The following is a 72,089-nucleotide window of genomic DNA, read 5'->3' on the forward strand; positions in this document are numbered from 1 at the left end:
TGCCAGAGTATAGGCTCACATTACCTTGCTCCAGCGTTCTACTGCTTGTTACCAGTGTATTGACCCTGCTATTCCTGACCACTCTCCGCTCAATTCTTGTGTACCGTAACCGTGATTCCGGTGTACTGACCCGGCCTGACCTTGACCACCCGTTTGCCTGACCTCTGATACTGTTGCCTCAATTGGACCCGACCCGGCTTGGCTTGACTACTCTCTGCGGCATTCCTCGGTGCTGTACTACCCATCTGGTACCGACTAGTTATCGGCCACGTCCATATTCACCCTACACTTACGCTCATAAGGGGAACCTATCCAGGGGGCCGCGACCGAAGTGTCGGGAGCCGCAGTAGCCCAAATCCCAATTGGAGGGGTCACTGGCAGAAAACCCCCGGCACGGTTAGACTCCGCACCCCTGTGATAGGTCAAGCCAATTCCCGAGCAGAAGTGTACCCCGTGTCGTGACAGACAATACTGGAAAAACGTCACTTTATTCATTATTTGGACTATTATGGAACTTGTGGACAATTGAAATATTCTTGGCGCTATACCACTATTGGGGAGTTATCTGTGGAAACTGTTTCCTAGCCCTCAGGAAACTTTGTGGTTAAGCAGCATAAATTGTGTGTTTTTTTGGTGTTACACATAACCTAATATAATTTGATAAATAGCAGTATTTAAGCGCGTAAGAAGTATTGGGATATATATATATATATATATATATAATAGAAGGGTGGGGATCCGGCTCTCCCTGTAGGAAATTAGCTGCGCTGGGTGCCCGCTCCGGAGGTAGAAGATACAGACGGTGGTGGGTGGGAGTAGCACTCCATGCGACTTAGAAAAAATACACTCTCAGTAGGCTGCTTACAGACAGTCTGTAAGCAGCCTACTGAGAGTGTATTTTTTCTAAGTCGCATGGAGTGCTACTCCCACCCACCACCGTCTATATATATATATATATATATATATATATATATATATATATATATATATATATATATGAACAAGAAAGGTACCCCTTCAATGCGCTATAAATAATGGATTAGAATGGGCAGCAACTAGGGAAGTCCCCTCTGTTAGTAGGGGATAAAGACAGATAGAACAAGGAAATTTTCCCAGTGCGCCCTACGTAAGAGTGTCCTCCACCAGACCAATAACAGAATACAATATTGATTCTATAACAATTTAATACAAATGATTTTAAAAGGATTAAAACATCAATTTCATCTGTATATTCATTACAGCCAGTAACAGAGAAACCCAACGCGTTTCGTCGACCCAGCGACTTCCTCAGGGGTTACTTAATCTGAGTGGTGGAGAGAAACCATATTACATACTACACGGGCATTAGGTGATATAAGTCTATTGAATTTGGACTGTACATACCCAGCAATGGCTCAAGAGTGTATATAGAGAGATTTTCAGGATTTTGGCTTCAAATATAGCGGATGAGTCCTTATAAGGACTTAGATCCTATATGGTGTAGTGTGGATTTATCTAAAACATAAAATAAATCACCATTTGAATAACACAGAATATCAAACACAAAATTCTTACGCATAGTCTTCCTCGCCATTTTTTAGAAAATCATAATTCTACAGTCAACACGCATAATTTTTCTTTTACCGTTCTCGAACAAATTCTGGAAAACCCCAGAGGAGGCGATAGGGACCTTTCCCTATCCAAAAGGGAAACCTTTTGGATCTATTCACTTAATTCTTTACACCCCTGTGGCCTTAATGAAAATGTTGATATTGTTTCTTTTTTGGGATAATCACACTATTCTTGCACAGCTTTTGTACTGTAATAATTTCTTTTCACATTGGGAATCTATAACCCTTTACTCATAAGCTCATATGCACAAATTTTATATGTGACACTCGATAATATTTCTTTATTATTTTTTTATTCTCTTATAAAAAGCCACCAATAGGTGTTAAATTATGATGTTATGCACCTTGACTATTGTAAAAATAGCCAGTATTATGCACATAGGTCTCAATATGGACCAATAAATACTGTCATTTATTATTATTTTTTGGATTGTGATTGACAGCTAAATTTTCATATGTATCCTATTATGAGGTCTATGCCTAAATCCACATTTTTTCACTATTATATTAATTGTATCAAGTCTCCATTGGCTAATTAAGTTTACCTATGATGCCTAATGAATTATTGATTCAGAGGATAAATGGTTACTAAATGGTTACTAATTTATCTCATGTGTATTATAATTCCTATAATCAATTTTCAATTGGGATGTTATGATTAATTGTGAATGTAGAGGCAATCCAGGTACACATACTCTTATATTCACAATATCACCTATAGTGCTGTCAAATGACGAGTATTTCCCATATCAAATATTATTATTATTACTCCTTATTATTATTACATTTTTTAGTAGTTAGGGAATTATTTAGGTCACTCCGCTCAATGGATATTATGAACTTAGGTCCCATTGCTATATAGGTCACTCCGTTCAATGCTTATTATTAACTTAGGTCCCACCGCTATCACTTCCTATTTATTCCGGCCGTATGCGCTGGTCTATTACAGTTCCCATATTATAAATCATTCAGGAACGCTTCATACGTTCCACCACCACTGCAGGGAACGATATTAGACACCGGAAGTGTCAAATCGTCCCATTGCCCTTTTCTCCATGGAACGCTGTATGCGTTCCACCACTTATACAGGAAACAGGTACCGGAAATAACGTCCTGGAACGCAACTTTGACACGCATAGCGGGGAAGATTTTTATTCACCGCTAGCGCTATTTTATACAACGGTAATTATACCCCTTATCTTGGCACATAATATACATAGTGCTGAGATGTCCATACGTGGCTCATTATGCCACATTACGGTAGCAAACGATGTTATTCCTATTCCACTTATACCGGATGTGACGTCAGGGTGGTTTCCCTATATATACCCTATGCCAGCACAGTGACCATTACCTGCAGTTTGGTCCAGTGCGTGGCGGTGTGTTAAAGTCTTGCAAGGTATGTGAGAGCTGGCTTCCCTCTTCATATTGTATTATGTATTGTAATGAATATGGTTGCACTTTGAGCCTGTTTATAATTATGGCCCATTATGAATGCTATAATTGTATTTATTATTGTGGCTAATTAAGTATGCTAATTAAGAATGTTACAATGTTGGTTTACTTAATTGATATGGAAAGTTTTATCTGCTGTATGTTTAGTTACCCTTGGGCTGATTATTTAGTTATAGAGGTTTAACTTATCCGCTTTCCTGCTGAAACCATTGTTATGTATATTACAGACTAACTTAATCTCCATTTATTATGATGGGCCAATCAAAGTTTAAATTAGTTTTAAATTTATTACGGTATAATTTAAACTATTCACCACTATACTGTAGCATTGCAAAAGATCTACTATATCCATTATAAACGATCTATGATATTTATCATTATGAAATTAAATATTTGTAGGAATCCAGTGGATTCATTTGATCCATCTTGAATCCTTCCCCCCACCCTTTTTTATATTAAAAAGGCAACATCTGGAAATTGGTATGTACTGATTCCTCCATTTTTAATTTGTTACTCTAAAAACACTTGCTCGCCACCGGATCTTTTTCATTCATATATTCAAATGGTGATTTATTTTATGTTTTAGATAAATCCACACTACACCATATAGGATCTAAGTCCTTATAAGGACTCATCCGCTATATTTGAAGCCAAAATCCTGAAAATCTCTCTATATACACTCTTGAGCCATTGCTGGGTATGTACAGTCCAAATTCAATAGACTTATATCACCTAATGCCCGTGTAGTATGTAATATGGTTTCTCTCCACCACTCAGATTAAGTAACCCCTGAGGAAGTCGCTGGGTCGACGAAACGCGTTGGGTTTCTCTGTTACTGGCTGTAATGAATATACAGATGAAATTGATGTTTTAATCCTTTTAAAATCATTTGTATTAAATTGTTATAGAATCAATATTGTATTCTGTTATTGGTCTGGTGGAGGACACTCTTACGTAGGGCGCACTGGGAAAATTTCCTTGTTATATATATATATATGTATATATTTTATTTGTAGATGCGCCTGGCACTCTCCTTGCAATAACAACTTGTCCGGTGCCTCCTTGATCCCAACAGGGAAATATGCTTGCAGTTTTTGGAGGGAGCACTCGTGACAGTTTCCAACGATATTTAAATAATGAAATAAGCAAACGCACACAGGAAGGTGCAGTTAATCAACGTTTCGGGTGATTTACCCTTTATCAAGACATGACAAGAACATAGTACATTACTTACATATATAGACGTTCAAAGTGATTAACCCCGTGCCGTGAGTTCCACTCCACGCTGCAGCCGGGAGCCGGGTGACGTCATAGAGGCGCGGCCGCGCCGACGGTTCCGGACTCCCTGGATGGGCGTATCTCGGAGTGACAGTGTGCCCGTAACCTAGGTGATGATACAAACAACGCATAATTAAAAATGGAGGCTTGCTCCAATGGAACTTGGAAAGCAGACAGCAGAGAATAAATCATGTAATACAATATTGGTAATGTGGTTGCAAAACAGTGCTAGAGGAACATGAAAATATAATCTAAGTCAATTGCATGCAAGGTTACACCGATGTTGTACTGGAAGAACATACACTAAATCAATTACATGCAAGGTTACACTGATGTCCCTGGCCGGCACTTTAGGAACTCTAGCGTCTGACTAGTTTGTAAAAACCTGTAGTCGGGTAGGAGCGCATAAGGAGGATGGCGCTGAACGTCTCGCTGGGATAAGAGAAACTTAGGCGACTATCGGTAGTCTCAAAAAAACTGACAGTCGGGTGGGACTGAACGCCTAGAGTGGATGATCGGCGTGCGTTGTATGGAGTGCTGTGAAAGCACTGTGTGGATGTGAGGAGTTACAAGAAACAAGTGTAAGAAAGTTGTTCGTTTAAGCCAAGAGGTTGGACCGTCTGTAGCCTGTGGATCCACTTGGATTCCAATTGCAACAGACGGCGTCCTCGATCACCTCCTCTGGAACTTGCGGGTATACAGTCAATAATCTTATACCTTAATGACGGTAAAGAGTGGTTGCAAGATTTGAAGTGCCTTGCTACCGGCTGGTCTGATCCCTTGCCCTCTAATGCTGCTCTAATGCTGGAACGATGCTGGGCAATTCTTTCTTTGAACTGTCTAATGGTTTTACCAATGTAGAGCAGTCCACATTGGCATTTAATGTAGTATATAACGTAGCGGCTGCTACAGGTTAAGGGATGTCTTATGGTGATTTTTTCACCAGTTCTCGGGTGAAAGAAGTGGTCGCCCACCTCTAGATTAGAACAAGTAGTACACCCTAGGCATTTATAGTTGCCATTCTTGCGGGACAAGAAGTGTTGTTTAGGAGGAGGTGCAAGAGAACTCACATCATTGTGGACCAATAAATCTTTGAGATTTTTACCACGTCTGTATGAAGGTAGGATTCTACTTTCTTTCAGTGAGGGTAAATGCTTATCATTGGAGATGATGGGCCATATTTCTCTGGCAGTTTTCATGAGGGTATGACTTATAGTCGTGAATTTCTGTGTCCATACTATGCGACTATCACTGCTGTCAGATTTAGATATACTGAGGACTTGGACTCGGTCCATTTCTAAAACCTTGCGCTTAGTGTTGAGCAACAACCTGCGTGGATAACCTCTGTGTAGGAAATTCATGATCATGCGGTCAATTTCTTTCCCTGCCTCAGTACTGTCACTGCATATTCTTAAGGCTCTTAGAAATTGTGAATATGGGAGTCCCCATTTCAGTGACGGGGGGTGATGACTGTTGCTGTGCAGAATGGTGTTTCTGTCAGTGGGTTTTTTGTAAATGGAAGTGGATAATTTCAGGTCTTCTGTCACAGTGATTCATACGTCCAGGTAATGTATGGTGTGAAAACTGCAATCATATGTAAATTTGATGGATTGGTCAGCATTATTGGCAAATGTCATCATGTCATGGAAACTTTCTTCACTGCTACCCCACAAGATGAAAATATCGTCTATATATCTTAAATAGAGCTTGATTGACCCCTTGTTGAATATGTCAGTGAGAAAGATGTCACGTTCCACATCATACATAAAGATATTGGCAAGACTAGGGGCCACACAGGATCCCATAGCAACCCCGGAGTGTTGCATGTAATACTTGTTGTCAAATAAGAAATAATTTCTAGATAAAGCTAGATCAAGCAATTGCATGAAAAATTCAGTATCGGGGCCAGTGTACAATTCACTGGCAAATACAGATCTTCTCACAGCCTCCATGCCTCGGCTGTGTGGAATGCTGGTGTACAAAGATACAACATCAATAGTACAGAGTAAACATTTATCAGGCAAAGGGGAATGTTTCATTATTTCAATAAGGAAGCAGTTTGTGTCCTTTAAATACGTCGATTGACTCTGTACAATCGGTTGCAGAAACAAGTCTAGAAATTGCGCCACAGTATAATAAAGGGAATCCCTGGCGGATACAATTGGCCTGCCAGGGGGATTTCGGGGATCTTTATGTAACTTGGGTATGGTGTATAGTATGGGGGTTTTGGGGAAATCTGTGGTTAATGCATCACAGATTTTGTCCGGGATGATACCCAATCTTACCCCTTCCGCGAGTACCGAGTCCAGTTCTTTTTTGAAGCGGTCTGTGGGATCACTCGCCAATTCTCTATAGACAGTGTCGTCACCCAGTTGTCTGTAGATCTCCGATTTGTAGGCGGACAGGTTCTGGACCACCAAGGCTCCTCCTTTGTCGGCCATGCGAATAACGATATCCTTGTATGATCCAAGGGATTTAACAGCAGCTTTTTCTTCTGTCGTGAGATTGTGACTAAGGTCTCGTGTGTCGTGTGATAGATCGTTGATCTTGGTGTCCATGTAGTTGGTGAAGGTCTTAATGGCAATATTGTTGGAGACAGGGTCAAAGGTGGACCTTTTCTTGATGGACATTGGGGTTGGTGCTGCGGCAGTGGAATCAGCGAAGAATTCGCGTAGTCTTATTCTCCTTCCAAATTTGTACAGATCCACTTTATCCTCGAAGGCATCAGGGCCATTAGTTGGTACGAATGATAGTCCCTTATTTAGGACAGCTTGTTCGGTCTGCGATAAAGTCCTGTCCGACAGATTGAAGACTATGTCCTCTTGTTGTAGCGTCTTCCTCGTGACCCGTGCCCACTGGCCCCCACGCCTTGTTCCAGAACGTCTGTCGGGCCTCTTCTTGCCCGGGTCAGAACCCCTAAAGGGGGCTTCTGGCCGCCTCTTCCTCTGCGTGTGGGAGCTGTAGCACATTCTGACTCGCTAGAAGTTCCTGGACCACTGGAGTTGTCGGTGTTGAATTGCGGTTTTCTGCGATATCCTCGGCGTTGCTGTTGATTCTGTTCACGCCCGTATGCCCAGCTATATACTTTAAATTCTTGATAGTCTCTGTTGACAGTGTCACACTTGTCTTTCTTAAACTGAATGAGATCTTTGTGATATTGGTCAATCTGCGTGGACAGTTTTTGTAGCCAATCTTCGGATTTATCTGCTTTGATGGTATTAATGTGGGTGGATTAAAGCTGGTGATTTTAGTGCGAACAATATCAAGTTCTTTCTTAGACTCCTCTATAACCAATAAGATAAGGTCATAGGAGCATTTGTTTAATACCGCTGTCCAGCGGCGACAGAAGTCTGGACTATTTCTGCCAATGGTCGGTATATTTTTAATTCTAAATCCCCTCGGGATTTTCTTTTCTCGGTAGTAGTCAGATAGAGTTACTCCATGAAGGTAGTAGTCCACTTCTCTTTTCTTTAAACGGATGAGTTGTGTGCACAGCTGTTCTGTGGAATCCACTGCACTGACATCTTTCAATTTGTCTGTGAATAGAATTTGTTCGGCATCTGAGTCGGTGAGTACCAATGCATCCCCGACGGGGAGTGTTAATTCTCTGAAGCCTGGTACCGCTTCCAAGTCGGTCATGCCTGTTGCTCACTTGAAAAAGTGGCCAGGCTGGTATACGGATGATGGAAGTACACCAAAGAGTTGTCGGTTGGGGTCCTTTGAGAAGAAGAGTTGGGGGTGCCGCGGCTCTGGGTGTGTATCACTCAGAAATAATATTTGTAGATGCGCCTGGCACTCTCCTTGCAATAACAACAAGGACTTCACACGGACTTCGTCAGAGGGCTGGCCTGGCACTGGTCAGTAGCCTCTTTATAGCCCTGTCTTTCTGAAAAATCAGATGCGACCAATTAGTTAATTAGAAGCGGGCTATTTTCTATGTCGATGAAATGTAATGGTAATCATTGTATTTCCGATGCAGCAATGTTTAGAAAAATGCTTTAAAGAAACATCTCTAATTTATCGACATAGAAAATAGCCCGCTTCTAATTAACTAATTGGTCGCATCTGATTTTTCAGAAAGACAGGGCTATAAAGAGGCTACTGACCAGTGCCAGGCCAGCCCTCTGACGAAGTCCGTGTGACGAAACGCGTAGGGGCGTGGCCTGGCACTGATCGAGGTGTAGAGTGTAACCACTCCAACAAGACCGGAGTGTCTGCTTTACATGCTGTCAAAGCTGCGGTTGTCTGTAACCGCCTATACGGGTACGTGATTCATTACCTGCACTGAGCGAGTGGTTTTTAAAGGAATAAAGAATTTTTACCTTTTGATACACGCACTATGGAGCGCTTCCTTTTCTTCTAGATTTCAGATTTTCCTCACTTGTCCAAGTGATCGTTTGGGAGCTGCCAGCCACGGAAGTGTGGTGTTAAGTGCATCCAACATTGTTCACCGTCCGGGACTTGTAACGTTCCTACTTACAGCTAAGGACTTGCGCACTTTTCTTCTCTTTTTTTTTTTTGTATTGCATTCAAGTGTTTGGACTCTTTGAAAAGTTGCTGCATATACCTTGTTAAAATGTCTAAATTTGCTGATATAAGAACAAAAAGGGTTCAGCATGCAAATGTGTTTGAAAATCCAGAAAACATTTGTATAGACATTCCTATTTGTACGGAGGAAGATATCTTTCTCCAGGCAGAAAAGCTGCTAATTAAAGAGACCAGAACCTGGTGGGAAGTAGAAAGCTTGGAGAATTACATTAAAAATGCAAGAATCCCCAGAGGTTTAAGACTTTTAAAAGAGCCTTCTTTTGGGCATGATGATAAGGATTTTATAGATAAATGGCACCATATTCTGGACACATGTTCAATTAATCTAATGCATTTAATTGTTTCAGAAAAAAAGAAAGATCTGAAAAATATTGAAAATAAATTACTGTTAGTGGAAACTAAATTAGATGCACATAGTAACCAAAAAGACATACAGGATTTTAAAAAATACATAGACGAAAAAATACCAAAGTTAGAAAGAGATATTGTTCAGACAAAAGTAAAAAAAATATCAAAGGGATAAAGACGATTATATGAAAAATCAAGTAAGAGATTGGCCGAAATATCGGAATGAAAATAGGGTTAAAAGAACACCTTATCAACCTATGAATAAAAATTATTCGCAAGTTCAGTCAAAAAGATCTGAAACTGCAAACAAAAATAGAAACCAATGGGAGCAAGTCCCATATAGAAAACCTTGGAGAAATCAGACACCAGTAAAACGAGATTGGAAATCGCCTGTTCTGTCTAATAGGTTCCAGCCTTTACAGAACACTAGAAATCTAGAGCAAGAGGTTTTTTTAGGGACACGCCCGAAAGAAAACAGGTTCAAACAAAACGACCCAATAAACCCTGCTTCCCCCCAAAGATGGGGAAAAAGAACCCGAGAAGAAGGGGCACGCGAGGTGGAAAGAATTCCCTTCTTCAAAAAAAGAACCTTAAATTAGCACAAAAGAATAAAGGAATTTTTAACTTATCAGCGCACACATTAACAGACTCACAAACGACACTGTTAAATAAGGGTTTATCGTTTGCACCAGCCATGAATGTTAATAAGTTTGCATTATATATGGATCTCAATTTATACATTAGAAAAATGACCCTCAAACGCCATTTTCTTAAAAATGAATTAAAAACAGGAGCAGTTATTAAAAATTGGGACCAAAGGAAAGAACAGAATTGTACGGGTTTAAAAAATCCCAGTACCTACTACCCAATAGAATCACGGGGACCCAACCTAGAACTTTTTGCCCAATTAGTAAGAAAGGATTTTGAAAAGTTGGGAGAGAACTCTAAAATTGCACACAATTTATCTAAAAAAGAATCTACAGCTTTAAAGGAACTTATGGAAAATGAGAGTTTGGTTATCAAACAGGCTGATAAAGGGGGGGGGGGGGCCTGGTTCTTATGAACAAGGTCGATTATGTCCAGGAAATGTACAGATTACTGGGTGATACGGTATTTTACCAAAAACTTCAGGCAGATCCAACGGAGAGATATCTGCTGGAACTTAAAGATCTTTTATATAAAGGTCAAAAGGAGAAATTCCTATCACAAGAGGAATTAGATTACATTATGAATGAACAACCAAGAATTGCGACCATTTACCATCTTCCTAAGTTGCATAAGAACCAGACCGCCCCCCCAGGCCGCCCGATTGTGTCGGGCATCGACTCCTTAACGGCTCGACTGTCGGAGTATGTAGACTGTTATCTTAAAAAATATGTACCCACCCTTGATTCATTTGTAAAAGACTCCACTGCGATTTTACAAATTGTTGAAAACCTAAAATGGGAGGAGAATTACAAATGGGGTACAATTGATGTAAATGCTTTGTACACATCGATACCGCACATAAAGGGTATAGAGTCTGTTAAGACAGTCCTTTTACAGGATACCATGCTGCAAATAGGTAAACCAGATTTCATCTGTGATTGTCTCAAATTTGTTTTAGAACATAATTATTTTATATTTCAGGGGGATTATTTTAATCAGTCAAAAGGGACGGCGATGGGTACGATTTGTGCACCAGGGTATGCAAATTTATTTTTGGGGGAATGGGAAAAAAAGTTTATTTACGCCAATAATCCTTATTTAGACTATATAGCGCTTTATAAGCGCTATATAGACGATATTCTAATTATTTGGAAAAGCTCAGAAGATTTATTTAAAGAATTTGTTTCCTCCATTCATAATGAAGAGTTTAATCTGAGCTTTACCTCCCAATTTAACATGACCCAAATAGAATTTTTAGACCTGACCCTAACTGCCAAATCGTGTCCATCAGCCACAGGTATAGAGACGTGTACCTTCTTCAAACCAGTGGACAGCAATAACTACTTAGATTTTAAAAGCTGCCACTTGGATCGTTGGAAATTGAATTTACCATACTCCCAGTTTTACAGACTTTGCCGCAACTGTAGTAGTTTGGCAAAATTTGAGGAACAGTCTGTTGTATATATGCAAAGGTTTAAAGAAAAAGGTTACCCAGACCATATTGTTAACACAGCTCTAATAAGAGCGAAAAACCTAGATCGTAAAGAGCTAATCCGATACAAACCAGCCAATAATTTAGAGACAACAAAGAAACCTTTCTGTCCTTTCGTTACCCAATATAACACCGATAATAGGAAAATTTGCCAGACTTTAAAGAAATACTGGCATATAATAACAATGGACCCAATTTTAAAAGATCAAACCACAGCCAATCCGGAGGTGGTATTCAGAAGATCCAATACACTTAAATCAAAACTCTCTCCCAGTTTATTACCTATAGAGATTGAACAGGGGATTGGAGGAAATTTTCTACATAAACCAATGGGATTCTTCACATGTGGTAAATGTAAGATGTGTACACATGGAATTAATGGAATCAAATCCTTCAAAGATAAGGAAGGTAAAGACAAGATAATTAAAAGTTTCATTAATTGCAACACCACATATGTTGTTTATTGTATACAATGCATTTGCGGTAAATCTTACATTGGGAAAACCAAACGATGTTTAAAGGTGCGCATTTTAGAACATTATAGAAATATAAAAAATTGCATAGAAAATCATAGTGTCCCCCGCCATTTTAAAACCTGCCAAAAAAGTGATCCCAGAAATATGAAATTCTTTGGTCTAGAACATGTTATGCTAGACACCCACAAAGGCAACAGAGATACTTTACTGTCTAAAAGGGAATCATTCTGGATTGTAAATATGGGTACATTGGTACCCCAGGGTTTGAATGAAGGAGTAGAGATCACGCCGTTCCTAACGAGATAAATACTTATACTATAGAATGAATTGCGGCTTTTTCCGGTTAATGGTTTATCCCTCGAAATGATACTGGTTCATTCCGAGTATTCTCTATTTCTAACATATGTGTGTTATATACCTTTTTTAATATGTACCTGTTTTCTACTTTGTACCCCCTTTTTATTATGCATTCTTGGTTATTATGTGCGCATTTTCGCCCATTTTTATATATATCTTGCATATACCGTCTAGCGAAATTGTCCCACTCATATTCTATTACCAAATCGGTAGGAAGTTTTCACGAGATATTCTGACATGAGGCTTGTACAATGTTATTGAATCTAAAGCATATAATATATCGAACTAAGTCCAGAGAAAGGTGCCCGTTTTGAGTGTTTTATACTGTCAAGGCAAAAAAATTTTGTTCCTTTGTATATGTATATTTTATTTTTATTATCATCATTTTCCTTGTGAGAGCATAATGGAAAATTGTTTCATTTGAGATGTTTTTATATTGTAATAATTTTATATTGTAATAATTTGATGAAATGTAATGGTAATCATTGTATTTCCGATGCAGCAATGTTTAGAAAAATGCTTTAAAGAAACATCTCTAATTTATCGACATAGAAAATAGCCCGCTTCTAATTAACTAATTGGTCGCATCTGATTTTTCAGAAAGACAGGGCTATAAAGAGGCTACTGACCAGTGCCAGGCCAGCCCTCTGACGAAGTCCGTGTGACGAAACGCGTAGGGGCGTGGCCTGGCACTGATCGAGGTGTAGAGTGTAACCACTCCAACAAGACCGGAGTGTCTGCTTTACATGCTGTCAAAGCTGCGGTTGTCTGTAACCGCCTATACGGGTACGTGATTCATTACCTGCACTGAGCGAGTGGTTTTTAAAGGAATAAAGAATTTTTACCTTTTGATACACGCACTATGGAGCGCTTCCTTTTCTTCTAGATTTCATATATATATATATATATATATATATATAATATATATATATATATATATATATATGCAATAAGATCGCACTCCATACAAAATATGCAACCGCTGGGGTGATGTCCAGAACTTTCCTTACAAGAAACAAAGTCCATGTATATAAAGACCAAAAAGACACACTCTCCAGACTGTTTGATGCAAAATAAAAAGCTGTGTATTTGTATTCACATAGACATCATAGTATAAAGAAGGGTACTTCTTTATACTATGATGTCTATGTGAATACAAATACACAGCTTTTTATTTTGCATCAAACAGTCTGGAGAGTGTGTCTTTTTGGTCTTATATATATATATATATATATATATATATATATATATATATATATATATATATATAGCTTAGCAGGGGGAACCGGCACTCCGCTCTTACTTAGTATATGTACTCCGGTGCCAGCACAATATTGGGCATGTAGAATAGCAGGAGATGCGGCACTCGAATATAAATGAAATAAACACGCTGTACAAGCGAAAGTTTTGCAACGTTTCAATCGTTTAAGATTTTCGTCAGGATCCTGACGAAAATCTTAAATGATTGAAACATTGCAAAACTTTCGCTTGTACAGCATGTTTATTTCATTTATATTCGAGTGCCGCATCTCCTGCCATTCTATATATATATTTCACTATTGTTCGCCCCCCACCCCCTCCTCACTGCTTCCCCCAAAAATGTATGAAGCAGCAGGGAGAGAAAAAAAATGATAAGCAGAAGAGGGGACAGACAGCGCCTGAGTGAGGAACCCTTTTAAACAAGTGGAGGGAGAGAAGTCTCAGTGAAGAAGTCTCATGAGCAGTGAAGGAAGCAAGCTCAGCAGCCAGTCTCCACGACCTCCCACCAGTCAATCTCACCCACTGCTGGTGATCCCGTGGCCGCTCCCGCTCCCCGTGCTGCCATGTCTGCCACTGCATAGTGTGACATAATTCTTTATGTTGCAGAGAGACCACTCACCGATAATCCCGCCTCCGGCAGCCGCTCCTGATGCCGCTCTGCCTCCTACTCTCGGTGCTGTACTGCCTGCCGCTGAGTAGTGGGTAGTAGCTGCTGCTGTGGACAGCGCTACCCACAGAGCCCCACGGCGGCCAGCATATAATAGAACAGCTGCACTTCAGAGCCCGTCCCCGGCCTTTTTGTGACACGCGCATGCGCAGTCACAGGGTTCTCGGAAAAGCTTGAAAAACCGAGAGAATCACGTGTATTTCCGTGAGACCGGGAGAGACAAGCAAAAAGCGGGAGACTCCCGCAAAATCCGGGAGGGTAGGCAAGTATGGTCTTAACTGGAATTGAAGATTGTGATTTTAAAGAAGAACTGAAGACTGTGGGGAACAACACAGGAGACAGACTTGGAGAATAAACTGGAGTTGGATTTGAAGAATAAACTGGAACTGGACTTGGAGAATAAACTGGAGTTTGTTGATAACTGGCAGTAGGTGCAAATGACAGCATCTGGAGTTCACTGATAATTTGGCAGCAGGTGCAAATGACTGCCACTGGAGTTTGCTGATAACTGGCAGCAGGTGTAGATGACCGGGACAGCAGGAATGGATGCTGACTGGACACAGCAGGCTTGGAGACTGCGTGGAAGCAGCTGGAGGTAATGCAATAGCACTGTAGAGAGTCATGTTAGCACTAGTAAACAGGACCATCCAACTGAACGGTCCAACTGAACGGGGCGGCGAGAAGGACCGGTGGCGACGGCGGGGGAGGCAGCGGTAGACGGCCGCCGGGAGATGGCGATAGAATCGCCATCTCCTGCAAAGATGTGGCCGGCTATATCTGTATTAATATTAATGTGTGTACTGTGCCTCCTTGCAACATTGGTAAAATATTCCTAATTATAATATTAATGGCCTTTTTATTTTATTATTAATATTTGCATCATTATAATATTAATATTGATTGTTTTTCAATATTTTATGTAGTGTTGTGTTTATTACTTATCTTTCTTTTTGCTTTCCTTGATTTGACATAGAGAAATAGGTATGTGTCAAACCTCAGGTTTGAGGTAAGGATAGTTCATAAAACACTGGGCACTGAGGACACAGCTAGGAGGGGAAGTTGACGTGACTCTGAGGCGCGGAGTCTAACCCCACCAACGGCTTTCACCAGGGACCCCCGCAAGGAGGTTTGAACTTTGCAGCATTTGGTAGACAGGTGGTAGCCCTCTGACACACCTAACTGGCCAATTACTGAGTGATGGGTAGTGATGGCTGAGTGCTGGTGAACTTGAGACTGTAATTGTCTCTTGGCTTGGAAGCCACGGACTGAGTAGTCTCTGGAACTGTTGATGGTGTCGGCCTGGGAGCCGTGGACTGCATCAGCCTGGGAGCTAGAGAGAGATGTCGGCAGCCTGTGAGCCGGAGATGCTTGTCGACGGCCTGGGAGCAAGAGAAGGATGTCGACGGGATGGGAGCCGAAATGAGGTATAATCAAATGAAAAGGTCAGAGTGACAAGGTCATAGGGAATTCATTGTCGGAATCTGACATGTGAGTGCAAGTGTCATGGCAGCGCACATGCAGAGTGGAAGTGGCTTGGGATCAGTGTGGGATGCCGACTAGGCCCCAGGAACAGGGACTTGTGCTGCAGGATGCATCAGCGCATGGGAAAGGGAGCAGATGTGGTCGCAGACGCGAATGCGATCCGCGATTTTTTAAAGGTATAGCTGGGATGTGTACCTTTCCCCTTTGTGCATAATGAATATAGTGGATCACACAGTATAATCCAGGTACATAAAGCTGGTGACACTTTGCTTTTCAGTGCACCTGTGAGGCCACCTGTCAGAAATTGACTTTAAGATATGGCCCTGGCCAGAGTAGTGGCCCAGTCCTGTTTCCCACACAAATATCTTTTGCCGGTTCACAGAGCAGAGTACAGTATCTGATGCCGCAAATTCTCAACCAAAGATGTGACAATTGTTAAAAGGACAGGAGTAGGTGCTATGTTAGGGTATAACAATATCTGAGAGTTTCTGGGCTCCGTTGGGGGTAGATTGGCCACTTTTAAATCCCAATGCGCCCCTGCACCCCTGTGATGGTACTTGTGTATTATCACGGCGCCCTGTACCCTTACAGCGTACAGGGCTATTCTCTGCATTGCATCTGATCGCACAGTGTGTATGATGCGATGCGATTCGATGCCCATATTAAGTGCACAGGAGTGCTTATGCAATGAAATATCACATGGGATAGGACGGCACCATAGACAGGTGCCTTGCGATCCCATGCGATATTTCATTGTATAAGTACTCTTGTGCACTAAATATGCACATCAGATCATATCTCATAGCATGAGTGCTTATACAATGAAATATCGCATTGCATCAAATCTCATTGTATAAGCACCCATGCTATGAGATATGATCTGATGTGCATATTTAGTGCACAAGAGTACTTATACAATGAAATATCGCATGGGATCGCATGGCACCATATAGTGCCCAAAGCGTGGCGAGGGGACACAGAATACATACAAAGTAATTCACAGCCCCTCGCGGGGCACGCTGCGCTCGATATGCTTCGGGCTCAGTGGCTCGCTGCGCTCGCCACACTTTATAGAATCAATTCCACGCTGACATGGATAGTGAGGGTGTGAAAAAGGTCGGAGGACACATTCCGCCGCCGCTCGCCATGCTTTGGGGTGGCGTGGTTGGAGGACGCGTTCCGCCACTGCTTGCTACTCTTTGGGGTGGTGTGGATAGTGGTGGTGTTTTATGAACACATTCACACCTGCAATATCATACATCTGACACAGTAATGACGACATGTGTTAACGAATAACTGTAATTTACTTAATAAATTAGAATGAAAAAGCATAATGAATTCATCACATTAATTACAATAAATAATGATAATAATAATAACAAAGTATCACAACATTAATGAAGAAAAATAATGAAAGAAAATATGTTAAAAAAAAAAAGTAAATCAGCTTTAGGAAGGAGCTCTGAGGATGCTCTAAGGATGCGTTCAAAAGGGTTTTCACCACCCAAAGTTTTTCGCCACACAAACTCTTGTAAATATGACTGGAGATGGTGGCGTGCTGTGCCTCTTTGGCGCTTATTGCGCCATTTGCATGCGCTCCAAAGACGCTCCACATTCTGACTATGAACCCCTGTCTCCGGGTCAAGAAAATTAAATCTTTGGTTTACTTGGGCATGCTGATAACCAGCCACTTGTAACTGTTCAGTGCTGTACGCCCGACAGCAGTCTGAATAAATAGTAGTGAAGGGATCAATATTTTCATTTATAGCCGCCATCAAAGTGGTGGCATCACGTCTGGGCACCATGGTGAGGAAACACTGTCCAGTTTGACGACAAATTCCCCCCAAAATCCACTGCTGTGGTAACGTATGGCCCACATTGCCCTTAAGCTTGACAAACAAGCTCTCATCGATCTCCACAATGTGCCTTGGACCGCCAATATGCTGCTGTGGCTGCGCCATGAGGTCCATGGTGCAAGCCTCCCATATCCATCTGTTATACAGGACCACTGTCTTCTTTTATATCTCCAGCTGTCGCTCACAGTAGTCACTCACAGTAGTCGATGGATGTGAGCTCCTGGGCCGAGGAATATATGAAGCTCACCAAGGTGAAAAAGCATAAGCGGCACCCTGGAAACCAATGGGCCGTTCTGAGGCTCACCTTGAGATGGCATGCTTTCACATGGCACCACCACAAACACTCCTTCACTGACAGACACATAGCGTGCCCATTAGTGGAAGGAGATCAAGCTGCTGGAAGAAGGAGATAGCGTCCTCCTCTGTCTGAGGCAAGTTGAACATGTTCAAAGATACAGCCATTTGCGATATTTCCTGTCAGAAAATCACCTCAGGGGCGGGAATGACAGGGAGCGGAAACAGGAGCGGTACTGAAATTGCATTGCATATAACTATAACATGACATGCGATGCAATTTCAGTACGGTACCATACGTAAGGGCACTGGGTGCCGTGATAATACACAATTACCCCTGTGATTAATAAACTTTTAAAACTTTTTTGTTACATGGATTTTATCTTTCTCTTTCATGATATTAATCTTATTCATAATCTTCTTAATGTACTTCGCTAGATAGTATGTTTGTACTTTATAAACAAAAAAATCACTCTTATAGTAGTTCTGAAACAAATCCTTTTATGCAATGAGCAGAAGGGTTAATGCAAATTGGCAATGACAACTTTCTGTCATCTCTTGTTTATTCGAGAATTGCTCAGTGTTTAGAGAGCACATGTATGTCAAACTCCTCTTGATTTGGGCTTGCAGAGATAAATCCGGTTTGTGGTAAAAAACTGAAGAGATTAAATGAATGCCTTGTTTACATATTGCAAAAATCGGTTCAAGCTGCAGCTGTTTGTTTAAAGACCTTTTTTAGCCACTGCGTTTATGTAAGAATTTGTTCTCCTTATTTAAATAAATAATTCTAGAAACTTAGTGTTATATTAAGTAGATTCACAATGTCTCTGTACTGCAAACAAGGGTTGTAAAACCAGTCAAATAGGGAGCACTGTACCATACTTACCTACGTTTGAAAACTAGAATCATGGAGTACCCAAGCACTGGCGAGGGGGACCTGTCATACTATGCTAGTGTTCATTCTGGCACTCGCCATCTTTGAAAACAGATGCAGTTCCTCTTCCCTGCCTGGGGTGTCGCTGTCTGCTGTAGTGCTTCTATCACAATATGGTCTGTATATCAGCACTGATAAGCAAACCAGACCTGTGCTAGAAACACCACAGCAGACAGTGACACCACAGACAGGGAACAGGAACTACATGGGTTTTCAAGGATGACGCGTGCTAGAATGAACAATACTATGCTCACCCCTTTCCCCATTGTAGGGAGCAAGAGGGAACTGCCACTGTAGCAGCCTCTCTCTCTCTACGGGGCAGATTTATTAAGCTTGGAGAAGAGATAAACTGGAGATAAAGTGGAGAAAAGGTAAAAGGAGATAAAGCACAGCCAATCAGCTGTGTTTGAAAAAGACAGTTGGGCGTTGATTGGCTGGTGCTTTATCTCCTTTTAACTTTTCTCCGCTTTATCTCCAGTTTATCTCTTCTCCAAGCTTTATAAATCTGCCCCTACATCCCTGCACGAGCTGCTTAGTGCTGTGTGCTGATCAGGGGAGAGAGGGAGCTGCAGCAGCAGGCTGTCCTCTCCTTATCCCTGTGTACCCTGCCACCTGCACGATCGTGTGGACGCACAAACTAATTAATTTTTTATAGTGTTTTAAAATAGGAGGTATGGTCACGAATCCTTCCATTGGCCACACCTCCTCCCACTGACCATGCCCCATACTTTTACCGCGGCCTGGCTGAACTGTCCAAAAAACTTGGAGTGAAGGTATTCATTCTAATTAATTCTATTAAACCAATAAAAGTGCAGATATTAATTCTACTTTCCAATATTATAACAAGGTGGAATGACAATGCTGGTGATTTTCCTTGCATTGCAAAGTACTGTTGCAAGCTGTGTACATTTGGTACACCTTTGTAGAGGGCCAGGTACTATGACTGAATATAAGGTTAAAGACCCTCCCATGCTGATTCTTTATGGGGGGATTAGTTAAATTTTTGTATTTAGTTTTTTCTGTCCATTAAATTTCCATATGAACGCTGATGATCCTTCTGCGCAGAAGTAATGGATGAAAACCTGGTATACTTAATTCAGTGGAAGATTCTTAAAGTGAGTCTCTAGGTTTTTATCTTGCGCTGGTTATGTAAAACTAAACTTTGATAAATTGAAAGGTCAAATGGTCATCCAAAAATGAATCCTGTTAATAATAAAACAGATACTGGGTATTACAGTGTGTAATAGCAAAGAATGTGATAGTTTTATTAAGTTATACAGAAAATGACAGATATCAGCATTCATTTGCTGAAAAACTGATCCAGCTGTTGAATGGAATGATTAACTGAATTTGATTTGGGTCTCCTGCCAGGTTGCTGATTAACATGTCATTACCGAGGCGTTCAGTATGAGAGCCAGGGGTGATCAAACATTCACATACTGTAAGCTTCAGACAAAATAAGAATATTTGTTGAATCAAACACTGGCCAATTTGCAGGAGAAATAAAATTAAGTAAAAAATAGACAAGTTGTCCATGATATTGTTGCTATATAAATTGCAAAGATATTCTGAAAGATTAGGCTTGATGCAAAGTCAGACAGCAATTGGGTGTATGAGCTCCCAAAATGTGTGCATGGAAGTCAAGGCAAATATTCACTGGCGTGCATTTTGCATAACACTCGCCACTATAGTATATGTACACATGGATTTCTACTAGTTATCATAATCAATGTGGATTTGATTTATAGCCTATATTAGCTGCAAATGACATGCCTGCATAAGGAAATATTATAGTTTATAATCAAGCAGTGCTGCCCCTAGGCAAAAATTCTACATTTGAAGCCCCAAAGCCAACCCCCCAACACACATCCCACACACACAACCACCTCATGCTACCGCCAATAGACATTTCAGACCCTCAAGAAAAAGTGTGGAGGTGGCACCTTAGAAGCCCCAGAGGTGCCACCTGAATTAAGTAGAACAAGTGCGTTCCTCATAGGCCTCCGTAATTTTATGATAGGCAGACTCTGTTTGTACAGTAAACGCTTTTTGTATAATAATCTTTTAAGCTGAATATAGTATGTTACTTACTTGATGTATTCATATATAGTTATTATTAATTTTGTGCTAATAATTCTATTTCCATAGAGATATTAACTGTTGCATGAGGTGTGTCCCTCCAGTGATGTTAAAAGACTTTCCTATAGGTATAGTTCATTTTTTTGTTACATGACTTATTTCAGCCTATTTATCCTGTTAGTCAGAGCTGGTGCGACCATTAGGTAGCTTTAGGCATCTGCCTATGGTCACCGGCCACTGGAGGGCGCTGCTACATGGGCACCTGCCCATGCAGCCTGTTAGTACTGACATGCGCTGTCTACAGTGTGAGAGCCTGCCCCCTAGCCTGTTCTCACCTGCCCATAACTCCTCTTCCTTTACAAAGATGTGGAGCAGAGCTGCTGGGTTGGCTGGGTATGATGTGCACTAATAAGTTCCTCATAAGGGCAAAGAGGCCAGGAAACTATAAATTACATACAGTATGCAGAAAAAGCTGTCAATGCTCCACAACTTTTTGGAGTATACCCCGAGCAGTGAGAGCATCTGCTACACAGGGATTCGTGTCTGTAATATACTGTAAGTACATTTCATAACCAGAACTGGAACCCCAACAACAATTAGGATACCAGTGTAAATTACCAACTATCAGGCGGGTTAGGGTCAGTCCAGGGAAAGGTGACAGGTTTAGGCACTGAGGGCTGACTTAGGGTTAAGCTGCAGAGTTATGGGGGCAGGGTTACTGGTGTCGGTATTCTGAATGCCGACATCTTGTCCTCTTGTCATCCGTATTTATCCTCTTCCTTCCAACTCCTCCAACAGTATTCTTTCTATCCTGCCTCCACCTAATCATCCTCCTCCTCCTCTTTACACCCTCCCCATTTCCCTACTTCTCCCTCCTCCCTCCCATCTCCCCCTATTCCTTCCTCTCTGTCTTTCTCTCTCTCACCCATCCCCCCACCCATTTTTCTCCTCTTTTCACTCACAACTCCCTATTTTACTTCTTTCTCATGTCTCTCCTTATTCATTCCTCTTCTCTCTCAACTGTCTCTGCATATTCCTCCTCTCTCAGCCGTGTGAAGCCCTCCCCCAACACTCTGAAAGTCAGTCCTCTCCACGGCATTCTCCTCCTCTTCCAGGTTCATGGAGGCCTTATGCTGAAGCTTTGCCTTGGGTTCCAATAACACCGGCATACACCAGCAAACCTTATACCTTACACACTCTTTTAATGTATGAATTTTTTTTTGTTTTCCAGCTGATTAGCATTAATACCTGCCCTGTCTCTTACTTGAATACACTAAAACTTACAATAGCCTCTGCCGTAACCCCTGCTAGGCTATTAAATACTTTTCATTGCTCCACTTCAGGGAGACGGACAGGATAGGGGATGGCGGGGCGGCGAGGGGCACCAGGGGAGACAGCGGGCGGCGGTGAAATCAACGTAGCCACTGGGTGCGTGCGCGCCCCTGGCGAGAGCCGGCCGTTGGCAGGGGCTGACGAAAAAGGCCGGCTCCATCTGTACATTGGGTAGAGGAAGATTGGAATAAAGTGTTATGGACAGACAAATCGAAGTTTGAGGTGTTTGGCTCACATAGATGAACATTTGTGAGTCACAGAACAAGTGAAAAGATACTGGAAGATTGCCTGACGCCATCTGTCAAGCATGGTGGAGATAATGTGATGGTCTGGGGCTGCTTTGGTGCTGGTGAAGTGAGAGATTTGTACAACATAATAGGGATTTTAAATAAGTAAGGCTATTACTCCATTTTGCAATGCCATGGAATACCTTGTGAACAGCGCTTGATTGGAGCCAATTTCCTCCTCCAACAGGACAATGACCCAAAGCACACCTCCAAATTATGCAAGAACTATTTAGGGAAGAAATACTATACTAGAAAAGAAGCTGCGCTTTGAGGAAAGGACATAAATATGTCACACAACGTGCTGTATTAATGGTTTTTTAATTATATACCAATATCCTTTAATTATACATACATAAATGTACGGGTATAAAATGAATAATAAGAAAAAATATAAAAAAATGGTAATTAATAAAAATGGACAATCTGGAATAGTGTTGCAGTTAAAAACCAGTAGCTGTGAGGCTTAATTGCCGGGTAAAGCACTCCTTAATCTTCCTCTTATATGGGATCCTGTTCCATATATGTGGACTGTGTACACCAAATATTTGTCTGGACAGTTATTTATGTTCTGTCTGCCTTCTATTTCTAGATACAATTGGTGTTTAACAAAAGGGTTACTAGCATATTATTGTACTTTTTCACACAACGTGCAGGTAAATTAGTTTACAGCTGTATCAATTAGTGGCCATATTGGCACTGACACCCCCCACAGGCACAAACCCCCCATCACCAATCCTCTAACCTGTGGATTACAAACTTGGATTCCTGACTGTGGTACTCAGTGCCAGCAAAAGCCTTTGGCCCACCAGCAGGACATAAAGCCATCAGCACCACTCCAGAGGGTCACCATCTGCAATTCAGCGCAGCCGCGCAGGACTTTTCCCCGGAATCGTGATTGGTTCAAAAATAACAGACACATTTTTGGTGTACACAGTCCACATATATGGAACAGGATCCCATATAAGAGGAAGTTTAAGGGGTGCCTAACCCAGCAATTAAGCCTCACAGCTACTGGTTTTTAACTGCAACACTATTCCAGATTGTCCATTTTTATTAATTATTTTTTTAAATCTTTTTTTCTTATTATTCATTTTATACCCGTAAATTTATGTATGTATAATTAAAGGTTATTGGTATATCATTAAAAAAAAACATTAATACAGCACGTTGTGCGACATATTTATGTCCTTTCCTCAAAGCGCAGCTTCTTTTCTTTTCTAGTATATTGTTTCCACAGGGGACTGACAACCCCCATTTTTGAAGCTGCTACTCGATTTAAAATAGGAACTCAAAGGTAGCTCCCGTATAGCTGTCCTAGTGACAGTGCACTCCCCTTTATTTAGGGAAGAAGCAGGCAGCATGTATTCTGTCTGTAATGGAGTGGCCAGCGCAGTCACCAGATCTCAACCCCATTGAGCTGTTGTGGAAGCAGCTTGACCGTATGGTACGCAAGAAGTGCCCAACAAGCCAATCCAACTTGTGGAAGCTGCTTTAGAAAGTGTGGGATGAAATTCTTCCGATTAACCCAACAAATTCAAAGCTAGAATGACAGGTCTGCAATCCTGCAAAAGGAGCATTCTTTGATGAAAACAAAGTTTGAAGGACAAAATTATTATTTTACATAAATATCATTATTTCCAACCTTGCCAATGTCTTCTTGACTATATGTTCTAATCATTTGGCAACACTTGATATTTGATAGATAAATGTCAGTTTTCATGTAAAACACGAAATATTTGAATGATAGTGTATAGTGAGATGATTTCTGTCTTTGAGAGTGATAACTCTGAGAGAGAAACAGTACTGACCATTCAGCTCCCGCAACTGCAATTTTTCAAACACAACCTATACATTTTCATTCTCTACAGCTTAGTAATGTACATCTCATTCATGTAATTCAGCCAGCAACTAATTTGTCTAAAGCTTTAAAGATTTATCTGTCTGGTGGATTTGTCCTGGTGCTCTAAATAAACCATGTGCCCCCACAACAAAATAGACATACAACAAAATAACTTAAGTTTTAATTCACCACATGTAATATACAAGATGTGCCCCCAACAAAGAGTCTTCTTATTTCCTAAATCAATTTACCTGTATATCGTAAAAGTGCAACTTGATCACAATTATTGCTTCAAATATCACCAAAGATTACATAATGAGGCCCTTCATCCCCTTCTCTTTTTTCATCCCAAAAATTAGCAAAAATAAATGTAAATAGACATGTACTGTATATGTTAAGATTTATGTCACCATTCCATGTACTTTTAATGAAAAATGAAAATGAATACTTCCTGTTGTAATGGGTTAAATGTACGGAATGTTCCTCAATCAAATGGGACAGAGACAGGAATGCTTTTCATTTTATTTCCTAATGAGCGGATATACCACATTAAAGTAATTTTAAAGTAACTTTTAATGAAAAAAACAGACAATTTTGGACAAAGTAAGTGGTTATATTAAGCATCTGGCCACAAATTGTACTTGATTGATGTTGCCAATTTGCTTTTTGGATGCAATTCAAGATAAATGCCTTTATCAAGGATCAACATAAGGGATTAGACAAGGTTAATTAATAATGCACAGGGTTTTTTTTTATCTACAACAGGAAGTACAGTACATGTTTTGCTGTGTTTGATGCAGGAAATACATATTTTTCACCCCAGAATTAACAATATTGCTCATTGCATAAATGTGAATAACAAAATGACAAATTAAAATTAGCATAGGCCCTTTCTACCAGGGCTGGTTCATGTTACACACCAGATACTTATTATTATTAAGCATCACACACTAGAGTGGTTGGATGTCTGGAGAGCAGATATTTCAAAGCTTTTTCACAGTGTCTGAACTAAATCGGACATTTGAAATCATTTCCATTTTTCCTTTCTTCTGTCCAAGTACGCAGTAATTCATTTATGTGAGAAAACTAGGTACTTTTTAACCCAGGGTTACTACCTACCTGACCCTCTCCTTTAGGCAGGGAAGTCCAGGAACAGAGCATTTTCTCCCCCAATGGGATCCACTAGGAATGATTTTATCCCCACTGTTTTCCCTAAAACTGTATAACACATTACTGCATCCCCTTAACCACCATGCAGAAGTTGACCACATGACCAACAAAATAGATAGCAAAACTGTAACTGAATTGCAGGATAAGAGCATCCCAGTGACAGCCATAGAGTACTTTGAGCATTCCCGTGACCACCATTAGTACATTAAGCATCCCACTGACCCCATACAGTATGATAGTAGCCCAGTGACTGCTATTACAGAACAGAGAGCATCCAGTGAGCACCATATAGTGCATGACTTCAGTGGCTTGTGAGGATAAATGAGGGAGTAGGTAAATGTATCAGATGAGGAAAGGGTAGGAATAAAATAGAAAAAACTTGCCGTATGCTAGTAAAGAGAGTGTAAACAAGGTGTGAACAAAACACTGGCAAAAATTAACAAATACCTTAGCAGTAAATTGTATTATATATGGTAGTTTAAAGTCTGTGGAGTAATAGAAAATAATTGATAAAAGCCTCTGCCCTGAATGTAATGCATACCTCCGAACATGACCCATTCCAGGGGAGACACAATGCTCTGCTCCTGGACTTCCCTCTCAATGTATGATTGCCATGACTTGTGTTAAACAGGTTAATTGATAAGAAAGGGGTTTCATCACAGGTGAGGGGAATCATACATAGATAAGAGGGAAGTCCTGGAACAGAGCACTGTGTCCCTTCTGGTCATGTTGGGAGGAATTGTAACGATAGGCATTAGACTATGTAATACCATAACTGGAGCATAAACAGTTAATCCAAATGTTATCCTCCTAGTAAAGCTGTTGTATGTCAGAGAGACAGAGAACTCCCTAGTTTACCAATACAATGAAGAGACAATGGGGGTGATTCTCAATGACTCTCAATACTGTTTAGGGGACTGTGCATGGTCTATTATGCCCATGTGCAGCTCCCCTTTGCGACTTGCACAGATCGCTGATTCGTTCACAAGGACCGGGGAGGGCCAGGGGCAGATGGCGGCAGGGATGGGGATTGCCCATGGGAACACCCAGCATTTTATGGGCATCCCCATGAAAACGCTGTGCATTCTCATGGGTACGCAGACGGGATAATGTCTGCCGGATGCGGGTGGCTGACATCACAAGACATCAGTCATCTGCCCTGTCTTTGTCCTGGCGCTCGCATATAAAATTCAGTTCCCACTGACTTTTATTTGCGAAGCTAGGAGAAATCATTTGATGGTCGACGACCATGAAATGATTTCTCCAGCAGCGGAGGCATGTCTTCAATACACATAGCCTCGTTCACATATTAATAAAGGGATTGGGTGTGGTGGGTGCAGGTATTTGGCGTGACGGCAGGGTGGCAGCTCATGTGCTCGGTAAGCTGTTCCCAGCTTATCAAGCAAACCTGAAACTGACCCAATATGTTTAGTAATGTTTTGTTGGTCAAAATCACTTTGTTACTTTCTGACTGTTTTGAGTAAAGGCAAAATACCATATACAATACAACACAATATTGGGGGAAGAAATAGGGAAACCAGCGCTAATATCTGCATTTCATACTGTATATGATGAAAGGTATATTTTAAGGAACATGCACATTTATTACAATAGTCAGTCAGCTCCCGAGAAAGCTCGGTGACTGTAGCCCAGGTAAACGCCATAAGTTTGCATTTGGATTCCTGTTACTCCATTGAACTTGGGTGTGGACTTTGCCATTGTCCTTGGGACATTGTACAATGTTCTGGATACCTGGTGGATATTCCTCAAGTCCGTTCATCTGCAAATTTGGTTGCTAAAGAAACTGTTTGGACATAATTTATGTACTGGTAATACTTTGCTGCCAAACTTGGATCCTTTATGGACACAAAGTAGAGAGTCCTAATGTAACAGAACGGGACACAGGGTGGCAGAGGACACAAAGTGGGAGGGGGGCAGGGGACAATGGGTGTGAGGGGGGACACAGGGTGGCAGAGGACACAGGGTGGTAGAAGGAACACATGGTGGCAGGGGACACAGGGTGTGAGGGGGACAAACGGTGGAAGAGGACACAGGGTGGGAGGGGACACAGGATGGCAGAGGGTGAAAGGGGGGACACAGGGTGGCAGAGGACACAGGGTGTGAGGGGGGTCACAAGGTGGCAAAGGACAATTGGTGGGAGGGGTAACACAGGGTAGCAGGGGACATAGGGTGGCAGGACTTTAGTGAAGATGGGTGACGTGGAGAGGAGAGGACTTTGGGGAGATGGGATCATGGCAGATTAACATACTGAAAATTTAATATTAAATCCTACAAGACCTGCGTGGCTCCAGCAGTATGCAGAGTAACTGGGCACACCCCGGCAGAGCTCCGGCAACAGCAGGGAGAAGAGTCAGCTCACCCCTCCTAGGTGTCCGGCAGCGGATAGGAGAGACCCAGGTGCTCCCCACCTGCTGGGTTTCCATCGGCGACATGAAGAGACGCGGGAGCACTGTGCACGATGGTACAGCATTGTAGCAGATGTAAGCGCAGCAGGATGCCCACTTCCAAGCCTCCTGCTGCACACTTTTTTATTGTATAAAAATTTTTGGGGGGTCAGTGGAAAATGAAGTGCCGGGATGCCATACCGCTGCATACCGGCCCACTTCGACCACTGCCCGCAGCCATCTCCCTTGTCGGGAGATGGCTGCGGGTAATTGAATACCCCCTTAAGTTGGATGCCCGTGATTAACTACTGTACTTATGCTGGACAGTACCGTTGATGGCAGTTTCTTTTAAAGAATAACTACTTTTTCACCATGGCCCTTATTCAGATCTGATTGCAGTACAAATTTGTTCTCAAAATGGACAAAACCATGTGCACTGCAGGTGGGGCAGATGTGACATGTACAGAGAGAGTTAGATTTGGGTGAGTTATTTTGTTTCTGTGCAGGGTAATTAATGGCTGCATTATTTTTATACTGCAATTTAGATTTCAGTTTCAATGCACTCCACCCAAATGTAACTCTCTCTGCACATGTTACATCTGCCCCACCTGCAGTGCACATGGTTTTGCCCATTTTGAAAACAAATTTGTACTGCGATCAGATAATAACCAATTGATCAATTAAGGCTATTCTTTTTATGCCATTATCTTTATCTCAATTATCAGCACATTTGTCATCACTTGAACAGATGGATATCCAACATTAACCCTTGACCCCCGGGTGGTCCACCTATCAGATATTTGTATCAATATTTTTTATGATTTAGCACTGAGCTGAACAAGTTATGGTGTGTGTGTGTTTGTGTGTGTGTGTGTGTGTGTGTGTGTGTTTGTAGACCTATGCAGTAGTGTGGAGTCCCTATGATATACCATTAACCAGCCCAGAACAGAAATACAAAACCCAATGCCATTTAGAGCTGAAAAACAATTGTTATCCAATTAAAAGTGGAACCCGGCAGCTCGAAAATACTGTTCTTTGCCTTCAAAACCCCAGCGATGATAGTTAGTTTCAGTCAGTTTTTAAAATGACTACAAACCAACCTTTAGTAAATTTCCCCCATATTCAATGAAGTTAGTTTTTTAGGGCTAGCCTAAACAACCTACTTTACTATTAAATTGTGTCCTTTTTTGAGGTGGGTTTTAATTCAGGTGCAGTTTGAAACTAATACAATTTAGTAAAAAAACACAAGCCACGTGATTTTCGACCATGCCAGATTTATTCCACAGTCGAAAAATAGTAATTTTACTTAACATTTTTGAAAAGTGACAGTTTTTCAACTTAAAAAGACCCCCCCTTCCTCATAGTGTCAGAACATCATATAGCAATCAGTGTAGTATTTGCCACACCAGTCAGTTCCTGAGGTGAATCTTTGCAGTATACACATAATAATGTTTTACTCTCTAAATATAATGGACAAGAAGCTGCAGCACTCTCAGATGGAAATGTATAAGACATGTAGTGTAATGGCTTGAAGGTTATATGAGGATAAACATAAATAAGAATTTATTAAGAGCCTTTTCAGGAAACAAGTTACTTTGAGGTGATGAAGTGAATTTGATTGAATGACTGTACTAAATTAGGGTTGTTTCAGCCTCTGACTCTTTTTATTGCACAGCACCATACGCTATCACATAAACCTTAACAGAATTTTCTGTGTGGTATTGAAAAAAAGGTACTTATTTCCTAGAACGGCGCCCACGTTTTCCATCGTATGGGCTCCTAAAAATCTCATCGCATCCCCCTGGAATATTGTGAAATGCGATGCGTGAGATGCCATGCAATTAGATTTTTAATTGTACAAGCACCCATGCCATGAGATGTGATGGGTGCTTACAATGAGATGCAATCCCCAGTATCCACACCATCCTGGAGTGTGGCGAGCGAAGCAGTACGTGTCCTCCGACCTTTTCATACCCCCACTATCCACGTCGGCGTGGAGTTGATTTTAGATAGTGTGGCGGGGGCAGCGAGCCACCGAGCCCGAAGCGTGGTGAGCGCAGTGAGCCCCATGAGGGGACGCAAAATATGAGCCCGAAGCGTGGCGAGCGGACACGGATTACTTTACATGTATTCCGCTGCACTCGCCATGCTTCGGGGACATATTCCTTGTCCCCTCGCGGGGCTCGCTGTGCTCACCATGCTTCGGGGGGCTCATTGGCTCGCTGCGCTCGCTACACTATCTAGAATCAACTCCATGCCGACGTGGATAGTGGGGGTATGAAAAGGTCAGAAGACACGTACCATGGCCCCATGCGGGGCTCGCTGCGCTCGCCACGATTCGGGATGGCGTGGATACTGGGGGTTACATCTCATTGTAAGCACCCACCACATGCATGGGTGCTTGTACAATTAAAAATTGCATCCCATTTGCTGGCGTGCAATGCTATGCAATATTTAATTGTACAAGCATCGCATTACATGCATCGCACACCACTACATAAGGTACATGATGCGATGCCGTGCTAAGAAACAAGTACCGAAAAAAACACCCCGATATCCCCTGTAGTGTTCAGTATTTATCTCTAGTGCCTAAAGTGTCTAAATTCCAGAACCAGTCACCGAACCTTGCATTCTGGTGGAATCCATGCAATAAAGAATACAGTATCTATCCTTATGTATCAATGCCTATTTCCCTATATTTATTTATTTATTTATTCCGCAGCGCTTTACAGAGAATATTTGAACATTCACATCAGTCCCTGCCCCAGTGGAGCTTACAATCTATATTCCCTACCAAATGTATTCACACACAGACATTCTACTAGGGTTAATTTTGTTGGAAGCCAATTAACTTACCTGTATATTTTTGGATTGTGGGAGGAAACCGGAGTACCCGGGGAAAACCCACGCACGCACGGGGAGAATATACAAACGCCGCACAGTTAGAGCCATGGTGGGGATCGAACCCATGACCTCAGCGCTGTGAGGCAGTAATGCTAACCATTACATCATCCGTGCTGCCCCTATAGATTGTAAGCTTGCGAGCAGGGCCCTCCTACTTTTTGACTGTCTGTAAATACCATGTTTGTTGTATCACTGTCTCCTTTGTGAAGCACAATAGAATATGTTGCGCTATATAAGAAACTGTTAATAAATAAATAAGTGTCTAATGCTGTGTACACATGGTACAATCCAGCAGGAGATTTTCTTGAATTGAAATCGCATGCAGATCGCAAGCAGATTGTATGCAGATCGCACAGGTTTTTTACCTTGCGATCCCGATGCGCGCTCCCATGACAGCACAAATCGAAACCCAGATAGACAGGGCTGCAATGACTATATAGTGCAAATCAATAGTATGATTTGTATGTAAAAAGTACCGAGGGGTAGATTTACTACTAAACGCGCTGCTATAACAGTTCCTGCTTCGCCTCATTAGCGAGACGAAGCAGGAAGAGACACCGACAAGATGTTCTAACATCTTGCCGGGCGAAGCTGGGGAGCGATAACTGCCCCCTCTGGCGATGTCCCTCCTGGAGACAGCGCATCAGTTAATACTGATGCGCCATCTCCCCCCCCCCCCCCCCGGCCGACTGACAGCACATGCGCGGGATCTCGCTACTCTTGCGAGATCCCCAGTGCAGCTCAGAGCCAGCAGCAGGGACAGCGCTGTCCCTGCTGTGGGTATAGGGCATCGCCGCCTGCAGCTGTCGAAGTTGATAGCTGCTGGCGGGGGAACTTTCTGCGATGCTGACCATTCATAAATTAGACAGGAGGCAGGCGCGCACTACAAAATATCGTAGCTGCGCTATACCTCTTGCCCCACACCGCCGCACGCTTGACACCCGCTCGGCGGGTGTCATAGATCAGGGAAAGCGCTGTCCCCTGCTTTAGCACATGGGGATAGCGCATATGCCCCTTTTCACCACTTAATAAATCTACCCCAGAGTTAGCAAAGATTGTCTAGCAGTCGAATAGCAAGGGAATTTCACAGTTTGTACACACCATAAAACCTATTTGCTAGTTCTGAGGGCTTAGCATTAATAACAAAGTAATTACACAATATCATGCTCATCAATAACACACTCCCTGAATAAAGTTTGTCGTAAATTATTTATATTAAAATGTGTTGTGGAAAACAGTTCTAAGTGTAGACTCATTCTGCGCCCTAACATCACAGAAAGGGATGATCAAAACATGCTTGTGTGTACTTATACATGAAGCAATATAAATATACAACACATACCTCAAATGTTCAAACAGCTTAGAATGAAGTGGCTGGGGGCTGTACATTTTTATTTGTCTTTAAACAGGGAAACTTTCATTGCTTGTAAAAGCAATCAGTTGTTAATTTAGTTTATAAGCAAATTGGGAACATTTGAAGGTGGTCAGTAATTTTCCAATGCATTGTTGACTAAATACGGCTTGACTGACAAATCATAGTGATCTACAACCTGGAACCAACCCAATAATGGCACATACTGTGCCCACATCAGTATCTAGGTTGGCATGGTGAGATGTTCAATAGCCCATTTACTGTACCATGCTGCTGTATGCAATGAATCACTGTTCTTTAATCAGCTAATAGGTTTGTCATGGCCGGATAGATTTCATGTTTAGGCTGCTGATTAGCAGATGTTACTGCTGGGAAGTGTTCTGCTCTCCCTCTAATCCAGTGGTTCCTAAAATCAGTCCTTAAGGCACCTCAACTGTTACATCTTAAGATGTGCACACGGATTGATAGTCTGCTGCCATCTGGAGGGGGGGGGGGGCAGGGGCTGGGTGTCAACCTTGAGAAAATGGAGACATGTCACTGCTGTGTAGGAGGAGGGAGGAGGTCCGGGATGCACAGAGATTTCCTGGCCTCTGCAATGGGTGTCTTGCATGCCCTCATGGGTTCCACAAGCTGCCCCATGTTGAATGAGTGATCTGCTGTTGCGTCCTAGGATACGGGTCAAATCAGCAAGTTGCTGCTGATAAATAGCACTGGATACCTCTCCCTGCTTTACTATATAGAAAGAAGCAATGGTGATAGTAACCACCATCTCAATTAGCCTATTTCCAATAAGTCAGGCGCATAAAAACAGCCATAACAGTCTCAGGGATAATGTTTGATTTTTGGTCTATTTCAATTTTTGGGGATGATTTTCTGTTTTTGCAAATTTAAAAAAATAAATGAAATCAACCAAAACACTAACTTTAGAACTAATTAGGACATTAGACCAAGAATCAAAACTTTTTCATATACATCTTTAGAAACAATAGACTTATGCTGGCCACACATCAGACCAACATTCCTCCAACCATCCAACTAGTTGGTTGGATGGAATAAAAATCTGGTAATGGATAGGAGCAAATGTAATTTGTAATTAAGTCATTTGTTTCCCAAATCCTGAAAATGGACAACAATGTCACTCAGACAATGTACTGTAGTTGGGCCTATTTGATTTAAACAATTTCACTGAATGTGTTTATCCATTCTCCTGAGTTTTTTTTAGCAAATTGCTTATTGGCATTTGCCCCATAAAGTACCAGATTTTCAGTCCAACCAATAAACTAGTGGAGTGGGATTTAGACGGTTGACGGAGTTATTCTGTCCCGGGTACCAAATCCAGTCTAGATTCCACTTCACTAGGCAGGCGATACCGAGTATGTACACAGATGTCTGAAAAAGTGTCCTCGTGGCCCTGAAAAATGCGGTTGTACTCATTATCCCAAGTGGTTCAGGGCAAACTAAGGACTATATGACTGTGACAGCCCACTGCTTAGATGCATCGCCTTCCGCAGCAACAGCAGCAGCAGCAGCATCTCCTGCACTCCAGCTCCTTCCAAGGCAGGCTACACTCTGTATCACCAGTTTCAGTAAGATGCAAACCTCTTAGAAAAACTGAGGGAAATCATCTTGCAGTGGCTTACCCCACTTAGACTCTCTTGGGGATTTGTGATGTCGGACAATGCCAGTAACATTGTGCGGGCATTACATATGGGCAATTTCCAGCACGTGCCATGTATTGCCCACACTATAAATTTGGTGGTGCAGCATTTTCTAAAAAGTGACAGGAGCTTGCAGTAGCCCGCAAAATAGCTGGAAACTTTCAGCATTCTGACAGTGCCTGCCAAATGCTGAAGCGGCAGCAAAAACTCCTCAACCTGCCGTGCCATCACCTCAAACATGAGGTGGTGTAGCGCTGGAACTCCACCCTCTATATGGTGGAGTTCCAGCTACCTCGGTGCAACCTTCTGCCCTAAAAACAATATTGTGTTGTGTGAGGTGTTCAGAATAGACTGGAAATGAGCGGAAATTAATGATAATGAGGATAAAAATAGAGTAGGAGCAAAACAAAAAAATCTGCAATTTTAGCAGTTTTTATGCTTTTCTAAAAAAAAAATCAGAACCAGAAACACAAAACACGAAACATGAAAATGGTGCTGTTTTGAAACAGATCCAGATCCAAAACACTGCCCGAGATACAGACACAAAACGCGTTTCACGAAACACAATAAGTGCCCGGAGCACATCCCTACTCATTTGTTTTCATATGGTGAGGCTAATGTAGAGTTGGATGCACCTGAAACATCTATACATCTTATAGAGTTAGGCTAGTTACAAGATGTGTCCAATTCTTCAAGGGTAATATCATGGGCCTTATTTTGGTTCATTCTTTCTGACAAAATCCTTCTTAGATGAACAAAACCATGTGCACTGCAGGGGAGGCAGATGTAACATGTGCAGAGAGAATTAGATTTGGGTGAGTAATTTTGTTTCTGTGCAGGGAAAATACTGACTGCTTTATTTTTACACTGCAATATAGATCTCACTTTGAAGTAAAACCCCACCCAAATCTAATTCTCTCTGCACATGTTACATCTGCCCCACCTGAAGTGCACATGGTTTTGCCCATCTAAGAAGGATTTTGTCAGAAAGAATGAACCAAAATAAGGCCCCATATGTGCATCTGTTTTACACCTTTTGAAAACAGTAGCATAACTGCCAGTAATATATTTCCCTGGTTAGTGGTAAATAGTAAAGCTACAGTACAAATTTCCTATACAATATAGTACTTTAGTAAATTGTCTGTCTGTCTGTAGGTTAGTTTGGGCAATGTTATTAATAAATATTTATTTACATATATCAAGTAAAAACCAAGCACACACATATACAAATAAAATATAAAAGTATAAAATGAACTTAAACTAAATACATACATCCATTGTTTTTCCATTCAAAATATGAAAATGACTCAAGGTCATGCAAGTCATGTTTGATAACTCACTTACATCGGGTAAGGTACCAAAATACTGGAGATTAGCTGAGCTAGTGCCAATATTCAAAAAAGGAAAAAGGGACGACCCAGCTAATTACAGACCTGTGAGCTTAACATCAATCGTGGGTAAATTATTTGAGGTTTTTTTAAGGGATGGTATCTAGGAATATTTAGATCTTCATAGTTTATTTAGTATCAACCAGCATGGGTTTGTGAAAAATTGTTCATGCCAAACAAATTTACTAGACTTCTATGAGGATGTCAGCAAAAATCTTGATAATGGAAATGCAGTAGACGTGGTCTTCTTAGATTTTGCTATGGCCTCTGATACAGTGCCGCACAATAGGTTGATAAACAAAATGGAGGAACTGGGACTAGGGATAAAAATTTGTAGATGGGTAGGGAACTGGCTGTGTAATAGAGAACAGAGAGTGGTTGTGAATGGGGCAGTATCAAATATGATACTAGTACTAAGTGGAGTAGCTCAATGGTTCGGTACTAAGGCCCATTTTATTTAACATATTTATTAACAATATTGGGGTGGGATTACTCAGCAATGTATCCATCTTTGCTGATGTCACAAAATTGAGCAGAGTAATTAGATCAACCGAGGATGTATCCGCGCTTCAGAACGATCTTAATAAACTAGATGAGTGGGCAAAAAAGTGAAAAATGAGGTTCAATGTGGATAAATGCAAGGTTATGCACCTGGGGAGACATAACCAATGTGCAAGTTATAACCTAAGCGGGGAGGCATTGGGTAATCCAGAACTTGAAAAAGATCTAGGAGTCCAAATAGATAACAAATTTGGGTGTAGGGCTCAATGTCATATAGCAACTAACAAGGCAAACAGAATACTAGCATGTATAAAAAGGGGTATGGAAACTAGGGACTCAAAAGTAATTATGCCACTGTACAAAGCATTGGTTAGACCACATCTTGAATATGGAGTACAATTCTGTGCCCCGCACTATAAAAAGGACATCATAGAACTGGAAAGAATCAAAAGAAGAGCTAATAAAGGGAATGGAGAATTTAAGCTACGAGGACAGATTGAACGAATTGGGATTATTTACACTAGAGAAGAGACAGTTAATGGGGGACATGCTTAACATGTACAAATATATCAGGGGCCAATATATGGAACTGTCAAGCGCCCTTTTTACCACAAGGAAGGAATCTAGCACACGTGGACATGAGTTTAGATTAGAAAAAAAAAAAGATTTTGATCCCTTAGTAGGAATTTTTTTTTCATGGTCAGGGCAACCAAACTATGGAACTCTCTGCCTGGAGAGGTGGTGTCGGCAGACACAATAAATACATTTAAAATAAGGTTGGACAAACATTTATTGGTTAAAAACATCCAGGGGTACAAATAAGAATAAAAATCTGTCTTTAAAATAAAATATCAGTATTAACTACATAAAACAAGGGTTAAGCTAATAAACCAAGGTTGAACTAGATGTAGGGTGACCAACTCATCCCTTTAATCCGGGACACATATTAATTACACAGGTTCTGTGGCTGGCTTTCACCTGGTTTTAAACTGCCACAGAACCTGTGTAATTAATATGTGTCCCGGATTAAAGGGATGAGTTGGTCACCCTAACTAGATGTACACAAGTCTTTTTTTAGCCTTAAATACTATGTATCTATGTAAGGGTTAAACAGCTTGATAGGCATATACAATTGGGGCGGTATGGACGGTGTAATGGTTAACATTACTGCCTCAAAGCACCAAGATCAAGGGTTCGACTCCCACCATGGCTCTAACTATGCAAAGTTTGCATATTCTCCCCGTACTTGCGTGTGAGTTTCCTCCGGGTACTTTGATTTCGTACCATAATCCAAGAATAAACTGATCGGCTAATTGGCTCCCAACAAATTAACCCTAGAATGTCTGTGTGTGCGTGCACATGTGGTAGGGATTATAAATCGTCAGCTCCACTGGGGCAGGGACTGATGTGAATGTTCAAATATTCTCTGTACGGTGCTGCGGAATATGTGTGCACTATATAAATAACTGTTAATATATAAATACCCATGGCTCTAGAGGAAACAATAGTTGATGCAATTAAGGATGCCACCACCAGGTAGAGTAGCAATGAGCTCAAAAGGATACAAGCCAGCAGCAAAACAGTATGTTACTGGCTAGTTGAGATCAAGAGACTTTGGAGAGCAGAGCACAGAGTGGCGTGAGGAATTGCAAGTTAGCAGAATTAAACACTGTACTAGCCAAAGGTCACATACCTGAGAGAAGTTCGTTTTTAACAATTATGGGTTAGTACTGTAGGTAAAGGCTTTGGACGCTCATTTCTCAACTATGGAACTGTAGGAGGTGAAAAAAAATCTACACCTAATGTGAATAGCCCAAGCCCGGAAGGGCAGGGCCGGATTAACAATGGGCCTGATGGTGGTACAGCTCCAGGCCCACTCTCCAAGGCTGAGCTGTAGCTGATGGCCAGGGCTTTCCAACGGGCCGAGCCCCGTGTCACTAGCCCCCCGGGAACTGGAGATACCGCCAGGCAAAGCTGGAAGATTTTCCCCGTAGAATAACATGGGACCCGCTAATTCCGACCCCCACCCGGTTTCAAAGGTTGCCAGTTCCCCCTCCAGCATCACAGAAGCTTGGTTGATCTCAGTGAAATCTAAATCGCTGGGCCTTCAATCTGATACCAGGCTGGTCCATATGGGTTCTTTGGTTCTAGAGATATTGAGGGTAAACCGATTTTTTAATTTCTAATATGTAATTTCATGGTGGTTCATGTTGTTTGAGGACAGATTTCTCTGGAACCAAACAGCTCAGTTTCACGGGACCAAAATCATTCAAAGCCCACATGTAAATGGTTCAGTTGGTTCCGAAGATTAAGTTGGTTGTTTAAAGGGGGGGGGGGGGGGGGGGGTTCTCTCCACCTCACACCAGAAAATGCTGGGACTAGCCTGGTGTAAAGGGGGCATTTTATGGTGTGAAAGGGGTATTATTTCAAATTGCTGGGACCGACAGTGCTCTGAATATAGCCGCGCAGTCCCCCGCACTCTGCCTGGCTTTCAATGGCTGTCATTTCTGTCCGGCGGCTGTCCCCCAGTTACCGCAAGCATTTATTCCCCCTTGGCAATGAGCATGTAATCCCACATGGCAACGAGCATGGAACCCCTGGCAATGAGCATGTAGGTAAGCAGCACTTATGTAGCATAATAGGCATTATGGTGTTTGGCATAATACGTAATGGACATTATGGTGTTTGGCTTAACATGTAATGGGCATTATGGTGTAAATTTTTAATGTGTGCCTTCGCCGCACAATGCCCCTGTTTATGAGGTATATTGTGCATTATTGCTCAATCTGTGTGGCATAACATGAATTTTGACTCAATCCATGTGCCATAGTGTGAATTTTGGCTCAGTCGTGTGAATTTTGGCTCATTCCATGTGGCATAATGTGTAAAGTATATGCAACAGTATAAGGGGGTTACAATTGTGTTGCATGATTTGTATAAGGGGTATATGGTGTGGTAAACTTAGGTGACCACATAAAAGGTGCTGAAATGTTGTCTACCAAGTTTCGGCTTTCAGTATTTTTTTTATGACTGGAATGCCGCCTCACCCCGCAAGTATCTTAGGACATCGGCATCCTGCGGGTGCACCTTTGGAGGGCAGCCGCCAATATATATCTCCCTTCATTTTCCTATGCCAGCCCCCTACCTTTTCCAGGCATATATAATTAGTTGAAAGTATTTACACAAATAGAGACACACCCAGGAGCAGACCACCCAAACAGAACACTGGTCACGCCCCCACATTATTAGGTGCTGGCCACAACCCCTATTATTGCGCATAATAGGCCCTTGATAATTTTCTGCTCCAGGCCCTTAATCTGGCACTGCAAAAGAGTACTCTATTGCATATTATAAGATGCTCGCTGATGCTCTATCCAGTCTATTGCTCCATGCATTTAATCAGATATCAGATCTCCCTGGTTAAGAGTTCAGGGACAACTCTACTAAAGTTTTGGTTCTGATACACGTAGCTTCAAATCGTAAGTCTCCGACTGTTTTCTTTTCAACAGTCACAGAGAAGGCATTTAACAGGATTGATAAATATATTGGATTTTAGGGGTTTTGGAGCATCTATGTTTGGAACATGTGGGACTCCAAGGAATATGAGCCCTTGGAACTCTATTCAGATTTCAAATGGCAGTTGTGTGAATTTGGCGTGATATCTGAAAATTATCCAATGAAAACTTTTTTTCAAAAAAAGATACTACCTACACTTAACTTATATGTTCTCATACCACCACCTGGTGTACCATGTAAGCATCTGGGTCTCTGTATGAGAAATGCTTCGAAGGGCTGATTCAGAGGTGGACACTGGAGTAAAGTTTTTGTATTTTCCCAATTACTTTTGATCTGCTCATGTGCAGGAGCCATACTGCACTTGTACAGAACAGAAATAGCGATAACAGACTAACTGGAGCTGCAGAGAGCATGTGAGAGACAGTCTGAAGCTGGGGGAGTGGAGCTGTATTGTTCAAAAAAAATAGGGGCATTGCCAGACCCAATTTTGGGCATGCCAAAAGCCTGTGACTGAATTTTTCAATTAAGCTTCTCTGGCCGCTGCTGGGTGAATTATCTTGACATCCTGAATAAGAGTGTTACTCATACAGTATGTCCAATGTTCATGCAGATGACCTGATATTCGTGAGCAGCAGTGGATCAGATACATTTGCAGATTATGGGGATCAATCTCCCGCAGCTATCCCCCGATGGGGGAGATGACTGCAGGGCCCTATTCAATGCTGTCTTCCTCAACAGCATTGAACATGGGATCTCGCAGAACGAGCCCAACTTTACAAGCAGTCTGGCTCATTCTGCAGAGAACAGGCAGGAATTGACGAGCTCCCAGCCGCAGCTCGCAGATTTGCGGTCACTTCTCGCGGCCGCACCCCCTGCTCAACCCACGGCAGGTGGGACATTGAATCCCGCCTACGATTTCTCGGTCGAGAAGACCGAGAACGGGACAGGGTCACGGCTGTCTGGCTAGCTCAACAGATGTGACCCAATATTGAATACCCCCCAATGTCTATTTACACTAGATGCCTACTGCGGCATTTTCAGAATTTCACACGGCTTCAGTGGATGTTTGAAAAGTTTCCATCTCTGAATCAGAACCACTTGGCCAATACTTACATGATCCCTCCTTCCATCATTTTCTTTATTTGTAAGGTGTTGCAAGTGGAAAAGGTGGCCAAATCTTTTACAGTATGGGTGGATGTGCAGCAATAAGTACCATATATACTGGAGTATAAGCCTACTTTTTCAGAACATTTTTTATTCTGAAAAAGCCCCCCTCGGCTTATACTCGAGTGAGGGTCCCACTTGTCTATAAGTTTTCCCAGTTTTTTTGTTGTAAAATTAGGTGCCTCGGCTTATATTCGGGTCGACTTATACTCGAGTATATACGGTAGAAAAAATAAAAATACAAACTACATTGGCTTCTGTAGGTGTTTTGCAAGTAGTTCTTCTCTTTAAAACATGAACGCACTATTTAAATTGAGACAAAATAAAAACAATATGTGTCCAGCAGAAAAAGCCTTGGCCCCTCCTTGTAATGTAACTCATATCGATATTGTTTGAGTTCTTCTAAAAAAGTTGGCAATTTGGAATGGAAAACTTTCTTCACCAAGTTAAATTAATACATTATAACTCAAATTTAATACTTGAGAGATTTTTTTCCTGAGGCTCTTCGTAGAATGTTTTGAAGACCTTTTCCCAGCGCATTACCACTATAAAAACCACTCTAATGGAACAACTGACAAAATAAACTGAGAAGTGAGGATTTGGGGTACTTTTGAATATGTTTTGTTTGTATAATAATCTCACATCAAAATGTTCTATGATCTCTATCTTAGTTTACAGGATGAATATTCTCCTGTTACTGAGCTGAACCAGTATTAGCATTAACTTCATTCATTCTCGTCTGGGCTGGATAAATCTAAGTATAAGTAAACAGTCATTACATGAAGTTAAAGAAATTAAACACACAAAAAAAGAATCACCTATAGCTTAGTTTAGCATTTTCACAGGACTTGAATGTATCTCTTGTTCCCAAAACAAACTAGTGAGTTAATGTGTACATGTAGACTGTACTGTAAGCTTAAATGGGGGAGGGACTAATAAAAATAATTAACCACTAGCTAGCTAATTGTTTCTTTTTCTTTCATAAATGTTCATGAAAAAACAAGAATTTAAGTTTAGAACAGATTTTTCAAAATATATGTATATAGGATATTGACCCCTTCACTGGCAATCCCAGAAATTTTCCGGGGGATGCTTCAGTGGTAACACTGGCATTCCCAGAATATTTCCGGGATTGCCAATGTCTCCCCCTCCTTGGTTCTGGGCAGCGCCTCTGTGCTGAGCTGAGCTAGCTATGAGCTCCGCTTTAGCTGCTGCCCGGCTCCAGTAGCCCACCTCCGGCTCCTTCCTCCTGGCTGTGTGCGGCGCGAACTTGCTAACATCACGCCGTACACAGCTCGGTTGCCGGGGGCAGGGTCGGGCAGCGGTGCTGCCCGACCCTGGGAGACACAGCGGGGGGTGGGTTTCATTCGGGAGGAGCGCTCTCCCAAAAAACCCTGCCCTGTGGGGAGCACTCCCTAGAAAAAAAAACACCAGTGAAGGGTTAAAAAAAATAACCCTTTCCCACCCTTATGTCCTTGGACCTCCTTTAAAACATAACTTTCTATATATTAATATCAGTAAATTTAGCAGCAGCAAAAGATCCCAAATGGCATTACTCTTCACCCCCTAATTGTAAAAAATAAAATAAAAATAAAGAAGTATACTGTAGCATATATTGTATACGCATAAGTATACACATATTGATGCATATTGAGATCTGTACTCATGGGCAGGATGCTGTAAGTTAATGATTTAGGGCCAGATGTATCAAGCTTCAAAAGTGTTAAAATGGAGAGTGATAAACAGCCAGCCAATCAGCTCCTACCTGTCATGTCACAGGCTGTGTTTGAAAAATAACAGGTAGGAGCAGATTGGCTGGTTGTTTATCACTCTCCATTTTATCACTTTTTGAAGCTTGATACATCTGGCCCATAAGCTGTAATTAACAATGTTCAAATGGGTACACATCATAAAAGAATACTTAGGTAGAATGTTAATTCAACATCCGAGAAGTTATGCAGTAAGTTTCCTGATGCTCAAAGAGTATTATATACTGTATACCAAGTAGACATTGTTTCAAAGAAATCAGCAGAGCAGTCTATGCAAAGTTACATGTTATCAAACCAATTGGTTACACAGATGGACCAGTCTGAAGAAGGCATGTCTTCTACATGCTGGATGACGGTTTCCACTGCAGCTTCTCGTAACTCATGGCCTAATTTAGATTTCAGAGTTGCCATTTTTTTCTTAAATGGACAAAACTATGTTGCACTAGAGGGGGTAGAGGGGGTAACATGAGCAGAGAGATTAAATTAGAGTGTGGTGTGTTCAAACTGAAAACTTAAATCCTAAGCAGTGCAGCTTTTGTAAATGGCCACATGCAGCCACACTAGTACTACAGATGATGCATGTACTGGCCTACAATAGTGATATTCCTGAAGAGAGAGGAGAAGCAGGAAGAGAGAGCAAAGGCTCACTATGGGCGATATGTATTAAGCCTACAAAAATAAAAAAAAAATATAGAGTGATAAACAACCAACCAATCAGCTCATACCTGTCATTTTTCAAACCCAATCTGTGACATGGCAGGTAGGAGCCGATTGGCTGGTGGTTTATCACTCTCCATGTTATCACTTTTCAAGCTTGGTACATCTGGCCCTAAGACCCTGCAGACACAGGCAGGGTAGTCGACAGGAGGAGGGGTCCAAGGGACAAGTGTGACAATCTCAAGGGCCCCATCACAGCCGCTGGCCTTTCAGAGACCCTCGTGGCCAGGCCGTCTACTGTGCACCGTCTGTGTGTGGCTGACTCTGACTGACTCACTGTATGCCACTACTGTCTACTGTGTGTGCGCCCTGCCGTTCGGTGCTCAGAGCCATCTACTCTGTGTATGCACATGGCCTGTGGCCGCAGGCGCACAGCCATACCCGCCGCTGGCACTGTAGCCTCTGGCTCCTGTACTTTAAAGCACATGCGCGGGTCGTCTGTTCCATGCCTGCTTGTAGTGCTCTGCGTTCTTTTGTGAAAGTGACAGGCCAGCAGAAGGCAGCAGCCAGGCCAACAGGACTGAGAACAAGAGAAGTCCGTACCTGAAAGCAGGATCTGGAGCAGCAAAAGATTAAATGAGGCTCATACAGAAGAGGGTTGTGTGGATTTAGGATTAGGTGGTGGCCCCGCCCCAAGATTTATGTTGCCAGCCCTGGACACGGGGCCTGATTCAGACCTGATTGCACGGCTGCAAATTTGCAGACAAAGAAAAAATGATAGGCTATGCATGCGTACGGCCCATAATACACATCCACAAGGCCATCCTATGATGAAATCCTGCTACTTTTTTAATCACTGCCCATTTGCAAGGGGATTGACATGAAGCATGTCTTTATGGGTGTCAGTAGTAGTAGTATTAGTAGTAGTAGTAGTAATAATAATTATACTCATAATCATAATAATAATTTAGGCTTTGCATTTTCTTTAATGGTGTAAAATAAATGAAACTGTTCTATTTGGAAAGTATTAGTTATACCCCGTTCTCATTGCCTAAAAAACCCGGGTATTTGGCAGGGCGAGCGGTAATTTCCCGTGTCGTGTCTCAGTGTGAACGCGTCCTTTTGAAATTCCCGGGTGTTATGCCCCGGGAATTACACACGGGTTTTTTGCAGGGTTTTTCCTGGGTAAAACACGGGTGTACTTCAGTCTGAACAGCGCAGACACGGGTTTTTCAAACATGATGGAAAAAAAGAAGCTCATTGGCGGATGTGATCAGGTGACGTGACGTCCATTTCATGCTGCGTCTGACGTCCATATGCTGCGTCGAGGAGAGCAGACATGTCGCACTGGAGGGATGAGGAAGTGCTCGAGCTGCTAGCAGTGAGAGGAGAGGAGGAGATAAAAAAGCAAGTGACCGGCACAGTGAAGGACTCCGTTGTTTACTACAACATCGCCAAAATCCTGTCTGCCCGTGGCATCGTCAAAACGCAGCAACAGGTAGTGAATAAACTCAAAGCCCTGCGGAAGCAGTATGCTAAGGTCCATGACCTAAACAGGAGGAAGAGTGGTGGTGCCCGTATGGACTGGCCATTTTATGACCAGTGTAATGTCATCTTTGGGAACTCTGCACTGGCTAATCCCATATCACTGTCCTCCTCCAGCAGTTTTGCTGGCAGTGCAGCAAGTGTCTGTGAAGAAAACGCAGTAGCAGCAGCAGCGTCACCCATTGACCTTGAGGCCACAGACAGTGAAATGGATTCCCGCTCTGTCCATGGTGAAGCCCAATGTGAAGTTCTGGATTCATCATTTAACTCCCACAATTCAGCTGTAGGCCCCACGGCATTCTCTTCACCTGTGCAGCATCAGCCATCACCTTTGCAGCGACCACCATCAACGCCTGCATCATCACTACCTGCTGAAGGAAGTCCAGCCTTTGAAGCATTGCCACAGAGTGCACGTCCAAAGTTGCGGACCAACAGTAAGTTTATAACTTTTTACACACACCATTATTACACAGTACTATATTTTTGTTTATTAAAGAAATATGTCGCAGCATGTAGCAAGAGTGCAGGAGGGAAAAGGCCTCAAGCATGCATGTGCCAACACTGCTTTTTTATTTAAGTATTTTTGAAATTTAACATCCACATGCATCTGTGCAGAGGGGATCTGATTCAGGCCTGTCAGCAACATTGCTAACACGTCTGAATGAGAAGTTAAGGTTTTACTGATATCTAGCCTTCAGCACAGATGGTTTTCCAAGTGCATGGGCACCAACAATGTCTTTTGGGTAGAAGGAGAAGTAACATTATTATAGTCTTGTATAGTAATGTGTTGTTTGTTTTTCCCATAGTTTATAATGTGCCACTGAGAAGAAAGAGGTCCACTAAGATGGAACAAGCCACAAAAGCAATGACCACCGTAATGCTTGAACACCTGAAGGAAATGGATAATTCGATGCAAGTTCATGAAGATGCTCGTCTGCAGCGATTTATGGACAATGAGCGTGACCTACAGAACACGTTCATTACTGCCATTGTTGGTATGCATGAGCGTATCAATCGAGAGAACCGAGATACGCAGATGGAGTTCCTTAATAGTCTATTTAGGGCACAAGGCCATGCACTGCCCCAGCCACCACACAATAATTTTCAGTATGGTTATCCAATGTATAGCGCAGGCCAACCAAATTTTGTAGGCCCAACCCAGGGGAACATGGTGCCATACAGCACACCTCACCCACCACCAATGTCACACCTTTTCCCTGAGTATGCTGCTGGGACTCCTCAGCCTCAAGCAAATGACCTCCATTTCCCTGAGCGTACAGCAGGTCCACCTCAGCCTCCCCCAGTTCCACCGCACTCCTCAGAGTATGCGTCTGGGACACCACAGCCTCCAGCAAATCCTCGACATTTCCAAGAGCGTACAGCTGGTGCACCTCAGCCTCCACCAGTTCCTCCGCAGTGCCCTGAGTATGCTGCTGGGACACCTCAGCCTCCAGCAAATCACTGCCATTTCCCTGAGCGTACACCGGGTGCAACTCAGCCTCCCACAGTTCCACCACACTGCCTTGATTATGCGGCTGGTCCACATAGTCATGCGGAGAATCGAACGGCTCCAAGAAAGGAAAACCCCCGCTACCATGTGCTGTAGAGGTGTTTATTGACTTTTTGTTTATTTGTCTGCCCACCCGGCCTGTACAGAAGTTATGTAAGGCATTTGGGTATTGTCATTACAGTTTTATTATATTTTTCTATGTGCATTTTTGGTACACTTTATGCTATTTAACTAAAAAAATATATGTTGTACATATGAATAAAATATGTACAAACAAACAGAAATGTTTTTGAAGTTTATTGAAAATTAAAAACTATAGTACACTAGTGGGTTAAAGCAAATATGTTATTGGTAATGGTGTTGCGAATGTCTTCTGCACATGTGTTTGTCCCCTCATACATCTCAGAATCTGCAGAGTGATCTGATTCCTCAGGCTCCAGTACGGTCCATTCTGGTAGAAACTGTTCTTTCTTAAACTCACATATGTTGTGCAACACACAGCAGGCAGCAACTACATGAGGCATGAAGCTGGTATCAATGTCATTGCGCTTCATTAAACAACGCCAACGGCCTTTTAGACGGCCAAAGGCATTTTCTACCACCATTCGTGCAGAACTGAGGGTGTGGGTGAAATCAATTTGTTCCGGGGTAAGTTGATGGCGCTGGGTGAACCCCTTCATTAACCATCGTCGTAATGGGTATGCTGCATCCCCGATTATATGTACTGGGATCTCCACCCCATCGATGATCTTCGATTTCTGCAAAGTAAAATAAGAGTTACAATATGGAATTCTTGGAGTACAAGTATGCTATTCAGATTGCCACTTTTCTTTACCGGTGTAAAGAGAGACATTGAAAAACAACAATACATGTGGTACGTTGGTTATACATACATACATGCATACATAACACTAAAAATATCCCAACTGCAACATGCAAAAACATATCTTTACCTCTCTAGGGAACAACCAGCCATCCTGCTTCTCCTCAGCAATAAGGTATAGGTCCGAATTTGCTAGAACCCTTGCATCATGGGAACGGCCAGGCCAGCCAATGAAGACATCAGTGAAGCTGAAAATATAAAGTGTTAAGATTTCTGTTTAGTTACCCTAGCAATACGCAAAGTACAGTTTAATATTATCATAAAAAAATGTACTTACCAATATTTGTGGTCCACTACAGCCTGTAGAATTATGGAGTGCCAGCCTTTGCGATTAAAGTAATCCGCATGGTTTTCTGTGGGGGCAATAATAGGAATGTGTGTACCGTCTATAGCTCCAGCACACTGTGGATATCCACGATGCAGGAAACCAGCGATGATGTCGTCCAACCTTTGTCCTTGAGGTAAGGTGATGAAACGACGGTAAAGTCCTTCCAGCAAAGCCTGCGTCACCTCATGGACTATAGTGCATACAGTGGATCTCCCCACTCCAAACAAGCAGGCGACTGTGCGGTATTCTCCCGGTGTAGCATACCACCATAGCGCTATCGCTAGTCTCTTTCTAGGTGAGATGGGTATTCTGCAGTTTGTGGTCTGTCTGGAAAGTGCAGGGGTTAGAAGGTCCAGCACATACTGAAAGGTCCCACGTGACATGCGAAAATGCTCCATCCACTGGTCATCCTCATAACCCTCCACTGTAGACCAAAATACCTCGCCATGAGAGCAGTCTCTGGTCCACATTCGCCGGGTACTGGATGTGCTGAACCTCAATATGGAGGTAACGCTGGAGGTGATGAAAGCTCTTCTCCTTCGCACATAATGAAGGCGAGCACTGTCTCTCTCAGCAAGAAATTGCGCTCTCCTCCTCTTCAAAGTGCATTGTGCAAGGTAGCACAATGTAAGCAGCTGCAGCAAGCTCTCATTTGCTGCATGAAACAGCAAAATGGTGCAAAACAAAAGCATCTCATCAGCCATGATTCCAGCAATGCAGTGTGCTTGGAAAAAACAGGCCACTTTATATGACATCATCCTCAGCCAGCCAATAACAGCTGCTTTCTAAAACAGCCAATCACAGCTACTTTTTCAACAGCCAATCAAAGCTGCTTTTATATTCACACACTTGTTGGCAGGGCAGACCAGGGGAAGCAGTGTGAACGCGTCATACACGGGAATTTCCCGGGTTTAAGGTGCTGTATGAACGGGGTAGAAAAGTATCCATTCTCTGTGCCCCGCCAAAAACCCGGCAAGAAAAACCCGGGATTTTGCAGGGGCGGCAATGAGAACATGGTTTTATTCTGCAGACAGATGTATGGGTAAATAATGCTAAGCAATCACATTTCCTTTTAGTAGAATACATTATAAGTATAAAGATTAGTGTGTTGACTAGTTACATGGAACTTCTGTCCAAAAGCAGTTGAGAAACAGTTTAAAGTCTTAGGGCCAGATTCTCTAAGCTTCAAAAGTGATAAAATCCAGAGTGATAAACAGCCAGCCAATCAGCTCCTGCCTGCCATGTCACAGGCTGTGTTTGGAAAATGTCAGGCAGGAGCTGATTGGCTGGCTTTTTATCACTCTCTATTTTATTACTTTTGAAGCTTAGAGAATCTGGCCCTTAGCCTTTCGGGGAGTTGCACATTTCCTTAGGGAAATGTTATCTTTTGGACAAACAAATAAAAACAAGCTTTGGAGTCTGGGGAATCAAGTGAAAGACAGCAAATTGTCATATACTTTGAAGTTAATCATGGTTTGACAATACTGTATTCCTGAAGGCCAAGGTTTTCCAGCAATATGCTGTTAAAGCCTTTTGTCTGCAGAGCATGTGTGTACAGATACATCCACTACCCTGAAACGCAGATCAGCAAAAAGAACCTGCATCTTAACCTAGTGTCACGACTTGGGTTTGGGACATACTTACCTTCGCTTCAGGTGCTTGGTCAGACTCATTCAGAGACTATCATTTCAGCAGGCATTGCTGAATGCAGCCTGCAGCCTTGTTGCTCACTTACACCCAGCACTGGGCCTTCTCTCTGTTACAGGCCTCAGGCCTTTCTACATGCACACCAAACATCGTTTGTGTCTCCAACATGGGAGTCGCCATATTGGTTTAATTCCCAGGAGTTCATCAGCCAATCCGGGAATGGTTATTCTGACACCATCCTGCAACAGCCAATCAGTTACAGGCTCCACCTATATATACCCTGAGACTGGAGCCAGGAATCAGTCAGTACAATGGTGTCCTAAGGAGTAGCAGCTTTCGCAGCTCTCCAGTACTTCTGCTAATTCCGCACCTGCAGCATTCCACTCTGCATCTGACTCCCTCTAGTGTCCAGTCCGGGACATTGCATCCTCTACCAGTATACCTTGTTCTCTGTTTGCCTTCTACACCTGCTGTTCAGTCTACCTGCTATTGGTTCCAGTATTGCAAAATCCTCACTCTCCTGTGATGACCATATTGACACCCACCGCATACTTACCTGCATTGCCCTTGCAAGCCTGAGCCTAATCTCACTTACCAGTTGCTTATTGGCTCATCCTATCCTTCAGAGACTCCATCTTCCCCTGTGTGGGGTTCCTCTACAGACTCATGTTACTCTCTATGCAAGTGTTTTTCAACCACTGTGTCATGGCACACTAGTGTGCCTTGAGCTGTTCTCAAATGTGCCCCCAGATATAGAGATGCCCAAACCAGTTTTCAGCCACCACAAGTTCAACTGTTATTTAATGGTCTATTCTTTTCATGTAAAGGGCCAATGTATTTTATTTTTGTTACCTCTGCAGACCAGTGTGAGTGTTTTTTATATGCGGGCCAATAGGTTTGTTTTTTTTCCTTATTTAGTGTGCCGCAAGGTAAAAAGGTTGAAAATGCACCTGCGTCCTGAAGCCACTCCCCCCATCTGGCGCCGGCTGATGACTCAGAGCCCACACTCCCCCTCACTCACCTGGGATCACTCGAGGTCTGTTTGCCTTGCGGCATGGTGTCCGGTCCCCTGGCGCGGTCTCAGTCCGTGGATCGTCCGCGACTCTCTAAGATGAAGTCATGACGCTGCCGCAAAGATGTCCCATCACCATGGAGACACCCCATGTGTAGTATATATATATATATATATATATATATATATATATATATAGATCACCCACTATCCGTCACCATCACCCACCACCCTCACACTGCTGTCACCCACACTCACTGCGGATCACCCACAAACTGCTGTCACCCACTATCTGTCACCATCACCTACCACCCTCATGTTGCTGTCACCCATTATCCTTCACAATCACCCACTACCCATCACCCTCATGCTACTGTCACCCACTGTCCGTCACCCTCATGTTGCTGTCACCCATTGGCTGTCACCCTGCCCCTGCTGTCATCCACTGCCCGTCACCCTCACAGTGCTGTCACCCACTGCCCGTCACTCTCACGCTGCTATCACCCACTGACCCTCACGCTGCTGTCACCCACTGCTTGTCACCCTCACACTGCTGTCACCCTCACACTGCTTTTACCCACTGACCGTCACCCTCATGCTGCTGTCACCCACTGCATGTTCCCCTCATGTTGCGCATCACCCTCACACTGCTGTCACCCACTACCCGTCACCTTAATGCTGCTGTCACCCACTGCCGATCACCACCATCCACTGCCCGTCACCTGTATAATATATATATATTTATATATAAAATGAAAAAGGAAGAATAGAGGTGCGCTGGTGTAGGTTTCAACCAAAATTTATACACAATGGTAGAATGAAATAAAATAATTTATTTTGTACAATAATATAAAAACAGTTGATTCTCATTGAATTCTTCAGGGGTAACAGGGTATCGATCTGAATTGTGTTCACTTTTAATAGATGGATGGACCGACAGGAGTCCGCCCCTTTGGAGGGGTGTTGACTATCTGAATATCCTCAGCTTGGGGGGGGGGTGTGTAAATAGAAAGGGTCCGACTGATATTCTCACCAGACAGTGCTCGAAGTGGGCCGGTATGCAACGGTATAGCATACCGGCACTTCCTCCAAGCACTGATTATTTTATTTTTTCAATTTGCTGCCGCAGTGTCACTGTCCGCCGGCAGCGGCAGCAGTGACAGAGAGATGCTCCGCAGGCCGGCTCAGCTGGGGGGGGAGGACTGTGTGGGAGCATTTGGACGGGACTGGACGGCGATGGACGCAGATGCGCTCGCTCCCTTTGTGTGTCCGTGTCACCCGCTCTCCAGAGGATCTGTCATCGGGCAGCTGCTCCATGCACTCATCACCCAGCGGCACAGCCCGGAGCCCTCAGCCAGCACACAGCAGCTGCTCCTCCTCTCTGTTCGCACTGCTACACGCTGCTGGTCACAGAGCAGCTGAGCGCCGGCATGGTGCGGGCTGAGGGCTCCGGGCTGTGCCGCTGGGTGATGAGTGCACGGAGCAGCTGCCCGATGACAGATCCTCGGGAGAGCGGGTGACACGGACACATAAAGGGAGCGAGCAGCACAAGGAGAGTAGCACGCAACTCACTGCCCAAACCAGTGGCCGGAGGTGGTCCAGCTACATCGCTCAGTCTCACTCTCTCCTCCCCCTCTCGCCTGGGGCTTATCGTCACTCTCTAGTGACCAGCCCCAGCGCGAAATACAGTGCGCCCGAGCTGTGTGTGCATCATCCGGGTCTCTCCCCAACAACATCTCTCTCGCCCTGTCTCTTGCTGAAAGCTGACACGCTCTCGTGTGACACGCTTTCTACTGACCCAGCCTCCGCTGCCAACCCCAGCCCCACCACTGTGAACTACAGTTCAGTGCTGCTTCTAGCACTGTGTGGGCCGCCTGTGGCTGCCCACCTGCTCCAGCAGGCCCTAAGCTCTGCTCCTGCCCTCAACAGGAATCCTCTCTGCTGCTCCTTTTGCCCTGGCATCAAGCATGAAGGCCCTGGCATCAAGCATGAAGGCCCTGGCATCGAGCAAGAAACCCCTAGCAATTAACATGTAGGTAAGCAGTACTTATATGGCACAATATGTAATAGCCATCATGGTGTGTGGTATATGTTATGGGCATTACGGTGTTTGGAATAACGTGTAATGGGCATTATGGTGTTTGGTATAACATGTAATGGGCATTACATTGTGTGGCATAACTTGTAATTGGCATTATAGCATGTAATATACTATGTAATGGGTGTAACGTTTACTAGGCATTATAGCATGTGGTATAATATGGGTGTGTGACATGGTGGTGTCAATTTTTGATGCGCGCCAGAGCCTGTTATCCTTCTTTTTAAGAAAAATTGTTGAGCCCGGGCATAACGTGTAATAAGCACTATGGCATGTATTATAATACAGATGTGTAATGTGTAATAGGCATTATGGTGCAAATTTTTGGTGCGCGCCTTCAGCGCGCACTGTCCACTTTGTCCCTATTTTCTTTTTAAATTGTCCACTCATGGCATAACGTGTAATGGGCATCACGGTGTGCGGTATATGTATAATGGGCATCACGGTGTGTGGCAAATGTATAATGGAGCATCACGGTGTGTGGCATATGTATAATGGGCATCATGTGTGTTGCATATGTATAATGGGCATCACGTGTGTGTGGCATATGTATAATGGAGCATCACGGTGTGCGACATATGTATAATGGGCATCACGGTGTGCGGCATATGTATAATCGGCATCACGGTGTGTGGCATATGTATAATGGAGCATCACGGTGTGTGGCATATGTATAATGGGCATCATCTGTGTGTGGCATATGTATAATGGGCATCACAGTGTGTGGCATATGTATAATGGAGCATCACGGTGTGCGACATGTATAATGGGCATCACGGTGTGCGGCATTTGTGTAATGAGCATCACGGTGTGTGGCATATGTATAATGGGTATCATGGTGTATGGCATATGTATAATGGGCACCACGGTGTGTGGCAAATGTATATTTGGCATCACGGTGTGTGGCATATGTATAATGGGCTCATTATACATATGCCACACACCGTGATGCCCATTATACATTTGCCACACATCGTGATGCTCAATATACCTATGCCACACACCCTGATGCCAAATATACATATGTGGCTCTCTCTGTGTCCCAGCTGTCACTCTCTCTGTGTTCCCACTGTCACTCTCTCTCTGCTGTCACTCTCCCTGTCCCTTTGTCCTTGAATTTTGGCTCATACCGTGTGGCACAATGTGTTAAGGGCACTAGTATTAGATAGTATAACTGGCCCTACTAGTGTGTATAAAGGGTATGTGGTGTGGTACGCTACACTTAAAGACACGCCCCCCTTTTCAGTGGCCACACCCACTTTCTCGGAGCGCATAACTAGTTCCTTTGTTTTTCCATACCCCCACTTTAAAATTTCCACTTCGAGAACTGTCACCAGATATATGGATGGACCTATAAGAGTCCGCCCCTTTGGAGGGGTGTTGGCTATCTGAATATCCTCAGCTTGGGGGTGGGTGGGTAGAAAGGGTCCGACTGATATCCTCACCAGATATAAACTCCACAAATGGGTTAGGTATGTCCAATCAGTCAGAGTGCGAGACTGCTTTGCCCAGGGCCCATAATGCTGTTAAGGTGGCTCTGCCTAAGCATGCAAAGTAGACTCTGGCATAATCTACTCGGGGCCCACAGCAGGGGCAGCACATACAGTAAGTCCTGTCCTCTCTTAAAATGGCCCTGATCCAAGTCAAACCACATACAGGTATGTCTTACATATGCCTCTGATGCACAGAGATGCAGTATACTTGCCTATTATTTCTGTCTCCTCTCTGGTAGAAGCCTGGAGAGTCAGTTGCAGTTTCGGGGGCGGGGACTGATATCAATCTCATCACACCTTGCGGGTCTAGAGCAGGGAGTGGGGCTAAAATGACACAAATTCCATCATTTTAGCCCTGCCTCCTTTCCAAATAGCCTTGAAATGCTGTATTTAAACTAGAGATGTGCAGACTCAGATTCCAGAGATCCGAGCCCCCACGGACGTCATCATTCCGAGCCCGGTTCCGAGCAGCGCACTGAGATTTCCGCCTGACTCGGGTCCATCCGCGTGGGCAGAACTTAATCGCCCGGCGCCAGATTTCGCGAGGCTTTAAATAGCAGCTGCCGCGCCCGCCATCTTACTCCAGTCTAGTAGTGGGTTGGGAGAGGATGTGTTGGTGCTGCTGCTGGGGCTTAAACTTAAGCTTGAGCTTGACCTTGAATGCAATATTTTATTCGCTGGGGCTCTCTCAGTGCTGCTGTGTACTATGTTCTCCTCTCTGCTTAGGGTGGGATCACCCTAGCAAGGAGGACAGTCTAACTGTGTACTTGTAGTACTACTGTCTCCTCTGTGCGGTCTACCTCTGGTGTGCTGTGCAGTAATTATTTTATTTGCTGGGGCTGTCTCCCTCAGTGCTGCTGCGTACTCTCTTCTCCTCTCTGCTTAGGGTGGGATCTCCCTAGCAAGGAGGACAGTCTAACTGAGTACTTGTAGTACTACTGTCTCCTCTGTGCTGGGGCCTACCTCTGGTGCTGTGCTGTAATATTATATATATTATATTAATAATTAATTATATTATTATATTATATATATATATATATATATATATATAGTCCACTGGTGCTGCCTGCACTGAATCTGCCAGTATTATTTACTCAGTCCACTGTTGCCACTGGCAGTGCTACTGCCTAAGTGCACCTACCTAGTAGATACTAGGCTGCTATATATAATTTAATTAAAAATAATACCTGTGCTGCGTGTGACTGTAAAAGATAATTCCATGCTGCTGGTGCACTGGCGTGTGCCACTGAGTGCCACTGCCAAGCAGTACCTAATGATAAAATGATTTATTAAAAATTCTGCTGGTGCATAATAGTCTGCTACTGGTGCTGTATAACTACCTTTTGTGGTGGCCACTGGCAGTATTACTGCCTACCTACCTAGTAGTTTAGTTTCTCTACCTACTAGGCTGCTATATTATAAATACTTAATTAATTTAATTATATATAGTCCACTGGTACTGCCTGCACTGTATACTGTGAATAGAGGTTGCCAGGAGGACCTGTACTGCAATAAAATTGCTTTTTTCACTTACTAAAAATCCGGGAGTGCCACCTTCTTGCCTACAACTTGTGTATATATATATATATATGTGTATATATATATATATATATATATATATATATATATATATATATATGTATCCCCAATATTCCAATTCGCGCTAGAGCCTATTTGACAAAATATTTTTACAAAGTGATAAATATTTGTATGTATGGCAGCCTCACCACTAAGTTCCCTGAGGGAAAGGGAACGTACAATACCCAATGTCTTTACCCAATAGTGGTATGGCGCCTATAGTAAAGTCCAAATGCAAAATTTGCAAATTCCGTATCGAGTGAAGTAATACAGATGGTCTTTTCCAATATTTTTGTTTATTTTTCTTCACAGGATAGTCGGATAAAAAACGCTTGTAGCCAATCCCAACGCGTTTCGTCTCATAGAGACTTCATCAGGGGAAATACAATAATCTACAAGTATAAAATATTACTTTAATACATAATATATAAAATTCCTTTCATTAATTTAGTAAATGGGGAAACTTCCACCAGGTACAAAAAGGAAAAGAGGATAAAACAAGAAAAGAATAGAACAAGATGGTGGAGATGGGGTGGTGAATTTGGTGAATTTTATTTATGAAAAAAGTGAAAAGGAAGAGAAAATATATATTGTTGTGACTTCATTAGTAGTGTTTCTATCTTTAATTATTATTGATTAATAAATTTATTTGTATACCTTGTGGTCGTGATTTTTGTGACAAATGTAGAATACTGTCTTCATTAAACATTAATTATCCGGAATTGGTTAATTATATAAGACATGATATCTTAGACCTATAATCAATAGGTGCAGAGATCAGCCTGGTACAGGATAGGGTCAGCAAGCCAATGACATTGGCTTGCTGACCCTATCCTGTACCAGGCTGATCTCTGCACCGTTGACTGAACGCTATTGTGATGCAAAACGCTCCTTGATAAAGGTCCATGTTGGGACCGAAACGTCGGAGCATGCATATACATTTACGTATATTGCCTTATTGCACTAATTGGAATTAAATAACTTTTTTATTTAAATCACAAGGCTGATTTGTGATTTTGGAGAGTGCTCTGCTTCCACACCCAGTGTGGATCCTGGACTATATATATATATATATATCCAAGAATTCGGATCACACTCTCCTCTAAAGGGTTCAAGCAACTGCTGGGGTATCCGGACCAGTCCAGTAACAATAACATTGTACAAGGCATAGAGGACACTCACCAGTCTTCTTCTTAAGCAGATATATTTATTTCATCATCCCAACAGTAAAGTGCAAATAGTGCAAGACAGTACATCTACTGTACAACTACCTTCTGGTGTTGCATCATCTATAGGATCTACTACTTGATCTGTACAACTACCTTCTGGTGTCGCATCATCTATAGGATCTACTACTTGATCTGTACAACTACCTTCTGGTGTCGCATCATCTATAGGATCTACTACTTGATTTTATGTAAAGTTTTGCACTTGAAGTGAAATTCTATGTATTAACAACTTTAAGAAATACAGATTTCAAAATTTGTGTACTTTCTGTGGTGGAGAAAATACATTGGGCACACTTCTACTCTTTTTCTTCCTATATATATATATATATATATATATATATATATATATATATATATATATATATATATATATATATATATAATTTTTTGGGAAGATTTTAAGCTGAACCGAAATCCAAAACTGAACCAAAATACTTGAGAGTGGCTTTTTCAAAACCGAAACCAAAATATTATGATGAATTAGCACCGGACACAAAACACAGCGGTCTGCACACATCCCTTATATTGAGTTATCTGTTAACGTTTCATAGAGAATCACTAGAATATAAAGGATCCACTGTAAAACTTTTTAGTATTATAATCTATCTTCATCCATTAAAAGTTCTAAGCATTCTTAGTTTCATTACTTAGGTTGCTATGAATGATTAAATCTACATCTGAGAACACTTTTAATCACTTCCAGTTGTATATAACTGTGATAAAATTGTTTGGAAGTATAATAATTGTTTAGAAACAGTGGGAGTCCAAGAGTGGCAAGCTGAGAGAACAAGTGATTTTACAGACATTCTGGCCAAGCTCAAGTCCAGTTCACAATTATCATTTAAATCAAACTGTGTCCCTTATTCTTGACCAGGAAAAAGTAAATGAAAACTTCTCCAAGCAGGGTTTAATAAACTCTAAAAACCTTCGGTCCGTTACTCACCAGCAATCCTAATGAGGTTTTATGTCCTCAGACTAACTTGCTTGGGACAATCTGGATTGCTATACAGTACCCACTGAGATATTGTTCTACTCTGTCTTTATTATACATGAGGAAAATTGTCAGAATCAGAAAATTAATTTTAGAAAGGATTTTCTAGTTGCAGGAAGGATAACCGCAGGCATTAGTATACTGTGCTCAGCACAAATTCAACTTTAAAACAGCTGTGAGCATAGTTTTACTCCACTTGCATGCAACTGCATCCGCAGCTTGGATCACTTACGCAGGGTGAACGCAAAGATATGCTAACGTCTCAAGCATCGGCTTGTGTACAGAGACATGTCTCACATACAGTACACCTCTCACATTCATGGGAAACATTGTTCACATATATGAACATCAACGATCTTTGGAGCAAGTCTGTGTTCTCTCAGACTGAAGCGAAATGTACTAAGTGGAGCGTGATAAAGGGGAGCAACATAAGGTGCCAGCCAATCAGTTCCTACAGCCTACAGATTGTGGGGCAGATGTATTAAGCCTGGAGAAGGGATGAACTGGATGGTGATAATGCACAAACCAATCAACTCCTATCTGTTAAGTTACAGGCTGGGTTTGGAAAATGACAGGTAGGAGCTGATTCATTGCTAGTTTATCTCTCTCCATTTAATCACTCTCCGGAGCTTAGTACATCTGCTCCTGGGCATCCTATCTAAAACTGGGTACACAGTGGTTCTTGCTAGCAATATCCTCCATCATCTTGTATGCACAGATGACAATAGATGTTGCTTACGGCATCTTCAGCGAGATTGTGTGTACACAACCAGAATCACCTCCTAGGAGCAATGTAAGGGTATTTTATAAGTGATCTAGTGGGATCGCTTAGAAAATACCACGTTAATCGCTACTGATGTAGGCCTCATAAAACTGTCAGTTCATGTGTCATCATTATAAGTCCCGTATAATGTGTATACAAACTAACAAAAATCTTTTCTTGACTGTTGGGATAAAACCGAAATACAAAGGTTAGTTAGCTTTGGTCATTTACAGCAGTTATTGGATTAAACCAGGACTATCAAATTAACCTCAGTAAACCAAATTGATTATGGATTATGCATCAGGTGTTTTAGGCAAACCATAATCCTCCATAAGCAGCCAATGGAGACCCATTTTTAATTTACACAGGATCCTGTGTATTACCTTTTACCTCACAAGTAAAATGGGTCATAATTGGATATATATTAGACCACTTTTGCCCCGCATTAAATTAACACTAGCAATTGAATACTAAAAAATAGCCATTTCCAGTGGAGAGGTTGCTGACTGCCTAAATATGTAGAGTTGGAACTAGTTAAAAATAATAATGTATTACTTAGGTTTGAATCATAAGAAAATCTATTAAAAACACATGTTTATCTGAAAAGTATTTAAAAAAAGGGTTAGGAGTGCCCCCTCCCTACCTGTTGCTGTTCTTCTGAGCAGAGCAACAGTGACTAGATGCAGTGTGCATGTGCACAGCATCTATTCAGGGAAACAGAAGGGCTGGAGGCATGGCAAGCAGCTCACAGACCACTGTCCATGCCCCCATATTGGTGAAAATGGGGAATGGCCACTCCTCCTGCTTGGGTAGACATACCCCCAAAATTTGGCCTTGAAGCTGTCCCTCCATAAAAATTTTTAAAGTTTGCAGGTATAGTTAACTTCCCGGTGCCGTGGACTAGAACATTGATTTCCTTGAGTGCAATATAAAGGTTGTGTATATAAACTAGCTTCTGTGTCTAGCTGACTCTCTCAGAACCAGAAAGAGTAGGTCTATTGGCAGAACAGAAACATCAGTGAAGAAGAATTCCAGAGGCCCACTATGAATCTGGGAACACGCTTCTCTAGGCCTCTAGGGACAATTAAAATTTGGACACTGCATAAAGTAATCATCTATATATACTAGGGATGTTCACCGGCCACTTTTCGGGTTTTGGGTTTTGGGTTCTGATTACCTTGAGGTTTTGGGTTCTAATGGGTTTTGGCAAAACACCTCCTAAGTGTTTTGTGTTTGGATTTATTTGGGTTTTGGGTTCTGATTTTTTTGTTAAAAAAAGCCTAAAAACAGCTAAAATGGCAGAATTTGGTGGTTTTTTTGCTCCTACGCTATATTGACCTCAATAACATTCATTTACACTCATTTCCAGTGTATTCTGAACACCTCACACCTCACAATATTGTTTTTATTGCCAAAGTTTGCACTGAGGTAGCTGGATAACTATGCTAAGCCACACAAGTGTGCGGCACAAACACGTGGCTCATGTAAGAGTGGCACTGCAGCGGCAGACATGATGGCAGTTTAAAAAAATAGGCCCATAAAAGATACCTATCTGGCTTGATCATGCACTGTTTACCATGTGCAGCCAAGGAGCGGTGGGCATTTTGTGCAGCACAGAGTTTGTCTGCAAGTGTGTAACTGTTTCGATCACTTTAACATCCAACAAGACCCCTATCTGGCTTGATTGTGATTATGATTATTTATAATTAATTTCATCTGATTTTTAATTTGGTGATTAGTAATATTATTCATTTATTATTTATTATTACCATTCGTCTCGTCAATCATTGCCTAATGGGTGGAGGGGAGGGGGCTAATCAATGACTAGGTGGCAGCTGGAAGAGTTCTATCTGGCTGCGACTTCTGTAACTCTATTGATCGCTAGGGTGGATTCAGGTGATCTGGCTCGCTAGGCGGGTGTTCCCTTTGCTCACTGCTTCACATGCGTCCCTCGTGAAGCTGTGCGCTCTGTCGAGGAGGATGTCCTTTGCCGGTAGAGAAGTACTGATCTTCTCTCAAGGTGTTACGACTCGTAGCTGCACTCCCCTGCTACAACCTCAAAACAAGCACCAAGACCCCTATCTGGCTTGATTGTGCACTGTTTACACAGTGCAGCCGAGGAGCAGTGGGCGATTGGTGCAGCAATCAATTACTCTCATTAGTGGAATGCAATCAGTTGTATGCATTTAAAAGACAAGTCCCTCATACGAATGACTCTCAGCAGTGGGCACCAGACCAGACAGGTAGATGAAGCAGTACTAGACACCACACGGTAGATAAGTCAGTACTAGGCACAAGACCGGTAGATAAGGCAGTACTAGGAAGTACTAGGCACCAGACGGTAGATACGGTAGTACTAGGCAGTGGGCACTAGACCAGACAGGTAGATGAGGCAGTATTAGTTGTGTGTGTATCTGTTTTGGTCAGTTTAATATTTAATAAGACCCCTATCTGGCTTGATTGTGATTATGATTGATTGATTATTAATTAATTTTTTGATGTGATTGATTCATGGTCGAAACCCCGTTTAACAACCTGGTTGATCCTGACCCTGATGTGCAGTTTGTCTCTGTGCTGAAAGATCCCAATCTCAAATGGCAGACTGAACAACCTGTGGATAGCCATATTTCAAAAAATGTGAATGGGCTTGTGTGGCAGCCCACTACAGGATACCCCCTGTGCCCCTGGAGTGCCCCCAAAGAAGTTTAATTGCAGCCAATGCTGCTCAGAGGAAAACTGCAGGGATGTGAGGGGTTAAACAGCCCCAGCTCAGTCCACGTGCAGGGAGCCTGACACCCCCGATTGGCTGCCCAGGGATTGTGGCAGTCCACCCCTGGTGTACTCTTGTGCCCCCAAAGAGATTTTAATTGCAGCCAATGCTGCTCAGAGGAAAACCTCCTTTGCTTGTGGAAGCTGCAGGTCTGTGAGGGGTTAACAGACTCAGCTAGTGTCCTAGTGTCCCAGCTCCCCTGCACATGAGACAGGAAGCTGGGAGGTCAGAGGTGATCCCAGCAGCAGTGTGTGAGAGAGAGAGAAAGTGTGCAGAGGGGTGAAGAGCTTGTATCCTGAGCCAGGAAGCATGCAGACAGAGATGCTGTGCAGAGAGAAGCACACATCTGAGACCAGGCACTGGGAGCAAGGACCCAGCAGTTAATGACAGCCAGCACTGCTGACCAGAAGAAGGGGTGAGCAGCATGTGAAGGGAGATAGAGCCCAGTAGGAGTGACTGCAGAGACCTACAGCACGGAACTAGGCAGAGAGGGACATTGCCGCCCATCTGGGAGTCACCCAGAGGACCACACAGCACCCAAGACAGGCAGTGGCCAGCCAGGAGTCGTGACCAGCAGGAGCTGGCAACTGCAGCTGATTGTTCAGGTACTGGGGTGTTGGATACCCCCACTAACAGGACTGCCTGTTTGCCTCTGATACAGGAGATTGCCCTAAGGGATGGGAATCTGCCTGCCCCTCTTAGAGAGGATTTTTGATCACTTTTGTTATACATAAAAGTAGTGTGCACACTAAGTTATGGCCTAATCACCTTGTGAGGATTTCCTTCGCGGGACCGTTATTCAAATTCAGGAACTGTGTTGTTTTGCACCAGGGACTACCGCGCAGTGTATATAGGGTGCATAGCGCCACTTGGCGGACATGTTGTGACGTAATATTATTCTGTCATATTGTTATTGTTGTGATGTAATTTTTTGCGTAATCGTTCTCTCTTTAATCTGGTCATTGATTAGTTATAGCTTTAATTACTGAATGATATAAAGTGACTGTTTTGCATAAGTACGTGAGTGTATTGCAGCAACCCATTTACATATCTCCTTTAAATAAATATTTGTTGCTGCTAGCCGTAGTAGCCTTGTCTTTTGTGGGTTCTCCTTGGGTTGTGCCATTCCCTGCCACATGTTCTCCGGAAGAAGCCGTGAGGAATCCAGAAGCTGCCGCCGTAATCAGCTCCAGATTCAGGTACTATTTTGCACCACACTGTTACAGGGGCACTGGCACAGGAGCGCAAAAGGAGAGGTCAGAGGTGAAATGAAACTGTGCCGGAGGAGGGTTTGCAGCAGCGTGAGAGAGGATGACACGTGCTTAGAGAGAGAAGACAGGCTGGGCACCCTAAAGATCCACAGAGAGGAGAGCAGCAGAGTGCGCAGCCTGGAAGCGTGCAGAAGTGAGACCCGCTAGAGAGGAGAGAGCCGGGCAGCGTTTCCGTGCAGGAGACCCGGCGGTGATGGACAGCAGCGCACACAGAGAGAGCCAGCAGCCAGCATCATGAGGGAGGCAAGAGGGAAGCCGTGAGGAATCCAGAAGCTGCCGCCGTAATCAGCTCCAGATTCAGGTACTATTTTGCACCACACCGTTACAGGGGCACTGGCACAGGAGCGCAAAAGGAGAGGTCAGAGGTGAAATGAAACTGTGCCGGAGGAGGGTTTGCAGCAGCGTGAGAGAGGATGACACGTGCTTAGAGAGAGAAGACAGGCTGGGCACCCTAAAGATCCACAGAGAGGAGAGCAGCAGAGTGCGCAGCCTGGAAGCGTGCAGAAGTGAGACCCGCTAGAGAGGAGAGAGCCGGGCAGCGTTTCCGTGCAGGAGACCCGGCGGTGATGGACAGCAGCGCACACAGAGAGAGCCAGCAGCCAGCATCATGAGGGAGGCAAGAGGGAAGCCGTGAGGAATCCAGAATCTGCCGCCGTAATCAGCTCCAGATTCAGGTACTATTTTGCACCACACCGTTACAGGGGCACTGGCACAGGAGCGCAAAAGGAGAGGTCAGAGGTGAAATGAAACTGTGCCGGAGGAGGGTTTGCAGCAGCGTGAGAGAGGATGACACGTGCTTAGAGAGAGAAGACAGGCTGGGCACCCTAAAGATCCACAGAGAGGAGAGCAGCAGAGTGCGCAGCCTGGAAGCGTGCAGAAGTGAGACCCGCTAGAGAGGAGAGAGCCGGGCAGCGTTTCCGTGCAGGAGACCCGGCGGTGATGGACAGCAGCGCACACAGAGAGAGCCAGCAGCCAGCATCATGAGGGAGGCAAGAGGGAAGCCGTGAGGAATCCAGAAGCTGCCGCCGTAATCAGCTCCAGATTCAGGTACTATTTTGCACCACACAGTTACAGGGGCACTGGCACAGGAGCGCAAAAGGAGAGGTCAGAGGTGAAATGAAACTGTGCCGGAGGAGACACCAGGGACACCAGGGAGACACCAGGGAGACGCTACCGGCCGGAGCCGGCAAAAGCAGCAGAGTACAAGGGTGCCCTACCCCCACTCAGCCTGTACCCTTCCTGCCCCAGCCCTGACTCCCCCAAGTCAGGGAGATCACATTCTCACCCATAAAGATGGTGACACAATTTTAAAAGAGGACAGAGAACAATCTCATGCACATGAGACCACTGTGCTTGATACAAGACAGACCAGAGTCCACCTAAAGGTGTCGGCTAGTACAGCATCCCTAAAAGTCTCAAGGCTCCAAAAAAAATTAGGCAGTGAGCCCCTGACCAGACAGGTACAGCAGTATTAGGCAGTGAGCCCCAGATCAGACAGGTAGATACGGCAGTATTAGGCAGTGAGCCCCAGACCAGACGGTACATACGGCAGTATAGGCAGTGAGCCCCAGACCACAAAGGTAGAGATATACGGCAGTATTTAATTATTTATTAGGCAGGCAGTATTTAATTATTTATTAACCAGTGAGCCCCAGACCAGACGGTACATACGGCAGTATAGCCAGTGACCCCCAGACCACAAAGGTAGAGATATACGGCAGTATTTAATTATTTATTAGGCAGGCAGTATTTAATTATTTATTAACCAGTGAGCCCCAGACCAGACGGTACATACGGCAGTATAGCCAGTGACCCCCAGACCACAAAGGTAGAGATATACGGCAGTATTTAATTATTTATTAGGCAGGCAGTATTTAATTATTTATTAGCCAGTGAGCCCCAGACCAGACGGTACATACGGCAGTATAGCCAGTGAGCCCCAGACCACAAAGGTAGAGATATACAGCAGTATTTAATTATTTATTAGCCAGTGAGCCCCAGACCAGACGGTACATACGGCAGTATAGGCAGTGAGCCCCAGACCACAAAGGTAGAGATATACGGCAGTATTTAATTATTTATTAGGCAGGCAGTATTTAATTATTTATTAGCCAGTGAGCCCCAGACCACAGACCGCCAGACTGGCAGATTCAGTGCAGGCAGCAGTGCAGCACCAGTGGACTATATATATATTTATATTTAATATAATTAATTAATAATTATATATATAATAAATGGCACAGCACAGCACCAGAGGTATGCCCCAGCACAGAGGAGACAGTACTACAGGCAGGTACACAGTTAGACTGTTCTCCTAAGCAGAGGAGAACATAGTACACAGCAGCACTGAGGGAGACAGCCCTAGCAAATAAAATAATTAATTACAGCACAGTTCACCAGAGGTAGACCGCACAGAGGAGACAGTAGTACTACAAGTACACAGTTAGACTGTTGTCCTAAGCTGAGAACAGAGTACACAGCAGCACTGAGGGAGACAGCCCCAGCAAATAAAATAATCAATTACAGGCAGCACAGCACACCAGAGGTAGACCGCACAGAGGAGACAGTAGTACTACAAGTACACAGTTAGACTACTACACAGCAGCACTGAGAGACAGCACCAGCGATTGCAAAAGCTCAAGGACAAGCTCAAGTTTAAGCCCCAGCAGCAGCACCAACACACCCTCTCCCAACCCACTACTTAACTGGAGTGAAGATGGCGGGGGCGCGGCAGCTGCTTATAAAGCCTCGCGAAATCCGACGCCGGGAGATGACGTTCTAATCACGCGGACGGACCGAGTCAGGCGGGAATCTCCGAGCGCTGCTCGGAATCGGGCTCGGAATGATGACGTCCGTGGGGGCTCGGATCTCTGATATCCGAGCCCGCACATCTCTAATATATACGTCTAGTCCAGCGTTGCCAACCGTCCCGGAATGACTGCGAGGGTCCCAGAAATCGGGCCCCCCGCCTGGCCCCCCGGAAAGGACGGCAACCCTCCCGCATTGTCCTGCATCTCCAGCGGACCGCCCCTCGGCTTCCCGCAGTGCAATGCATAAAATACTGGCATTGTACGGGAAGGGGGGGGGGGGGGGGGCGGCTAAATGACTAAATGACGTGATCGCTCTAGCACACTTTTCAATCTCTGACGCTATCTCTCTAGCACAAATTTGTTCTCAAAATGGGCAAAACCACGTGCACTGCAGGTGGGGCAGATGTAACATGTGCAGAGAGAATTAAATTTGGGTGGGGTGTGTTGAAACTGAAATCTAAATTGCAGTGTAAAAATGATGCAGCCAGTATTTACCCTGCACAGAAAAAAAATAACTCTCACAAATCTAACTCTATACATGTTACATCTGCCCTACCTGCAGTGCCCATAGTTTTGCCCATTTTGAGAACATACTGTACTGCGATCAGATCTGAATAAGGGCCATTGTGTATAAGTATGTTGTTCAGGAAAAAGACTAGGCATGCCTGAGCGTTTTAGGGGAGTGTTTGTGATGTCATCTCCAGGCTGTATATGCCTGTTTCTTTTGTACTTCTGAGTAAGTCTAGGTGTAGATATGAATACAATAAATGTATAATAAATAATTTTCACAAAGATAAGAAAAAAACTTCCATTAAATGAATCATCATTCCTTCCTGGTACATAATATTTCTTAATTCTCATATGAATCCAACAAATGCCGACAACATAGATGAAGGAAAAAAATTTGATAGTGAAGCAAGTTTTTAATAGATTACAGTATTTTCAAAGCGAGCAGTTACCAGCTAAACAAATAATTGCTCGCTTTGTAAATACCCCCTAATGACTGATGCTTTTTTAAATTTTATTTTTTATTTTTATGTTCTATTAAAAACTTACTTCACTATAGATGGAGCTGCTCTCATCAATTCGCCAATTGGGGTGCGCGGTCGTCGAGAATCTCGCACACCCTATTTTCAGCTTTGTCCGCAGGATCTCCATCCACAACATACCAGTGTATGGCACGCCGGTGGACACACAGAGAGCAGCACCATCTGTGTATCAGGTTTTTTTCATTCATCAATGTTGCCCATCTACATGTATTGGATTCATATGAGAATTAAGTAATCTTGTGTACCAGGAAGGAATGATGATTCATTTAATGGAAGTATTACTTTATTTTATCTTGAATGATTTATTATACATTTTTTGTGCATATCCGATGAAGTTGTTTGTAACTTCACCAGCATCTGCAGTAGTGCAGCAGCAGGACCTGACACCGCTGAAAGCACAGAGCTCACCTTAGCTCCTGGTCCTCAGCACTCCCTGGCGTCCAGTGGCTTCTCTCTCCCATGCCGGCTGCTTCCTTCAGCCGCACGGAAGTCACCCTTCATCGGCCGCCCGGGGACCTCAGCAGTGGCCAGTCCCAGCTCTCCCCAATACAGGCAGCTCCCCGCCACCAACGATAGCTGCACCGAGACCCTGCAGCTCCGGACCAGCAGAAGAGCCGGCCACCCTCAGGTCTCTGTCATCTGCCACTTGGAGACTTAAGCGGCTACATTCATTTTGAATGCCGCCGGCCATCCGGATGCAGCACACACGGCCGCCTGTGGACTCCTGTGGTGGCCAGTCTATCTTGATCCCAGTGCAGGGACGGAACTATACTATTTTGATAGTCCCCCCCCCCCCCCCTGCTGCAACAGGGACCGGCGGTAGTTCCGTCCAGTGGGACTCGGAGGCTTCGCTGCGCTGGCAGGCAGTGCAGCTCAGCAAGGACAGTGGGGAGCAGGGGGGGGCAGGGGACCCTGTGGTGCACGGCTCCCTCGCCCTGTAATCTTTCAGGTGCATACTCCACCGGCTCTGAACTCCCTATGCCCCTGCCCCTTTTATTATTATTAAATTCTGTTTATTGAATTTTTAAAGAGCAATGAACAATAAACCTTATGTCGTGTACATGAAGCAGATAAACATTTGCATATCTAAAATCCTTACATATCTTTCCATGTATACATTTATAACAAAACAGGTTGCGTTCTTGGAATATGGTACAGTAATGCGCTTAAAATGTAAAATCCTAATCTAAGTATTCTTACAGAGTAGATCGAATCTCAACATGGAGCAGAACATCTAAAAGATTCCGGAGCCTTCCCCTTAACACTTTGTATTACAACTATCTTCTTCGTTTATTAAGTCTGTAATCCAGTAGTAATAAAGGTTTTTATTTATTTATTTTTTTTGTTTCAGAGACCTGTTTTACCCTATTTGTGTGTTCTCCGTTCTTTCAGAACGGGAGAACACACAAATAGGGTAAAACAGGTCTCTGAAACAAAAAAAATGGATAAGTAGTTAGTCATCCCCAGGAAGCACTGTAGTGCCTGTTGGTCAGCTGGAAGCGGCATTTGCAAAATGGCAGTGACCTTATTTGGGTCTGGCTAGACACCTTGACTGGTGAGCACATGGCCCACATACGCCACTTCTGTGACTCTGGACTTACATTTGTCTGGGTTGAGCTTGAGGTCCAAAGCACGGGTCCGTTCCAGCTCCTGGTGCAGTCGCTGGTCGTGTTCTTCCATGGTATGGCCCCATATCAGGATGTCACCAATGGTGATGTCACAGGGATAGCCTGCAAACAGTTGCACCATGCAACGCTGGAAGATCTCACTGCCCGTAGTGATTCCATAGGGCATGCGGAGGAAGACATACCGCCCTATCGGGGTCATGAAAGCATTGAGCAGGGACGAGGCTATGTCCAAAGGGATTTGCAATAAGCCGCACTTTGCATCCAGAGTGCTGAAGACTGTGGCACCTGGCATGTCAGCAATCGATGGTGCGGAGAGGGTGATATGGACGTAGAAGTGCTTTGTTCAAGTGTACTGGATCAATGCAAAGACGTACAGTCCCATCTTTTTTTGATGCGGCCACTGACACCCAATTGAGTCATTCTGTGGATTTCTTGGATAATTTGGTCTTTCATTGCTCCGGGGGGGCACACACAGTAGGTACAATGGAGTCATCCAGCCTTATATGGTACACGACAGGAAGCTTGCCAAGTGTGCTGCAATCAAATAAGTCCTAAAAGTCTTTCATTTCTGGAACGGTCACCTGTATTGCATGTACATTAGGTCCCTATTTGAGAAGGCCTAGTCTAGCTGTCAGGGAGGCCCAACAGTGATTTAACCTGCTGATCCACAATGTGGAATAGTAAACCAGCACGGGTAAACTGTATCTGTGTGGTGCCTAGTGTGGTGATGATTTGGCCACCATATGCTATCAAGTTGATCCTGTCCTGTGGGTTTATCTGTGCAGTAGGATCTATTTCACACAGTTGTTTGTAGGACATGACATTACACTTCGCTCCTGAGTCTATTTTGACTGTGGCCACCTTGTTCGTATGATTTGCTTTCAGCTTGATAAATATTTCACCCTTCTCATCCAAGTAGTCTACACTGTCACAGACTGTCATGTGAGTTATGTCACACCCTGGATTCGTTTCCACCTGGTTAATCGGGCCGGGATGAGCGGCTATAGTGTGACTCAGACTGTTGCTTTATGGAAGCTTGATCTTTTGAGCGGCAGCACCTTGCAAAATGATTCCACTTGCCACATGCATTACACTGTTTATCATATGCAGGGCAGTTTTGCCTGCCAGGAGGATGCTGTGCTGCTTGGTTCCCACATGTGGGTGATCGGTGTGGAATGGCCGCCATGACACACACCTCAGCATCCTTTTTTAGCTCCCTTGTGCCCTTTTCAGACTGTTCATGTAGCATACAGATGCTTATGGCAGTTTCTAATGTGAGACCCTCTTCCCGCAGCAGCTGTGCATGTACCTTGTCGCTGTGTATGCCACACACAATTCTGTCATGGATGAGCTCGTCTGTGAGGATACTGAAATTGCACTTCTTTGTGAGCAGCTTTAAGGTGGAGGCATAGGACTGTAGGGTGTCGTCACCTTTTTAGTTTGTGCTGTTGAAGATATGTCTGTCCATGATGACATTCTTTACCGGCATACAGATCTCTTCAAACTTTGCGAGTAGGACGTCAGGATCCTCTCTTAGAAAAGCATCTGACTTGTCCACTGCGTCGGTGCCTGCGAGGTTCAGCAGCGTGTATGCCTGGACTTTTTTTTATTTGTCTGAAAGACCGGCTATGCAGTACACGTGCCATTCCCTTTTAAACCTTAGCCAGTTGTCAGCGATGTTTTCATCAAATACCAGCGGATCTATTCTTCTCGATCCCTCTTCTGACACCATGTAGATGTATATGGTAACTGAATCACAAACACAGGTCTTTACTCAGCATGAGGCAGACGCCAAGTTTAAGTAACAGGAGAACAACATGAAGTAAGTCCCCTCAGCATGACTACATCTTCCCGGATGCACGGCATGTATTTACACTAGGGCTAAATGGCGCCTTCGATGAATTTTGGCCAGTGTTAAAATCATTCAATGGTGAGTCTGTTACAATGGATTTTGGCCATTTTTGTACAGCTGCAAATGGATGTGTAGCCGTACACATCCATATGCACAGCATACACATTGGTTCGCAAGGCGGGATTTCACTCTAGCAGGGCGGTGGCTTAACTGAATGCTCAATCAGGCCCAAAACCTTACTGGCTTCTCCCTCATACCACACAATGGAAGCGCAAATTTCTCTATTGTCTGTATTTGAAATGTCAGTTAGGAGCTGATTGGTTGGTAATTTAGCTCTATCCACTTTATCTTTCTCTCTGAGCTTTGATAAATATACTGTATACTGTATCTAAACATGTTTTTAATGTTTTCTAGTAATTAATATTTAAGTAATAAATGATTGTATTAATTATTAAGCATGTGAAATTATTCTATCAGACTCATTTGTTTTTTCTTCTATATATGTTAACTTTTAGATTGCATAGTCTTCTACCATTAAACCATTAACATTACTGTGTTAATTGGTTAAGGGGAGTTGAGTTCTGCTTGTAATACAAATGTTGGCACAATTTATAAAGGAACATACCTTTATTATTAAAGCCAGAACAGCAAAAGCTTGATTAGGGTCGGGGAGTGAAAATATAAATCAGAGCCGGAACTTGGAGGATATATGATGAAATGTATCAAAGGTTCTAAGTAGTGATTAGACCAGAGAAGTTGCCCATAGCAATCAATAAGCTTCTTCAGTACCTCTCATTTTATAGAATGTATTTGTGACATGTTAGATAGTACTGTATCTTATTGGTCTTCCCTTGTCCACTGGAATTGTTGATATATCTCCCTCTTAGCCTCCTTCATTGCATCATTTGATTCACCTTTCACTTTTATAAAACCTAGTATTCATCAAAATTGATCAATGTAACAAACAAAAATTAGAATAACATGGCCTTCATTACATTGCTATTACAACAGCTTCCAAATTCTTTTAATGCTAATCAACTGTTTGATTAGCATTCAAAGAAAGCCTTTTTACGGAAGTCAACATGGCAGTTGTGTAGGTACAGTAATTGCAATGCAAGACGTCATTACGACTGGTTCCTGCCTAGGATTTTGTAACATCAATGTCAAATAATGTCATCTGGAAGTTGCCTGGAAGTCTACATAGTCTAGCTTGTCCAGTTTAGCTGACTGCCAATACATAGATTCCATTGTGATTGAGATACAGCCCAGATGACAGATTGTGCTTCCTGCGAGATTTCCTGGAAAAGCAGAATTATAGATATTTTTCTGAGTATTATTATTAGATGTGGTTAGTGCTGAGTCTGATTAAAAAACAATCTTTACTGTTTATGGAATACATACAGAAATCTGTCCAGTTTCAGATTGAGATTATTGTTATTTGTAAATAGAAGCAGCTTTGTCCCCTATGGGGAATATTTACAGGGCTTCAGGGGAGCAGGGCTGATGAATGTAAAGAGAGAATGAGCTGCTAGCCAGAATTAGGTAAGTACTGTGTGTGAGAAAGTACTGCTGTGGACAGATGTGGGCGCTCTCTATAACTAGTTATTCTGTTGGTAACTGTAGTCATTATGTATAATTAGCGCTGCTACTCTCAGCAACTGTGGGCATTATGTATAAGCAGTACTACTACTGTTGGGAATTGTGGGTGTTATATATAAGCAGCGCTACTACTGTTGGGAATTGTGGGCATTATGTATAAGCAGTGCTACTACTGTCGGCAGGGCCGGCGACAGGGGGGGTCAAGGGGGACATGTGTGACGGGCCCCGGCGGTCTGAAGGGCCCCAGAGCCCAGCCGCGGCCCGTCTGTAAACTGTATAGCTTAGCTTTGAGTGTGTATAACCCCCCACGGCCGTCTACTGTGCGTGCCGCCCCGCCCCCTGTCTGTGTGCGTTACTGCAGCATGCAGACGCCGGGTCTCTCCTGCTGTGTGTGTCCGTTTGTAGTCAGTGCGTACAGTGATGCAGGCCGCTCACAAGCGTAGCCAGGGTTAGCTCTACATTAACAAAGGACAGCGGTGGGACAAGGATGGCCACAGGCAGTGCGCAATGGAGAGAAAGTGCCATCGCCATCAGCATACCTTAGCAATACAGGTCGGATGAGTCTTTTGTAACTCAGCCCCCTCCCCCAGCAAGTACTCTCTCCAGGACCGGCAGTTGCCCGATGCTGTGCAGGGAGGATGGGGGAACTTCCGGCAGCTGCAGCGCAACCCGGGCCCTGATAGCAAGTGGGCAGAGTTGGACTGTAACTTCAGCTTGAGGAGAAGCTACTAGATGGTACTGCTTGGAGGTGGTCTCGGCTCATCCCTAGTGCCGGAGCTGCAAAGTGCACAGTGGTCAGTAGTGCATGGGGTAATGCTGTTGTACATGATGGGGCACCAGAGTGTGGTGGGTTCTGGGGGTGGGGCTTGATTGTTCTCAGTGATGTGTATCCTTACCCCCACCTGACAGATACCCCTACTCCCCAGAGCCCCCTTAGCCTTCCTTGTGCCACCATTAGCTCTTTCTGTGCCCACTTCACCCCTCCCTGTGCCCCCCCCCCCACAACTTAACCTTTCCGGTGCCCACTTTATCTCTTCCTTTTCTCCTCTCAATTCACCATCAACTTGTTACTGTTACTGACTGCTGCTGGGCCCCAAACCCTGTGCTGCAGCAGTCATTAAAAGTAAAAATATAGTTTTTAGAGAGTGTAGTGAGATTGCATTGCCCCTAATCCATCGGGCCCCATAGCAGCTGCACACTTATAGTTAGAGGCTCCGGGCACTTCTCTGTCCATATGTGCCCCCTCCCATCCATCTATCTATGCCCCCTTCTGTCCGTCTACACAC

At 43.3% G+C, this 72,089-nt stretch overlaps 1 protein-coding gene across 1 annotated transcript; it reads left to right on the forward strand.

Moving 5' to 3' along the window:
- Positions 1–11,123: 11,123 nt before the first annotated feature.
- LOC146021228 (uncharacterized) lies at positions 11,124–46,626 on the forward strand. Its single transcript, XM_083155024.1, has 3 exons — positions 11,124–11,787; positions 44,574–44,726; positions 45,099–46,626. Exons 1-3 carry the CDS (start codon positions 11,124–11,126, stop codon positions 45,896–45,898), a joined length of 1,617 nt encoding a protein of 538 aa, XP_083011150.1. The 3' UTR covers positions 45,899–46,626.
- Positions 46,627–72,089: the final 25,463 nt, after the last annotated feature.

This window comes from Crinia signifera, chromosome 7, assembly GCF_055691185.1.
Source record: "Crinia signifera chromosome 7, ASM5569118v1, whole genome shotgun sequence".
In the NCBI taxonomy this organism is placed as follows: Eukaryota; Metazoa; Chordata; class Amphibia; order Anura; family Myobatrachidae; genus Crinia; species Crinia signifera.

Excerpts from the sequence above, each read along its gene's own strand:
- LOC146021228 (XM_083155024.1), top strand. The coding sequence starts at position 11,124 with ATGACCCAAATAGAATTTTTAGACCTGACCCTAACTGCCAAATCGTGT. Across the intron at positions 11,788-44,573 it reads ATCCTTCAAAGATAAGGAAG|CTGTAGGCCCCACGGCATTC; the intron begins GTAAAGACAAGA and ends CCCACAATTCAG. Across the intron at positions 44,727-45,098 it reads TCCAAAGTTGCGGACCAACA|TTTATAATGTGCCACTGAGA; the intron begins GTAAGTTTATAA and ends TTTTTCCCATAG.